The 70,856-nt window shown below is 37.1% G+C and overlaps 10 protein-coding genes across 11 annotated transcripts; 3 read left to right on the top strand and 7 right to left on the bottom strand.

Annotated features, from left to right (window-relative positions):
* Positions 1–10,896: 10,896 nt before the first annotated feature.
* On the top strand, positions 10,897–14,324 carry LOC130728007 (probable protein phosphatase 2C 65). Its single transcript, XM_057579325.1, has 5 exons — positions 10,897–11,413; positions 12,236–12,577; positions 12,761–12,875; positions 12,961–13,184; positions 13,556–14,324. The coding sequence occupies exons 1-5, from the start codon at positions 11,189–11,191 to the stop codon at positions 13,955–13,957; spliced, it is 1,308 nt and encodes a 435-aa protein (XP_057435308.1). The 5' UTR covers positions 10,897–11,188; the 3' UTR covers positions 13,958–14,324.
* An 11,673-nt stretch (positions 14,325–25,997) lies between these two features.
* LOC130732259 (aldose reductase) lies at positions 25,998–30,038 on the bottom strand. Of its 2 annotated transcripts, XM_057584348.1 has the most exons (8): positions 29,868–30,038; positions 29,024–29,074; positions 28,862–28,935; positions 28,482–28,569; positions 28,172–28,378; positions 27,600–27,671; positions 27,263–27,505; positions 25,998–26,265 (listed from the first exon to the last, which is right to left on the bottom strand). In XM_057584348.1, exons 1-8 carry the CDS (start codon positions 30,006–30,008, stop codon positions 26,176–26,178), a joined length of 966 nt encoding a protein of 321 aa, XP_057440331.1. In that variant the 5' UTR covers positions 30,009–30,038; the 3' UTR covers positions 25,998–26,175. The 2 variants fall into 2 exon arrangements, with proteins under 2 accessions (XP_057440331.1, XP_057440332.1); XM_057584349.1 differs by lacking the exon at positions 29,024–29,074.
* A 7,731-nt stretch (positions 30,039–37,769) lies between these two features.
* LOC130732258 (uncharacterized) lies at positions 37,770–39,423 on the top strand. Its single transcript, XM_057584347.1, has one exon. The coding sequence runs from the start codon at positions 37,966–37,968 to the stop codon at positions 39,268–39,270; it is 1,305 nt and encodes a 434-aa protein (XP_057440330.1). The 5' UTR covers positions 37,770–37,965; the 3' UTR covers positions 39,271–39,423.
* A 1,864-nt stretch (positions 39,424–41,287) lies between these two features.
* LOC130728006 (patellin-6-like) lies at positions 41,288–43,836 on the bottom strand. Its single transcript, XM_057579324.1, has 4 exons — positions 42,895–43,836; positions 42,603–42,727; positions 42,113–42,254; positions 41,288–41,736 (listed from the first exon to the last, which is right to left on the bottom strand). Exons 1-4 carry the CDS (start codon positions 43,642–43,644, stop codon positions 41,470–41,472), a joined length of 1,284 nt encoding a protein of 427 aa, XP_057435307.1. The 5' UTR covers positions 43,645–43,836; the 3' UTR covers positions 41,288–41,469.
* Positions 43,837–44,630: 794 nt separating this feature from the next.
* LOC130712877 (uncharacterized) lies at positions 44,631–45,774 on the bottom strand. The gene is made up of 2 exons (XM_057562695.1): positions 45,595–45,774; positions 44,631–44,849 (listed from the first exon to the last, which is right to left on the bottom strand). Exons 1-2 carry the CDS (start codon positions 45,772–45,774, stop codon positions 44,631–44,633), a joined length of 399 nt encoding a protein of 132 aa, XP_057418678.1.
* A 3,793-nt stretch (positions 45,775–49,567) lies between these two features.
* Positions 49,568–52,277, bottom strand: LOC130728004 (pentatricopeptide repeat-containing protein At3g18020). The gene is given in 2 exon segments (XM_057579323.1): positions 49,568–50,215; positions 50,218–52,277. Coding segments are annotated over 2 exon segments (1,980 nt in total). The 5' UTR covers positions 52,136–52,277; the 3' UTR covers positions 49,568–50,153.
* A 1,321-nt stretch (positions 52,278–53,598) lies between these two features.
* On the bottom strand, positions 53,599–54,015 carry LOC130728003 (histone H3.3-like). Its single transcript, XM_057579322.1, has one exon. The coding sequence runs from the start codon at positions 54,007–54,009 to the stop codon at positions 53,599–53,601; it is 411 nt and encodes a 136-aa protein (XP_057435305.1). The 5' UTR covers positions 54,010–54,015.
* Positions 54,016–54,943: 928 nt separating this feature from the next.
* LOC130732257 (histone H3.3-like) lies at positions 54,944–55,363 on the top strand. Its single transcript, XM_057584346.1, has one exon. The coding sequence runs from the start codon at positions 54,953–54,955 to the stop codon at positions 55,361–55,363; it is 411 nt and encodes a 136-aa protein (XP_057440329.1). The 5' UTR covers positions 54,944–54,952.
* Positions 55,364–58,542: 3,179 nt separating this feature from the next.
* Positions 58,543–59,411, bottom strand: LOC130728002 (dirigent protein 22-like). The gene has a single exon (XM_057579321.1). It carries the CDS (start codon positions 59,350–59,352, stop codon positions 58,777–58,779), a length of 576 nt encoding a protein of 191 aa, XP_057435304.1. The 5' UTR covers positions 59,353–59,411; the 3' UTR covers positions 58,543–58,776.
* A 472-nt stretch (positions 59,412–59,883) lies between these two features.
* On the bottom strand, positions 59,884–61,460 carry LOC130712863 (protein MAIN-LIKE 1-like). Its single transcript, XM_057562679.1, has 2 exons — positions 60,549–61,460; positions 59,884–60,456 (listed from the first exon to the last, which is right to left on the bottom strand). Exons 1-2 carry the CDS (start codon positions 61,458–61,460, stop codon positions 59,884–59,886), a joined length of 1,485 nt encoding a protein of 494 aa, XP_057418662.1.
* Positions 61,461–70,856: the final 9,396 nt, after the last annotated feature.

The raw sequence follows: 70,856 nt of genomic DNA, 5'->3' as shown, positions 1-70,856 counted from the left end.
ACTTTTACTTATCTAATAATCCCATGTACTCTACCAGGTTATGGTAATCCTAGTGCTTCTTCAGAAATGAATAATGTGCCTTATGTCGAAACCATTACTCAGCAAAAAGGGGATGAATCAAACACTCCCAAATTGGGGCAAACAGTTTATGGTATGTTAGAGGGAGAGTTTCAGGCAGGATACTGGATTAGTGTCCAGAATGGTGATTCTTCCGACCCTCCTTTGACGGGGATTCTCTTCAAGGAAGAAGCTCTCGACATGATAAATGAGTCACCAATATCTCCCAGTATGATGGATATTGCGACTGTTGGTTCACTTGGACTAGGTAAAGTTGTATTTGTTTAGCTTAAACATGTTAGAAACAAATTTACTCATGAATATAAAATAAAAGGTTCCATGGTTAATGATGAAAAGTCATGAGTTACTATGCATTAAGAAGCTTTAGTCTTCTCCAAGGGATATTATGTCTTGCTATGTAAACAAAGAGTATTTATCATTAGCTTGATGCTTATTTAGTATTTTCATGGAGTAGTTATGTAATGATTGAGTTATATGTCTTTCTATAGTCTTTGACTCTTACTTATCTAACAATCCCCTGTACTCTTCTAGATTATGGTAATCCTAGTGCTTCTTCAGAAATTATTATTGTGCCTTATATGGAAACCACTACTCTAGGGATGAATGGTTCTTCCTTGGAAAAAGAGAAAAATATCTCTGAAGAAATTGATTTGAAAAGGCCATCACCTGGAGCATTGATGGCTCTGCCTCATCTTGGAAGCGGGACAAGAATGGCTTTCGACATTGGCAATCTTGTTGATGAAGTTATTAAGAAGATCAAAGTTGGCCCATATTTTGACATGATGGTTGATGAAGTACTTAAGACGATCAAAGCTCGCCCAGATTTCGCAAATGTTGTGGCTTGTTGCGATACATTGGATAAGAATTCTAGCGGTCAAGGGCAGAACGAGAATGTTATTATTGATTTGGAGAAGGTTGAGAGGCACATTATTAAGAAAGATTTTCCGTTTTTTTCTCCAGCACATTCTGAATCACCTTCCAAAAGGACCAAGCTTATGCAGGTAAATCAAAATTTGTCTTGAGCTCACTTATTTGTAATGTATTAATTTTTATGTTTAAGCATTGGCCGCATTAGGGAAAGTTTATTTTAGTTCAACTTATAGTGTTAGCTTAAACAAGTTTTTTGAGTAAATTTATGAAAATAGTTTATGGTATGGATGTTTGAAGGTTATTTCCATTAGTTGTTCATATTAACATATGAATAAACACTAATTACTTGTGATTTATGTTGTGGTTATTTCAATAATTTTTTCAAGTTAACTTATGAATAAGCTATATGATAAACGCTTAATTAGTCTGATTACTCAACCAACTCATTGTCTACTTAATTTGTATACAATCTAAGTGCACTTACTTGGGGTGCAAGTTGTACTGTAATTCCTTAAATATAATTTACTTTTCCTTATGAAAAAAATTGTAGTTATTAATAAAGTAAGAGCGAGGTTGTTGGGGTCCTAATACATGCGTTCTTGAATGACATGTCTTGTGCCTAAATTGTGGTATATGTGATGATATATATGTCATAATGCGTTGAGGTTTTGCAGGATGAAACCAATGAAGAACTGGGAAAGCAAAACAAAGGACATGAGAACAAAGCTTGATGATAGAGGAAAGCATTGAATATGCCATTGCGTGATTTTGAAACTTGATTATTTGTTATTGTTGTACTAGTATAGGTTGGCCATGATGTTGGTACATGAAATTTTGCCTTCCTTATTATGTTTGAGAGAAATACTAGCTAGTTCTGACATTTAATTTTAGATGAAAGAGATAGCAACTTCAAATCGAGTATTTAAATTATTACTTTCTTGAAAAAGTAATTTATATCCAAAACATAATTTGATTTTCATTGTTATTTATGGTGGAAGTATCAATGTGGAATTGTGTGCTTTCTTGTTGTTCTAATACCAACAAAGTCTAGTACAATCGGTAAATAGTTGAGCTCTTTAAGCATTTAGTCGATGGTTTTATCCTTATGTGGTGTGCATGAAAAATAATTTGTTAGGAGATGTCTACCCAATTATGTAATATTAGAGCCTCGAGAGAATTAGTGTCATGATTTTCGGCGGCGAGATATGAAAATATATATTTCAGTTAGTGTGACAGAAAATTGAGATATTATATAGATACAAAAGATATTAATACGATGCCAATGACTACTTGAACTTAACCCTCGTAAGAAATATTTGCTACTCTATTAAAAATATTCATCAATTACTTACAAAATTAAGTATTAAATGATTTTTAATGTAGTTTTTCGATTTTATTTTCTTAACTATTTTTTTTGCTGCATCGAAAAAGTATGGCTAGATATAAAGTCGAGTGAGGCCAAATTAATTGCGTATATAAATAAAAAAAAATTAGTTTTAGTTTCGTGCCATTGATTTGTGTGGGGTCAATGTACTTGCCGCTTGGCAAGACAAAGAATCTTAGCCAAAGGCGAACAAAACAAACTAACAATTTGAGAGTCCCTCAAAAGGAGATTTTGCAGCTCTAGATCTAGGCTCTGCACCACACGAACTCCGGTTGGAGGGAAATCGATTCCCATGTGAGCTAGAAGGTCAGCCACTGAATTACACTCACTATCAAAGCCCTAAACCGCCACCATCATCCACTTCAACCACCATCAATCCTCTCCTTGTGTCTTGTTCTTCTTCTTGATGGTAAAACTCACCTAAAAACTTTGATTTGGTAGGCTTGGGATGTGATTTGGGTGTGGCTTTGGCCAATGATCCATTGTTTGCTTTGATTTTCATGGTAGAACTAAGTTCACTTCATCTTTTCCTTTGAATGAGAAAGTTTCACATCTTTATTACCCCAAAGACTGAAAAAGAAAATTAGTGTTGGGTTATTCATCAATTAGTTATGGAAATTTCATTTTCCATTATTATTTTTATTTTGCTTGCCACCCCCACTTCAATAAAGAAGGTTTCAAGTGTGAAATAAACGAGTTGGACTTTGGGCATTATGCCTACCCCATTGCCGTGTTGGACCACAAATGGTCATACTACACATTATTCAAATTCCTTTCATATTATGTTAGTTATTCTTGGTAATCATAGTTCAGCGACTAAAACAAAGTTATTCTTGGTAATTAATTTATCCATAGGTTTAAATAGTCATCAACCTCATGATAACAGTTAAAAACAATTTATATTCATTCTAATCACTTCAAAATCTAGCTAGAGGAGTCATCATGATGAATTTTCTATCACATCAATTGTACATAATATTATATTATACTACAGAAATTCTAAAATTCTAATATAAAATTTATGAAGATAGGAAATTTATTTATACACTCTGTGACTCTGTGCTACTGCACCAAACCATTTGTCAAATTCTGACTTTCTTTAGCTTCATTGACTACGTAGTTCAAACTATCCAATCATGCAAAGTGCATGTGCATGGATGGTAAAATTGGTCTAAAAATGATAGGTGTTGAAATAAGATATATATAACATGATTTTTTATTATGTATAATGTTGTTCAAGTTAGTCTAACTGCCTAATAAAACATCAATCAAATTAGACTAGTCAAATGAGACTCTTCGACATTTTACATAATTAAGGACAGTAAATGTGTTTTCTTCTTTTTTACTTTTAAAAAATAAATGCATTTTCTTCTTTATGAAGGAAATAGCCCGCACCCAACACATTCATTCAAATTAAAAGTATAATTTGATTTTTTTTATATAAGAATCAATTTAAATTCAGTGTTATACTATTTTTTTTTAATATAAATGACCTTATTTAATTATGAGTTTAATGGAGTTGCACTGATAGTGTAAAACCTCTTTACACATGCAACCAATAGTATTACTTGATTTTGTATGTCACATTAAGTTTTAAACATAGTTTTATTTAACTAATGATGAGAAACTCAACATTATTCAATAAATATATATATTTTTCCTAAATTACCATCATTTAATCAAGTCAAACATTAAAGGTGTAGATTAATGTCAATCTTAAAAAACATTAAAATTGAAACGATGGAAATAAAATTTAGGGCGAGAAAATGATGAAAACATTTTATGGAAATAAAATTTTGAAATAAATCAAACATTTTTTTTACAGGACAATGATTCATTTGCAGGGTTAATTTCGAGAGAGAAATTATTATATGCATCACATGTGACAAACTTTGTTAAAAACTAACAGAGGTTAGAAATTAACAGAAGGTTAAACTTCCAAATTACGGTTTGTTATGGGGTGGGAAAACTCCCCAAAGGTGGCGATTAAGTTACAAAGTGAAAACACTATGAATTGGCCCCGGGAGTGCTTAGCCTTGTTGGCGATATGTGGGGTAGAAACTACCCGCCAAAGACTCCCTCTGAATAAGGGCAAACATTATACTAAGCACAACCTCGACAAATTCCAAATGGCTATTGGGACCCAAGGACATTAGTCCCAAAGTGGGACGAACACTTTGTGAAGTACAAAGTCTCACGCCAGTGAGGATAAGTCTTGGTCGAATTAAACCAAGTCCGGCCTCAGTGTCTAAACACACGAAATCGTTAAAACGTAACTTGGAAAGAGAAAATAAAATAAAAAAGGAAAAAGTGGCGACCCACGCCAAAATGTGGTGACTCACACCGAAAGGTGTGACTCGCGCTAAAAATGGCGAGCAAGCCAAAATAATGTGTTGCGAAGCATGTCAAATAATGTTCAATTGAAAAGTTAAAATTCTTTAACAAAATTAGTCTTTAACTTAGTTTTATTAACTTTATTTTAAAATGCCTCATGTTCCTAATAAGGACATATCTTCGGCGATTGATTTTTATTTGATGGTTTGAGTGATTGCATATTTATCTCTCGTATGTATGATAATTAGTCAAGAGACATATGTTTAAACTTGGGTGCTTGGATTAAGTTTCTCCATGTGTTTTCTAGTAATATGATGAAATTTGTTGGCGATTGTTCATAGATCTTGAAAGTCTTTGAGGTTTATGTGTCAGCATGCTTTTGTGGATTTAATGGGTGATGTCTAGAAATTTGATTTGATATACCCACCAAAGAGGAAAATGATGAAATTAAAATTGTGATTCTTGAGGTAACTGATGATTATTTTCTGAGAAATGTTTATAACAGGAGACATGTCAAAAAAACAAGTTGACAATGGCGATACGGCGAATGAGGACACTCTTAGCTCTCGTGACTTGGGCATAGAGTCTGGTAGACTTGTAGACTGCGACGAGATTATGCATGCGAATTGGGCGGATCTTCTCCTTGAGATGACTGACGCGCCATGGAGATGATGCGACGATGACTTCAACTTGAAGACACACTACACTCCCATGCTTCGAGTTTGGTGTCTTATGGACTTCACTCGCCATAGTAAGGAACTCAACAAGGAAGCAACTTGATCCATAAAGACGCTATGGCGAGCAAAGGCGAATTGAGATTAGTGAGAGATTGACTACTTGGCGAGTGACCATGTCACTAGGAGAGCGAGTTTCTATTCAGCGAGTCACCTCACATGTGGTGGTTTCCTTCATCTTATAAGTGTTTGTACACCATCGTCCTAGTTGTCGCGCCAGTTGGCAGTTCATGTATTTATGTATTTCCTGTGCTAGTTGGTGGTTCATGTTTCATTTACACAATAATGGCAATCTATGCGCTTTGTATAGGCCTTGTTGATCCCGCCAAATGGCGTGGTTATGTGACATTTTGGGTGGAGAAACTATTGCAACTAGAAGCTTGGGAATAGTTCATGCGCGTTGGTCGAAACCGCCAACTGAGGAATGTTGTACCAAGAGTGGCAACGGGTGACCTGCTAAATGGATCACAAAGGAACAGAAATCGACAGTCACATTTTAAAGACACATTGCGCTCTCATGCTTCAAGCTCGGTGTCTTGTGGATTGGGCGATACCCCCACCCCATTAGGAGGCTCGCCCAGGGACAGTCAGGGGTACTGAAGCACGCACGCCAGAGGCGAGCACTGTAATGCCCCTATTTCTCGATGGTCACTTTAGTAACATTTTTCCAAAAATGTGTGTAAATTTTAACCGAAATAAAAACCTTTTTGAAACATTGCTTACAAATAAAAAGTAGTAACTTGAGAAGTAGACTGAATAATTCATTTTATTAATAAAAGCTTTGGAAGCGTACAATGATTCTTTCAAATTACAACATAATGATTAAACTAGTGTTCGACCGCCCCGAGCAAACACAACAAGAAGGTCTCTAGGTTAGGTTCGAACCCTATAAACAAACTCACCTCACCCCCAAGTACAGACTCAATTATCACACTCAGTACCCGACTCATAGGCCGCGTGCCCTCCAAGGCCTCCTCCAACGCTTGCATCACATCGTCTCGTGTCCTCTTCTCTCGCCAATCCCATAGCTGAACCATCAGTCGCGCGGTCGATGTCTCGAGCCTTGTCGTCGTCCACATCAAGCAGGTATAGGACCGCATCTCGACTGATCACACGCATGCTTGTTGTCTAGGCGTTAAGCGCCCCAAACAACAAACATCAAACAAGCAAGGGTCAACTTCTAATACACGTATCATAAGTAGGGTATACTACTCTATCAATCACAAGTTCTTCCCTAAGCTAACATTCACATATAAGGGAACTATTTTAAGTTTAGTTTTAGGTTTCACAAGTATAGGGAACTATTTCATAGTTATAAGTTATTGTTAGTCAATGCTCGTGCACATGCATGCAGACGCTTTGGATATCCATAAGCCAATCCCTCTTGGAAAGGCTGGACGAACACGACTCCACGATCGGGGCTGGACCTCTCCAATGCACCGCTGCACAAAAGCTTGATGATCGGGGTTGGACCTCTCCAACGCACTGTCGTTTCATGTTCTTCCTTATTCAGGGCCTCCCCTGAATGTAACCATCGACTAGCCCAGTTCAGGTCACTAGTCGTGGCCAACCAAGCCCAGTCCAGGTCACTTGGTCCACAATGCATGCCATGCAAGTCAGTCATCATCACTAGGTCCTAAGCCTATCACGTTCATCTCATATGAACAAAATATCCTAACATAGTAACTTGCATGCATATCAATAAATGTAGCTAACACCCTAGGCATATATGCATGTTCATAATAATACTATCTAACATTTATTGCATTATCATCATATAACATATCTAGCACATATATCATCGATAGTCCTAGTATCATGCTTTCTAACAATCACAATCAATCATAGCCGAAGTGCCCTTACCTCAAAGGTACGCTTCCCTAGAAGTCTCGGGTTGCTCCTTGAAGCTAGGTCTACACTTGGAAATTTCCTACCAACGAACAGACAGAGTAACGGTACTAATCGGACAATCGAATCGATCATAAGCCCATCCCCTTATTGATCACGAAATTCCCCCCAAAAACCTTGAAAATCCTAAACCATTTCTTTCATAAGATCAAACGTTATTTTCTAAAACATTTTGCTTGAAGATCATAAGAACACTTGAAGAACTTTCGAAGAAAAGCATAATTTTCGCATAGGTTCAATCCTCCCAAGATCAAAGACTCTTTCTGACAACTTTTCTATGAATATGGGAGAACATCATAAGAACACTTTGAAGAAAAACAACATTTTCACAAACTTTTCCTTGACTACTTAATCAAATGATCATTCTTTTCTGGATGTGGCATATCAGTTTATACTGCAACCACAAAGCATACTCAGAATGACCAACATCACCTTGATCAAGGAATAAAATAAAGCAAGGAAAATAAAATGAAAATAAAGAGAGGGAGAGAGAGCTCACACAAATGCAGAGGAGAGGAGAGCTCTTGGTGTGAAGAAATGAGAAGGGGAAATACTCTATTTATAGTGAGGGGTGAGAGCCAAGCATTAAATGTTTTTCTTTTTCCCCAAGAAGAAGCTCAAACCCACGAAATTTCCAGCCCATTTTAGTGTTTCTAGACTCTTCAAACCTTCCTTGATTCGGTCCTCAAATTTCGGTTTATTTCCTAATTAAACCCCCTTAAAAATTTCATTTAAATCCTTAATCATTTAAAATATATAAATCTGAATCCAAAGAGTTTTATATCAGATATGAAAAGATCCTTGGAGGTTTTAAAAGTTCAAAAATTAATCCCCTCATTAATTGAAAGTCAAGGAATAAAAATCCCTAAAATTTCTCCTTCATAAAACCTAGCCAGAAAAGGAAATTACTTGCAAAAGTCTCATTTTCCTTCTTTCTCAAGCCTTGGCCGTCCACCACCTTCACCATGCTCAGATTTTCCAAAAAAATATTTAAAATAATAATTTAAATAAAAATCCAAAATAATTAATGCATTAAATACACAATTTCCCTCCTAAATGCATCAAAACTTCAAATTTAAATTCAAAAACTTTACCAATGGTTTTGGCTCCACAATTTCGTTCACCACTGTCATAATAACTCAAAAATATTTTTCAGAATTAATTATTTTATAAACTATAGGTTTAAACATAATTAAATACATTTTATTTTAATAAAAACCCATTTTATTTAAATAAAACCTCCAAAAATAAAACAAAGCAATATTCCCTCATGGAATATTCTTAAAACCATGCCCAGAACCTCCCCATAAGGTGTGGCCCACGAGATTGTCCTCGTCGACTCAATTCGCCAACTCATCGCCGTTGTCGGACCGATTTTGACCTAAAAGTTGTCGTCGCAGAACCCTAGTAATATTACAGTCAAAATGCTCGTATTGTCGTGCACGTCAACGTCTAGATATTTATAAGACTTAATATTGCCTCTAATAATTAATCACCTTTTAAAAAGGCATAATATCACACATAGCACAAGTAATTCACAAAATATTATTTAATATTATTATTAAAATAATATGCCCTAAAACCGGGTCTTACAAGCACAATGTGTTTTAGGCCAATCGCCACAGGGCGGTCAGTTGTGTGTAAGGGACTTGAGCCGAGCGTAGAAAAGCCTGACAAGCCTAGTTAGCTTAGGAATTAGCCCGACAAGCCTATAAAAGGGATCTTTGGTATCATGTAAAGAGACTTTGACATCTATCTAAAAAGGATTAGGCTATTATCTCACCATTTCTCTGCTAGGGTTTGGGGCATATACCCTTCTTGAATGTTCAATCCAAAACATAACGAGATTCGTGATTTGAGTTCTTCACTTCTCGTCGATTTAGGTTCACGAATTATTTGACCACCACCACCACTTCTAGGTTTCTTTGCCACCTCCTCCTCTTCCATGGTTTATTCTATTGAGTGAGATGTTATGGATCATAAGTGGGGTGGTTATGGTGGAGATTGGGGTTTTGATTTCTGGGTTGTGATTCATGTGTTTGTATGGTGGGGACTGGGGTTGTGATTTTGGTGTAATATTTTTGGGTTGTGATTTTTTATTTTTTTTTTATTTTGGGGTGGTGGCTATGATGAAATGATGAAGATGGAAGACTTTATGGGAAAAAAAACAAGATTTAACTCAGTAAACAAAAAATCCAATTGAAAACAAAAATTAACATACAGCTAACCTACATGTTAACATGCTAAATTAGCGACTAAATTGGTTTAATGATGAAAATCAATGATGCTAACAAGTTAAGGGCTGAAAAGCTATAAAGTTTTAGTACAGGGGTGGAAACCAAAATTTCACTTTACTTCAGGAAAGAAAAACATATTTAACCATAATAATAATTTATTAAAAACACTTTTTTTTTAAATATGACATACCAATACTTGTTGGCTTAGCTGGTACCAATTATTCTCAAAATGTTGTGTGTTAATTAATTAATTTCGACTACCAATATGAGTATTGTTGATGAGTGATCTGTTTTATTGAATAGGTATTGGTGAGTGATTAGTAAATACCTTTATAGTCCCCGTATAATAGGTCAAGTGGTAAGAGCTGAGGGATATATGAGTTGAGTAGGGGGAGGTCCAAGGATCAATTCTTAACGGATGTAATTTATCTTTCTAATGTAAAAAAAAACATTTATAGACGCAATAATCCTAAAGTTTAAGTTTATAGGACATATCCAGTGGCGGACCTACCACAGGGCTTGGTAGGTCCAATGCCCTGGCTCAAAGTAAAAAAAATACAAATTTCTTTGGACTAGGTAGTTTTTTTGGCCCAAAAAAAATTAGAGAAAAGACAAATTTATAAGGAAATGCAAAGTTTAGAGACTTAATCATAAAATTTGCCTAGGCTTCCTAAAATTTCTAGTTCCGCCACTGGACATATCACTCTTTCTATCCTTACAAAGCCATATGTTTTCTTTGCACATGGCATGTACCGTAATCTTTCTTTTTAAATTAAAATCCAATTCATAATTTATATGCACTGACGGTGTAAAGTTTTTTTACACCGTTAACCAATCAGATTTCAAGGATGTAAAAAAATTTATCTTTTTATTTAATTTCATTAATTAACGTGACACATCCTTGAAATCTGATTGGTTGACGGTGTAAAAAAACTTTACACTGTCGGTGCATCATTCTTTTTCTCTACATATTAATTATCGTTTAACATGGTAATTAAATTGAAGAATTTTTCTTAATTCCTTCAATTAATTTATTTCTCATTCACAAAAAAATCTCCTTCAATTAATACCTAAAAGTTTCAATCAATTAACATTAACTAAATGGCATATTTATAAATCATCATTAAATTTTGTATCAACTATAATTTTTTTCATAAATTAACATTTAAAATGTTCACTTTATTCACGGATTTAATGTTCATCCATTCCATTTTTTAATTTAAAAAGATTATTATGTTGTTTTTTTGCTGTTTTTCTTTTCAGTTTAGACTTTGACTTTTGCCAACCGGGAAAAAAACAGAAACCAAACGAAACCACCGAAGATACAGACAAATATAATATTATGCAAACTTACAACTTGTTGTCTCAACAACATGGCAACCTCTCCTCCATTTTCTTCCATCCTCCATGTTCGTTCCAATTCCTTGCATGTCTTTTTTGTCATTCCCCCTTTACTTTCTTCCTTTTCCTCTGCATCACCCTGATTTCTGAATCTCACCCTTCATTGATTCCTGTAGAAATATTCTATCATTCATCTCTTTCTCGCTTGTTTTCCCCTGAATATCTTCTGGGTATCCGTTGGAATTTTGTGGGGTGTTCTTGTTTTCTTCATTGGAAATTGTTGTTCTTGTCGGAGCATTATTATGGGTGGCTGTTGCAGTTGCAGCCACGATGTTTCAGTTCGGGGCAAGGTGGAAAGCGAGGTGGATGATGGGGAATATGAGTATGAATCTCATGAGAATGTTGATGATGTTACGTATCAACGTGATGGAGCAACGATCAGGCTTAGGGGATCCTCTAAGTTTGCATCAATGTACTGCCAACAGGGTAAGAAAGGTGTGAACCAAGATGCAATGACTGTTTGGGAGGTAAGATTCTTCACCTATTTTGATTTTGATTGATTTTTTCCAATTAATTTTGATGCTTTCTTGTTCTTTTGATATATAAAAAAATTGTTATTTGTTTTTTTAAGTTTTCAGGCAATTCATGTGGTATGTGATAAAGCTGTTTTCTTTGGTCACGGATTTTCTTTCATTTCATTAATCCCCAACTTTTAGTGAATTTAAAGGCTAATAACATTATTAGAACTCTCTTTCTTGTGTAAATAGTTACCTGTTCATGCAATCATGAGTTGATTTGTTCCCCCATTTTGTCTTCCTGGTTGTTCTCCTCTGTTTTTCATTTTATTTCCATGATAATCTTAGCACCTTATCAGCCATGTTTTTTCTTCTCCCTTTTTATATTGATTAAACAAAAAGAAAAAATGACACTTCCTTTAGCTAGTTATGAATTTGAAGCCTCTGTGAATTGTATCCTTGTCTGCACTTTCAATGGCAGTAAAGTGAAGAGATTCACATGATTTGGAAATAATTCAATTTCAACCATTCATAATAAAATTTTCTGTCTTTAAACCAAGTATTAAGATGATATATGAAGAAGATAAAAGATTAAACAACAACCTAATATAATGCACCTTTGAAGTTGGGTTATCCTTAAATTGGGTCTCGAGAATTGGTACCAAGATTCTTCTTTAACAGCATTTCTGGGCTTGATATAGTCTTTTTTAGCTATATGGTTGTAGTAATGATACAAATCGGGCGATGCTATCCTATGGTCTTTATTATATCATGATGATTCTTAATTGATGAAACATGTGACTTGGATTAATGTTAGCTGTGCTATATTTTCAGGACTATACCGGAGAACAAGATATGATCTTTTGTGGCGTGTTCGACGGTCATGGTCCTCTCGGGCACAAGGTTTCGCAATTCATCCGTGACAATCTACCCTCAAAACTGTCTGAAGCAATCAAAATGTCACAACAGAAGACCTGCAAATACTATGATGCTCATGATACAGACACTGCCAGTTTCGATGACGTCTACGACGATGATAATAACATCAACATGTCCCTTGCTTCATGGGAGGGATGCTTTCTGAAATCCTTTGATGAGATGGATGATCACCTTGCTCAGGAAATCAACACTGACAGCTATTGCAGTGGTTGCACAGCTGTAACTGTAATTAAACAGGTGCAACCTTATATCTAGATATTCACAATAACGTTACCTCCTTGACAATAATTTCCCATAGAATTGGTTTTTGATCGAGCTCAGTGGGCTAGTCTGATCCATATAGCAGAACTCACTTAGTGGTATAAAACTTTTGTTGTTGTTGAATAATTACTCACATCACTTGTATCCGTTAAATTTCAGGGTGATCAGCTGATAGTTAGCAATTTGGGTGATTCTCGCGCAGTTCTTTGCACAAGGGAAAGAGACCAACTTGTTCCTGTTCAACTTACTGTTGACTTGAAACCAGATCTTCCAGGTTAGTCTTGGCCTCAATTCCCAAGTCTTATTACAAGCCTATCAAGTCTTAGTCTAACTTAATTTTCTTCTTCGATGTTTCTCAGGTGAAGCCTCAAGAATCATGAGCTGTGAAGGCAGAGTTTTCGCAGCAGATGAAGAACCGGATGTTTACAGAATTTGGATGCCGGATGATGACTGCCCTGGACTAGCTATGTCAAGAGCCTTTGGAGATTTCTGCCTTAAAGATTATGGCCTCATTGCAGTTCCTGAAATATTCTATAGAAAAATCACCAAGCAAGATGAGTTTGTGGTTTTGGCAACTGATGGGGTTAGTAGTATTCAAATCTCAACTCTGTATGCTGGATCATGAATCCTAAATTAGAAAACAAACACGAACTTTAGCATGTTTGAATCAACTTATTTTTCCTCAGAACCAATTCTGACACCTATAAGCGACTAACACAAGCCTCTCCACTGAATTGATTTTTCTTTTAGAATCAACTGTAAAATGATTGCCAAACATGCACTTACTGGTTGTTGTACTTGTAGGATTCCAAACATAGTTGCTTATGGGTTGTGTAACTCGATTCATATTTTCTCCTAATTGTTTAATCAAATCATTAAAGCAATTAAATAAGATTTTCATTAATTAACTTGTGCAAGCATCTATTTGAAGAACCTTACTTTTCTTTTTCACAGGTATGGGATGTGCTTACTAATAGTGAAGTAATAAACATAGTTGCTTCAGCACCAAGGAGGTCCATCGCGGCCAAATTGTTAGTAAAACGCGCTGTTAGAGCCTGGAGGTACAAGTATCCTGGCTCCAAGGTTGATGACTGTGCAGCCGTATGCTTGTTTCTTGATGATCAGCCTTTGTTATCCCATTCCCAGTCCAGTATGTGTCGAAAAAGTCGGCATCGTAGCAAGCACCTGCATAGAAATGAAGATACTGAAACTGTGGATGGCAAGGTTGGAGTGGAACTGGATGAAGAATGGAAAGCTCTTGGAGGGCTAGTCAGAGCCAACTCCATGTCGAAACTTCCGCGCCTCGCTAGGGATGTGAGTAGAAGGCAATCATCTAAGCACCTAAAGGGAAGTTGAAGTTCAGAAACTCAAGGAACTGAGAAGTTAATAAAGTGGTCAAGATTGGACCTCAACTTGTATATTTAGGTGGAAAAAGAAGGGTGGAAGATTTTAGTTTCATATTGGTGTTCCCTTACAAATGAGACTGAAAAATTTAATGATGAGCTTTATAGTATAAAAACACTCATCTAATTTTTTCACTCAAATTTTAAGGAGATTCCAAACTGCATGTACTTAAAAAATTGTGATGGTTGTGCCTTCTCTAAAGACTCCCATGGGAGGATTTGGATATGGTGCAGTCACCATTAACTAATTATGATTATGACTGTAATCAATAGCAACGTTTATGTCTTATCCGTTTTATAGATTGATGATTTACTCAGAAGGATTACTTCTAACATAATTTCAATTGACAGTTTTTCTTTTTGTTCATAATTTTACCGGTCATAGCATGTTTAGGTAGGAAGAAGCTTACCTATAATAAATTGGGCATTCTGGGTCCAAGTATGAGTAATTTAATCATTAAAATTATTTATGGTGAGGCTATTGGTGATCATGGTATCTCTCTTCCTCATGTCTCCTCACTACTTCAACTTGCAGATATCTTCACTAATGCAGTTCCTCATCCTCATCCTCATCATCAGTTTCTACATAGAAAATTAATGTTTCTTAACCAACCGCAATTTGACGAGGGATGTTAATGAGGAAATTCGTCATTATCCTGGTTTCATATGTTAAGAAAATTAGGAAATATTCCTATTGCTTGTACATAATTAGATAATAACAACTTCTGAAGCAGCTATGGGTGTAGACGTGTAGTAGAAGAAAAGGAAGAGTCACGAACAACACAACCTCCAAGTTGTTCTCCATTTCTGAATGGCTCATACCACTATTCACGAATTACTCTGATTCTCTCTAGCACCATCTTTGTATTCATGATAAGCACAAGAAGTAATTAACTCCATTATTTTCCCCACACATTTTCCTCTCATCCACATTGTATATTGTAGCAGCATCAGCCTCACATCCAATTATACACTTTAACCTCCCACTCTCGGTATGCTTCAGGCACCACCGACTCTAGCAGTTTAATTGTCTTCCCTTGATTATTGAAGTCTGCGCTCCGAATCCATTCCATTCACCGGATAATTATAGAAATCCATTTGATAATTCTCATTAATTATAGAAAACACTGATAAGTGAGTGTTAGTTAAATGATACTCCCTCCGTTCCTTATTATAAGGCTACTTTTGAGTGTTTTTCTTGTTCTTAAATATAAGTCCATTTACAATATCAATGGAGTATTAATTATTTTTTTCCAAAACTATCCTCATATTTAATATGAAAAAGACAATAGGATTTTGAAATAATAACTTGGAGAGAGATATTTATAAGTAATTAAATTAGGGTAATCTAGGAAAGTAAATAAATTTTTTTACAAATTTATTGTTTGTGACTACTTTTCTTAATCTAAGAGAATTAGGTAAAATGGTCTTATAATAAGGAACGGAGGGAGTACTTGACACTATAAATGATACTATTCACCCAAATTTAAATGAGTTTGTTAATTGCTGTATTATTTTGGCCAATTTTAAATGAGTTGCTATGTTTGCTTTTCTTTTTAAGCGTAATTGCACTTTTGGTCCCCTAACTATTGCCTTCTTGCGAAAATCGTCCCCAAACTTTAAAATTAGCAAAAAAAGTCCTCCAAGTTTACATGTTGTTGCACTTTTGGTCTGTCGTTTGCCTTCCGTGAGAAAACTAACGTGAGAAGCTGATGTGCCTCCCTCACGCGTGTCTCACGTGACTTTCTCCAGAGAGCTTGATGAATGGACAAGTCACGTGCTTCTCACGTGACTCTTTTTTTTGTTGTCAAAGTTGCAATATCATTAATCAAAGGCCAAAGCCCAGACACAGGGCCCAACGAAAAACATCTTGGTACAAGGCTTTAAGATAGGCAGATACACACTAGCCTGCAAGATGAAACTAAAAGTGGAGCAACACGGCAACCACAAACTAGACCAACCTAGTTACCCAAATTCATGAGCCCCCATATTAACGGTAGCAACTAAGCAAAAAACAAGAGATACTTGGCTGCTAGCTATAAACAAAAAGGGAGAAAAGCTCAAAATCCTATACAAACTGTATTCAAGAGACCTTGTCTCTTTGTAATTGTCTCACAAGTTCTGGCGGAGGATGCCAAACCCAGTCCCTCTGCAAGTTTTTATGTTGTGCAAGCTGTGCAATTTAATGTGCAGCCTTATTACCACACCGATTCACCCAAGCTTCTCACGTGACTCTAAAACCCCTTTTTTACCCAATTCTAAAATGTTTTAAAAGAAACCACACAACCCACTTTATCTTTAAAAAAAAACACAACCCACTTAAAAAAACTGAAGAGGGCCCCAAACAATAGCCCAAATACCAAATCCTAATTATTCACACTTTCTTTTACCCTCTTTTAGTACTTTTTATTATCATGAACAACCACTAGAATTTGTCCACACAAAAAAAGCCGCTGGAATCAGTACAAGACTAATAGGTCAACCATAACAGGTGTGGTGCTCTTACGTCCTAGTGATTCCGGGTGTTAGATTTGCCACCCAGGCAATAAATTTAACACCCCACTTAAAAGTGGGGAAATACCAAAATGTCCTTCCGTGTTTATTTTCGGAACATAAACTTCCGTAGGTAAGTCGGAATCATATTTCTATGATATTTTGGAACATCATATTTTCAATATATTTCGGAATTTTATCTTCCGAAGGATACTTCTGCCATGTTTTTTAAAAAGTCTGGGTGTTAGATCTATTGTCTGGGGTGGCAAATCTAACACCCAGTGATTCCAAGACGATTGAGAAGTTTGTGAATGCAAAGAGATCAGATCTACCGCATTCAACTCCTAGATCTGTGCCTTTTCTCCTTCTCCCACTTAGTCTCTCTCCAAAATCTTGGTTGGGGCCACGACCCTTGCTTGCTGCTCTGGCTCTGCCCCTGCTCTCGAAGAAGTTGGCACAAAAGATGTTGAGGTGAATAATTTTTTTTAAATTCTTACATAATGAATTTTCAATTTTATAGAAATTTGTTATATCTTCATACTTAATTTACTTTAACTTTTATGGTAAAGTTATTTTTTCAAATTAATAATGGGAAAATATCTATGCAAACTAAAATAATAATTTTTAAAATTTTCTTACATAATAAATTTTAATTATACAGAGTTACTTTTGATCGTTGGATGTAATGGGGTGGCGCTGCCTAACCATCAACTAATTTCATAAATTTGTTCTAGTCTCTTTCTCGTCTTGTTAGAATATCTGTCGGTTTGTTACCCTCCCTTAGGATAGACCTCACCAGTCACCACCACCTCCCAATCTGTCATTTGTAATAAATTCCTTACGGTTCTCTACATCTTATAGTGCTCATGAACGGGTGCAATAGTTTAATCACAATCGGTATGAATCTCAACCTTCCGACACTCCATCCTCCTAGCTAGACACAAAGCCTTGTAAATAGCTACAAGCTCCAAATTATCGATCTACTCATAATTTCCTTCGAAGCTTATGAAGGCCAATATCATTTCGCCATTTTCATTTCTCAGATGCTCCCACACCTAATCTTTTGGTTTCAGGATTCAGACTCCCATCTACATTCCAGACAATAAATGATTTAATGGGCTTCCTCCAGCGGACCCAAGTCCCCCATATTCATCCTTGCCTGCAATGAACAGAGAGTTAAGTGGATTTAATTTATGTGTGTTGATAGAAACACAAATATACATATAAAAACATGTATTATAAACAGGATAATGTTTCATCCACACCTCTCTTTTGAGGTGGAGAGGTGGAATGGTGAGAGAAATAGGAAGAAAAGTAAAAGTAAGAGAGAGAAAATATGAGATGTGATAGATGAGAGAGATAGAAATAAAAAGAGGTGGAAATGGAGTGTTTAAAAAATGAGGTGTGTATATATCATTACTCATTATAAACATGCATTATATGTTTGTTAGACAAAAAAAAACTTATGCACTCTATAATAATCTAGAAGTTATTAGAGATATTTTCAATTACTATTGGTAAACATGATAAATATATGTTAGAAAAAATTAATATATTCTTAGCTAATAATGACAAATATAAAATGAGTTTAGTGGAGTGCACTGACAGTGTAAACCTACTTTACACAGACATCTAATAACATTCCTTCTTTTTACCACATTATTTTAATATTTTAAAATAATTTTGTTTAATTACAAATAAAATACCAGGGCAAAAACAGAGCACTTTCACCTTGTTCCATGAATTGTCAGATTGAACCCCATTTGGTATCGTCATGGTTGATCTCGTTCGTGTTTTTGAATCTAAGACATTTTATCTACCTTAACCCCCACTATTATAGGTTATCAAAAAAAAAAAACCCCACTATTATAGGACCACTGTCAGTTAAGTTTCCGACCCCTAAGCTTGAGTCACCAGCACTCAAATCGCGGCCAGAGCTATCGCGCACCGCCACTGGAATTCTCAACCAGATCGTTGTGACAAAAACAGGTGCACCGCGCCATCATCAGTGTCATCGTGCCACCACCGCGGAATGGTAGTGAGGAAACCACAGCTTGTAGAAAGGACGAATTGGAGAATTGGATCTGTGGCAGGACGGAGAACATGGGGTGGAGCGTTGGAGGTTTCACACAGACGTGAAACATTTGCAGTGATGCACAACCCTAGCATATGGTTGAGGGGAGTTTTAACTAATTAATTAGACAAAATTATATTAAAATATTAAAATAACATGGAAAAAAGAAGAAATGCCATCAGATGTTTATGTAAAGTGGGTTTGCACTGTCAGTGTACCCTCATTAAACTCATATACAATTGACTTGGACCTTACATTAATGATAATATAAATTAATTATTGATGACTATTTATATTACTAATTATATTAAATATTAATTATGAATCTCCTAAACATAGAATTAAGGAATAATAGTCAAATTAGTCTCTGTCTTTGTAGCGAGTTTTGAATTTAGTCATTCCCCAAAAAATATTAAGCAATATATCCCTAACATTACATGCGTTTTGATATTAGTCCTCGCCGGAGGGCGAAGCTCTGGCTAGCATGCCTAGTGGCAGGAAAATCTAGACCATACCCAGAATCCAGAACCCAACCCTCACATTTTCATACTTCCTCCCACGCTCCTCAACCCAGACATATCAACAGCAACCTCTAACCCAAAGTGGCAAAGCCAATCATAGATCAAGGATCTGGTGCGAATAATTGGTTGTTGTCTGACATCCCACACCGTTTCAGCCACCGAACCCATGACTTCCCTCATTCTCGATCTCATCTCTCTCTCGCACAACTAGTTTCGCACAATTTTAGGGATTTTGTCGGTTTTGAAAGTTTAGGATTTTGTGGGTTATGTGTTCTGGGTTGTTTTGGTGGTTGTGGGATTTGCTCTGACATCAGGTTTTTAGAGGTGGAGGATGAAGGTGATGAAGGTGACATGAAGATGAAAAGAATCAAGATTGTTTTCTGGGTTTTAATGGTGATTTTAGTTTTTTTTAATTATTTTGTGATTTGTAATTTTTCAATTTTAATTATTAACTATTATCCACGTCTTTAATTAAAAATAGTGTGGGTAGTGCCACGTCAGCTCTAGCCTGCCATTGGGCATGCTAGCCGGAGCTCCACCATCCGGCGAGGACTAATACCAAAACGCATACAATGTTAGGGAGATATTGCTTATTATTTTATGGGGAAGGACTAAATTCAAAACTCAAAACAAAGACAGTGACTAATTTGACCATTAACCCTAGAATTAAATATTAAAATTAGCTAAATGTTAACCATAAATAAGAAAAAAATTATATTAATAACAATACCAATTTATTATAAATATCCCTTTATGTTACTAATTATAATAAATATTAATTATAAAACCTTCCATGTATATACTTAAAATATTAAAAATTAAAATTATATTAAATTTTAATTATCAATTAGAAAAAGCTAAAAAATATTAAAATGAAATAATTTTTTTTTAAAGGATTGAACTTCTGAATTAGGAAGAGACAAGGAATCTTTGCCCCTTGGTAGAGGAGAGCTGCTGCCACACTCTCAGGCTCGCGGTTTTATGTTTTGTTTATGCACTCTGAACCTTTTTTTTCCTCAACCGGGACTCTGGGAGGGTTGTTCCCAGTATTCTTTTTTGATTTTCATAAATAAATCATTCTATTGTCAAAATAAAGAAAAGAAAATGAAATAGTTAATAATATAATGCTATTTTTTTTGTGCTTCGGAAAATATATAATGCTATTTTCTAACTATATGAAAATAATTAAAAATAACTTAATGCAATTGCACTTGATTTAATGGGTCCCTCTACTCTTAATTTTCCTTAAAGTAGGATTATTTTCATGTCTTCTTGAACTCCGATGAATGCTTATTTTTAGCTTGTCACAACTCTTAGTTTATTGGTTATAATTTTCCTTCCTCCCTTTTAGCTTGATATCTAAAGTGGGTGGTGGATGAATTCTTCAGCTCTTGCTAATATTATGGATAGCCTAGTCCTTGTTCAACACCATTCAACTAATCCTAATATGTCGGTCAATAGCGCCTTGAATCTCGTTGAGCCTCTAAGTTGATCATTGAGTATATATGGAGTTTTTACCCTTCAATCTCGTTGAGGCTATGTATATTTAAAGCGAATAATATTGACCCATAAAAAACAAGTTTTAATAATTGAGACTTTAGTATTGTCAAAGAAAGTTCATAAAAATGCCTCTCTACAACACTCATGCTTAGCTTAGGAATCAACAAAGAAATTTAATTCTCCACTTCAATGGCTACCATGAACTGTACGTATTTAGTTTGAGCTTGATTGTAATTTCTTTTAATTTTTTTTTTCTATGTTATTGTATCTTCATTTCATTCTCATACGTCTTCTTTTCATTTTTTTTCATTTCCATATTTCTGCATTTAATTTGCAGACACTTGTTTGTTAATTTGTTTCTACGTCTTTGTCGGAAAGGGAAACAAACTCTTTATACCAAGTAAAATAAATCTTGTATAATTGATTGAATGTTTCAAGGATTTAGATCCATTATATGTGCAAAAAAGTTTAGAGATTGATAAGGATTATGATTGAAGAAGAAGATGGCATCACATTTCTTATATAAGGAAGCAAATTAATCTTTGAATGCCATACATTTCGATTTGCACTTCATTAAATGAATGTCACATACTAATTCTGTTAAATTTTGGACTGAAATGTAAGGGAATTAAGGATCCAATTTTCATAAATCAAAACCAAATCACCTAATCATGAATCATGATGGATGTTGGATTAAAAATGCAATAAGTCTAAAAGTTTATTTTGTACCATACAAATAATATGTTCAAGATCCACCACTGATTAGAGGTTGATTTTGATTTGAATTACAAATTGCAAGTGTTAAATGTTAATTATCGCTTGTTCGGTTTTACCATATCTGATCAGATTTCAAATCATGTTTACTCATAAGCTGAGGCTAGTTACTTTTTGAATAGAATTTATTCTAGAGCACTAAATGTTTGTGTAATGTTGTAGATGACACGAAGGAGACGGATGACCCTTCCAGAGAGAACATCGAGGTCACAGTTTCAACCATAGATGTCCCGTCTCAGCCTATCCTAACATTCAGGGTATGGGTTCTATGGTTGTTATTAGGTGTGATCATTCCACTTGCCAACAGGCATTTTGTATACAAAGAAAACCATATATATGTTCCTCTAATATTAGCTCAGAGTATTTCTCTCGCGGTTGAGAAGTTGATGGCAACACTTCCCACTAAAATATTCAAAATCCCTCTCACCAAATGGACTTTCACCATGAATCCTTGTGCTTTCAACTGTAAAGAGCATGTTCTAACCACCATCTTCGCAAATGCTGGATCCGGTGCAGTTTACCATGAATCTTTGTGCTTTCAACAGTAAAGAGCATGTTCTAACCACCATCTTAGTAAATGCTGGATCCGGTGGAGTTTACCACGAATCCTTGTGCTTTCAAATGTAAAGAGCATGTTCTAATAACCATCTTCATAAATGTTGGATCCGGTGGGGTTTATGCTGTTAACCTCATAGCAGTTGCCAAGGCTTTCTTCGAAATCAACACCTATCCTCTTGCTGCTTTCTTGTTTGCTATATCAAGTCAGGTAAACAATTTGGTAAAGTAAGAAAATCTTGAATGCATCTTTGAACATTGTTTTACAAAGTTGAAATGCAGGTAACTTAAAAAATAAAATCTAATATAGAAAGCATCTCTTAAGTGTTTTGGATCTTAGTTTTTAAAATTGAAAATAAGAAGTATTTTTAATAACAACTTTTTAAATGATATGTTTTTCTCTTTTTAAAAACTTATAATTGTTTTACAAAATAGCAATCAAATAGGCCATAAGTTTTTTTTATGTCCCTTCATTTGTAGTTCTATATTGTATTTCATTTTGTTTTCATAATAAGTCATCTAATTATTTTGTTAACTATCTACTTGACAGAACGATTCTTCAAATGTTGACGAATAAAGAAACTGCTCTGAAAGAAGACCTTCGTAGAACACTCATGAAAAGATATGAACCAGTCTCACAACGGTGAGTTGTCTTCATTGTTATCCCAACAATTATCACAACTTTCATATGTTGTGAAAGCTTTGACAAGTAGCTCCAACTTCCATGGACTGGAGTCTCGATTTCTCCAGTGCTTGCATTTGTTGTCACTTTTTCAATTAGGGTCATTCAAGCAACAACAGACATCATAAAACTCCTTGTCCAAGTAGAAAAATATGTTATTGTATGTGTATGTTTGGAAACTCTTCTGCAAATAATTGTAAATTTAGAATCAATTATAGGAAGAAGATCATGTGATTGGCTTCTGGGTTTCAAAATTGATTTTGATGAAATAGAAGCTGATGCACACATGTTGATAATATTTATAATTGTTTCAAATGTTGTTTTTATTAGCATAAAGTAATTTTTTATGCATAAAATTGGACTCAATGTGATTACCTAGTTGATAAGTGGGTACCTTTACCCTAGAAAACTCATTGCTAATATGGCCCTTAAATATGTGTTTTCATCCCCTATGCTTGATATCCAGTCTGTAAATAAATTGGCTCAACAACTTTAGCATCTAATCTTTTAGTTTGAAGTCTCATTTTTTTTAATGAATGTACCTGAAAATTATCCAAAGATAAGAATCACTGTTAGTGTTGTTGATGATTAATTAGACTAAGATATTTATATAAAATTTCATGTTAGAATATTTATTTGCTCAAAGTTTTGAAGAACAAAATATTTCAATAAATTTTATTATTGTTAGAAATATATGCTTTCCAATGAGTTAAACTTTATTCAGTGTGATAATATCCTACCTTCTAACTTTAGGCATAACTGGTTAAATTAGCCTAAAGCCTCCGCCTAACACAACAACTTTTCCTCCGAAAGGTTTGTTGTTGTAGCTGTTGTTATTAGAAAACCTCATAATATCTCTAAGAATTCGGTCTATAGTTTCAAAACAATACTTGTGAGTTATGGGTGCTTCATCCAATATAATATTGTCGGTAGAAATTGAGCATTAAAGTTGATCCAAGAGTTAAAAATTATTGTTCTCACTCTTACATAAGAAACCCTTCTCTCACTAGATACTTTCCCATATATAATATTTTTCTCTCTAAAAAAAGTAATTATTGACATTTTTTTATTTTCCAACTGTGACCGGTGTTGTAAATTTTTAATAATTGAACTATATTGAACTATTTTATTATTATATTTATGTATTCTAGATTATTTTGTATATATATATATATTGTTACATCGGAAAGATAAATTGCACCCGCTAGATCGAGCCCTGGTCCTCCCCTTATCCAACTCATATGTCTTCAGCTCCTACCACTTGAACTATCCTACGGGGTGTTCGTGTGCAGACATTTTGGTACCTAAGGCGAAAATGTCAAAGAGACTTCTTTTACAAGAATCTCAAAGAGACTTAGTATATTATATAAAATATAATTTTTTTATATTAATCTTCTAGTTTTTTGAGTATATGCAAAATAAATATTTAAAAAAAAATCTAAAATTTTAATATAACTCAATATTTCTATCGGTGTGCTAATATGCATAAAAGATATTCAATATTTCACTACTATATATATATATATATATTTTTTGTCGAACATTCACTACTAATACGTATCATGTGTTCAATTCCTTGTATTTGTTTTGTAGCTGTTTGATTCTTAATTCCACTTTTCCGTATGCTTCTTGGGCCATTTTTGTACTCTGTGTTAGCACCACTGGTGCTTGTTTACTATATTCGTGAAAAAAAAAACTATGTAATCATGTAATAACAATTTTTTTTTGGGCCTAAATATTGTTTGGGACCTTAGGCAGCAGCCTTTTTTTGGCTAAGGGGCTGCACGGCCCTACAAGGATATTACTTTTGATGGGTTTCCAAATATATTCATTTTTTTAATCCTTTCTAGACGTGAACTTTTTACATGGAGAATTACCTATTGTCATGCTTTCTGAAAAATACTCGACAAGGGAAGTGGCTTTAATGGCCATTAATCTCTTCAACGACATATTAATTGGAGGCTCGATCCTGTCGGTGGTGCCTATGAAATTTCTAAGAGCGGGGTGCTCTGAACAAAAGATAAAAGCGACACCAAGGCTTTGATGATCTCAGTTATCTCTCGATGTTCTCCTTCCAAGGCTTGCCCAGCGATTGTGATGTTACCGCAGATCGCTTCGTCTTGGCGGGGTGATGGGTAGGCTGTGTCTGGTGGTGTGAGGAGAACTCCCAGTGAGGCTCGACTTCTTGAATTGGGGTCGGGCCTTCTTGGGGTTGTAGTTGATGATTTCTCTGAGGAATTCCTTGCCCTTCTTCCTCTCGAGATTGCAATCGTACTAATGGGGCTTGGTGGCATCTGAGGTGGCGAGGGTAATGGAACGACGACGAAGAGGACGACCTAAAAAGGTTCCATGTCCAAGGAGGTAGATACAAACAGAAGTTTTCGATTGAAGAGGTCGTTGGTCCAAAGCTTTTCTCTGATTCTCCCTGAAGCCCGAGGCTATGACGGTGCTTTGAAGAGAGCTCACAGGACTACTTTCTTGTCGAATAACTTAGAGTCATCAATGTAGGTTCCGATGAGGAAGTCATTCTTAGTCTTGTTGCTAACCATCTGAGGCTTTGCGGAGGTTCTTAGTGAGGTTTTGTTTAGGGTCCTTCCTCTCTCGAGATTGCAATCGTACTAATGGGGCTTGGTGGCATCTGAGGTGGCGAGGGTAATGGAACGACGACGAAGAGGACGACCTAAAAAGGTTCCATGTCCAAGGAGGTAGATACAAACAGAAGTTTTCGATTGAAGAGGTCGTTGGTCCAAAGCTCTTCTCTGATTCTCCCTGAAGCCCGAGGCTATGACGGTGCTTTGAAGAGAGCTCACAGGACTACTTTCTTGTCGAATAACTTAGAGTCATCAATGTAGGTTCCGATGAGGAAGTCATTCTTAGTCTTGTTGCTAACCATCTGAGGCTTTGCGGAGGTTCTTAGTGAGGTTTTGTTTAGGGTCCTTCCTCTTGATGTTGGTTGTTTGGTGCTATTGGCCTTGTCGGTTGTTTCATGGTTTCTCTGGTTGTGTTGGGTTTTCTTTGGTTGAGTCTTGGCTGACTTCTCTTCTTTTGGGGTTTTTGTGTAGTTTTGTAGCTTCTAGCGGCTTGAGAGAGCTTCTCTCTTCCTTTTTCTATATTAATATATGTCTTTTATCTTTCAAAAAAAGTTTCTCTCTTTCCTTTTTCTATATTAATATACGTCTTTTATCTTTCAAAATATATATATTGTATATAAATCGCTATAAAGTCTAGGAAATCTCATTCAAAGAACAAGATGGGAAGCAAACCCAATCTATTCCCACCCCTACTAAGAATTAACAACACAATATTATTACTGTTAAGTAAATTTCATGTAAATCTTATCATATTTTTAATGAGATGCATGTAAAGTTCATGCAATAAAGAAGAATGTAATAAAAACAGTGACTGAGCATGTAGGTAATATTTATTTCTCTTTACCAAAAGATGATCACACAGAACAGGCATAACAATTAATTGTGACACAATCTGATCCCTTTTCAAGAACAACTAGTACATTAATTCAATGCTAAGGGGTGCCAAAAGAGATACACAAAGTTGTTAGATGATAGTGTTGGCTAGTCTTCATGGTCCCAGATCTCTGCAACACTCCTGAATGGACCTGTGCTCTTGTTCACAAATAGTTCTTCACCATCCAGAACTCTCCTCTGCATGTATCAATAACCAAGAAACATTCATCCAGTTATGCAGGTCAAGGACCCAAAAGAACATAACAAGTATGTAGGAGTTTAATCATTGCCTCATGATACGGTTTAACATAGATAAAGACAATTTTCCTTACAATTCAAATTCTAGCATGTTTAGACCAATTTCACTTTCCTCAGAATCAATATCAATTCTGACATCTAGAAATTACTCTCATAACTTTCTACACATAACTAGTTTTGACTTTAGAATTAATTACAAGATGATTTTCAACCATGCACAATTCCCACCTCTCTTTTAACATTTTCTTAGGAAAAAAAAACAATGGAATCAACTATGTGTATTACAACTTACAAGCTTTAGTCATGTCACATAACCAAAAAATTAGAGTTGAGAGAACAATTATGATCTGTAGGCACACAAATAATACGGACAACTAACATATATCCCATCTTGAACACTTATTTAGAAAAATGCCAATGGAATCAGCTATATATGTGCATTACAACTTCCAAGCTCTGGAAATGTCACATAACCAGAAAATTAAAGTTGATAGAACAGTTATGATTTGTAGACTCACTACAAACACCTAACATACACACCATCTTGAACATTTGTTCAGAAAAAGAAAAAAAAACAATGGTATCAGCTATGTGCATTAGCACTTACAAGCTTTAGTAATGTCACAACCAGAAAATTGAAGTTGATTGAATTGATCAATATGAAATGTAGGCACTCAAACACTTGAGACACCTCACATACACCCAATTTTTCTATCTTTCTGTTTTATCATATCATGTGACTTTGGGTGTCTACAACATTTTCCTTAATAGAGTTTTACCAGAAATTCCCAAGAGTTAAGGATATGAGGACCACTCATATCTAATAGTCAATAACAAGACCAAGTATAATTAACATTGGCTGTTTATTATTTTTCTACAAGACTAATATTTTCCTAATTACTCTGAATACACAATTAATTAATGTTATTGTGCCTACCTGATCTGGTATGTTGCTAAGGGCTTTGAAGTCTCTCTCTGGAATATCCCAATTGAAAACACAAGCATTCTCTCTGATCCTTTTTGGGTTGGTTGATTTGGGGATGACACTTGTCCCTCTCTGGATGGCCCACTTCACCAACACCTGCCCTGGGTTCTTGTTCAGCTTCTTGGCTAGCCTATCAACCGTTTGATCATGGATCAGATCTCTCCCACCATCTGATGATCCCAGTGGTGAGTAAGCCTGCAAAGAAATTTTTGGCATTACAATCATGACCCTTTATCACAAGATGATAAAGACAATGAAGAAAATCGATAAAAAGATGTGTGTTAATTACAGTGACATGGATGTTATTCTTCTTGCAAGCCTGTAGCATCTTATCATTTCTCCACCCAGGATGCATCTCCATCTATTACAAAATATGAAATACAAAAACAAGTTGGATATCATTACCAAATAATCAAACCATTGGGATTGTTCATTCCAGGATAACAGATAGTAAAGTAACTTGTATTGAGTGCATGTTTGGGAATCATTTTACAATTGATTTCAAAGTTAATCATTTCTCGGGATATGCATCCTAAAGGAAAATAAGACTGTTTGGATCAGTGTTGTCTATATTTGATTTTAGTAAAATTGATTAGGGTGAACGTGAGTTGAGAGTAATGTGACTTATTTTGGTTACCTTTAAGAGAAAAGTGATTTATTGTAAAATTCAGTTATAAAATCTCGAAATTGATAATGTTAAATGTAAAAGCTAAAAATTGATTTTGAGACTGAAATCAATTCTCTAGAATGACTCTCAAACATCTATATTGTCATCTAACATTGATTTTAATCTATCATAACTTATTATGAGGTTCCAAACATGCTACGAGACATTAAACCTTTGTAGATGTATGATTTCACCTGGCAGACAGAAGGCATTATTTGAGCAATGTTAAGTAGCTTGTCAAGTTTAGCAAGAGTGAAATTGCAGATTCCAATGTCTCTGACAAGGTTTTCCTTGACAAGCTTCTCCATTTCTCTCCACACCCCTTCCATGTCAAATTCTAGTACTTCTCCTTCTTTGGGAGGTCTGCTGGCCCCATCTTTTAACCGAAATGGCCAGTGAATCTGCATTTTATATATTAGAGCCTCTTAAAATCACATGCATCATGAATGAAAAAGGTCGTATAAAAAGATGGATTTCAATTTCAAGCATGTAGAAGTTTATTACCAAGTAAAGATCAAGGTAGTCAAGTTGGAGTTCTTGGAGGGTATTGTTGAGGGCAGGTCTAACCCTTTCAGGAGTTAACTCAGTGCACCTAGAAGGCATAAAAGTCCACAGCCACCCACATAGACACAAGATCATCAGAATTGCAATAAACTGTTGAAAAACAGAATTCAATTGAATCTAACATAATGGGCTAAGTTCATTTTTGGAAACCTTTCCAAAATTGATTCTGAAGCCAAAATGAATTCATTCAGAATCAATTCTAGGAAGAAGTTTTTGTGAGAGCTTCTGGTGCTCAGAATTAATTCCGGGAAATTAAAAGTTGGTCTAAACATGCAATAAAGAGCTAGCATCTATATGTCCTATAGGTTATATTACATTACCATATCTTGGAGGTGATAAAGAGATCCTTCCTTTCCACTCCTGCTTGCATTGCAGCCTGAAGGGCATGTCCAACCTATAGGTGCATAGATAGTTAGGACAAGTAAAGAATGGTAGAAATGGTGGCTTGAATCAACAAAAACTTTTGGGAAACACAAGCATACTTCTTCTTGAACTCCATACTGCCAAGCAGTATCAATGTGTCTGTAACCAGACTGCAACAAAAGGTCAGAACATGTGAGACAAGATTGACAAAATCTCTATTGATTTAGGTACATTTTAGTAAAATAACAAAGATTTTAAAAAGAATAATTGGGACGAATATGAAAAATGCGATAATTCATAATTCTTATTTATTTGTAAAGATATTTCTTCAATTTCTTGTTTAATCTTCTTTAGTAGGTTCTTTTAGCTATGCCTTTACTTCTTCTCTTTGCATCATCATCCACAAAATTTCAGAGCACAATAACACCTTAGTGAATAAATATGCTTTGTCAATTTAAATAACTCCAATTAAGCATTGTAATGCAACATACCAAATAAAACAATAAAGGAATAAACATATACAAATTAAGACAAAAAAGAAAAGAAATTTAATGTAACCTCATACAAATAACACTTAAAGAATACTTAGATGGGATAAATAACCTTTGTCAATTTAATTAACACCAATAGATTTCCAGAAAGAGTTTTGATTCATCTAATCCCTCTTTCTATTTCATCTCTTTCTATTTCATCTTATTGCATCGCGTATCATATTACTCATTTATCTATCTTTACATTCCTCATTTCTATCTCAGGGTGTAGATGTGTTTTTGGTGTGAACATAAACATACCCTTTCCAAAGTCTCCAAAAAGCTTCATTAAGCAATTACTAATGAATGATCTCACTCTTCATGGTCAAAAGTGAATCCAATTTTTTTTTAAAATCACAAACAAGCTCAAATTGAAATTCAAAAGTGAAGCAATTGGATCGATCAGGGAGATGCAACCATTATAACTTCCTACCTCAACAATGGCACTGAATACTGAATTGGTAGCTTGTGAACCAGATTTCCAAGTGCCCAATCCTACAGCAGGTATGGTGTGACCACTCAACAGCTTATACGACTGTGTTTTGGGTTCATGTGGCAAAACTGCTTGTGCCATATTGTCTCTCTCTCAATGCTTTTTTTTTTGTTTTGTTTCCTAATTAAGATCAATGGTGTTTGTTTCTTGTGGCATGTTATAATACCAATTACTCTTTCTGGATACGCGGACATGTAGGAGCTCGGTACCTATTTGCATGCGGGACACGTTCATCACCATTCAAGGCTACGTGTGTGTGCCTAGCTCCTTTCTCTCTTCATTGTAATCGTTTTGTGAATTTTGTTTGCACACTTCAATTTTATTATGAAAGGAAATAATTCATTTCTCTTCAGATACCATGCGGTGACGCCATGACGGTGGAAAAATTTGGGTTGAAATTGTGTTGTAAGACCATGGACGGATCCATGTTAGCCACACCAGTTTTTTTTAATTATATATTATTAGTGGTAACTCTTAATACATAGTAATAGTCATGAAGTTAGAGATAAAGATGACAAGAATAAAAGTAAATATGAATTATTGTTATTTGTGGATACCTTGTATATAATTTTGGACTGTGTTAATATATTACATAGTTCATAATTTATTATTAAATTTGTTTGATTTGTATGATTAGATTGATTATAGTGAATCTAAGGACGTAACATTTTGTTTGCCATGTTTTTTGTTTAAAAATGTCTCTCAATACAGGGGAGATTACTTTGTGGCAGAGGGTGGTTGTTATCTAATCACCCTTGGACTATAAACTATTTCTATTTCCATGATAAACTTTTTCTCATGGTTTTATCTATAATATTTCTCTTTTTTGAAAAAAAAATTTCAATATATTTTAGTCTATAATTTTTTTTATGTTTAGCCACAGTGATATATACGGTCTGGATCCGCCCCTGTGTAAGACTAGGAGTGAGTTAAACATATTTTTGTCCCTTTCAAATAAATCATTTCGGATTTGACCTATAATAAAAGGGGTGGATTTGTTTCTCTGTTTATTGAAATAGCGTGATTTTTTTTCCATAGTTGTAAAAAACAGGACCGGACCGGTTGGTTAAACCTGGACTGTCCTGGTGATCAGTTCAGTTGATGGGAGAACCGGAGAAAGCCAAGAACTGGTTAAACCGAGAAAAACATATTTTATCAAGAAAAAAAAATCAATTTTTATGTCATGAAAGCACGGTAGCAAGTAGCAACAACACATAAGAGTAGGTGTTTCTAGCCCATCATTTCTGTTTAGACTTTAGATGGTTTCCTATTTTCCTTCACAACATACGGGGTTGGGGAAGGGGAGTTTTTTATGTGGGGATACACAATACACAATCAGTTTCCTTTCCCATATTTTACTCCAATAAAATTATGTGATTATACTCTATATGGATAGTTATGATCTGGTTTCAAGCCCAAAATCATCCCAAATTAAAAGTGCTCTTTTTTTTCTATCAAATGAGTCATGCACTAAGGATTCAACTGCTTTAAACTGAGCTCACTCACTTTTTGTCGTTAAACAAGACACCACACTATTGATTGAATTATTGTTGACTTTTCAAATTAGGTAATCATTATTAATAATGTGCTAACTTACTTTATCGTTTAACTCATTTTAGAAGAGTCAAATCCATTAAACAATACTCTTTTTTTGTGGTATTTCACAGATTTTCATATCCGTTCGAGAAATTGTAACTGTCTCTTTCAATAAATGATTTTCTTGCGATTTAAACTTGTGTTTTTATCCTTACGACAGTTTAGCTTGTTTACCATTAGACTACACATTGTTGGTAAATAATACTCTTTTTAAATATGTTTTCTACTTATGTTAAGTAATCAAATTTACATTTTAGCCTAAGAGTTAGGGGGTGTTCATCGGTTTGAATTGACTCGACAAAATCAATGACAAACCGATGATGATTGGTTCGGTTCAGGATTTGAAGATTTGACAACTGTTGAACTGAACCGAACATGTGTAATCATCAATATAAAAAATAGGCATACACGTGAGTGACTCGTGAGCCTCATACATAATTTCTCTAGGGGGGCCTAGCCGCCCCAGTAGCTAAATACATTGTTTTTCACTTTCTCACACGTTTGCTATGTGCTCACAGCCTCACTCACAAACCCTAGCAATCATTCCTCATCTCATCTATGTTCATCACCGTTTCGTTCATCATCATCGTCGTTTCGTTCCTCACCGTTCATCATCATCGCATATTCGCAGAGACACCACCCTCCTCTGCAAGTATCTCGTCGTTGTTGTTGTTTGCTGCCCCTAGTAAGTCAGTCACATCCCCTTTATTTTCATGATTCACCTTACTCAGTTACTAGTTGTTTCCATCCCTTTTAGTTCTGGGTAATCTCTAGCTTTTCGAATTATGATATATATACACACCTCTATACTTCTTTTCCACCTTTATTTCTATCTATTTCTCTTTTCTCTATTAATTAAATCACATATCACATCTTTATTTTCTCTCATTTCTTCCTATCTTTCTCTTCCTCCACCTCCCCACACCTCATTTTTTAGGTGAGAAAATATATATAATTATTCATAGCTTTTCTCATCGTCAGATCACTGTCATTGAAATTTCAAAATTTTCTCAAGTTCCTTGCCGCATTTTTCCTACCATGCAAATGTTTGGAACGGATGAACTAAATCGAACTAACCAGATTAATTGGTTCGGTTAATTTTTTTTTACCTAAAACCGAACCATGTGAGCACCCCCACTAAGAGTAGAAACTAGTAACCATTATCTGATGGTGTAGATTGGGGAGTTGATTAATTTTCCATCTAGGCCTGATTTATTAGACTCTAGGTTTCCTTTCAAAGTTATTTCATGTTTTCTAGGGTCAATACGTCAAGAACAATGCATACTCAAGTGGGCACGCTGGCCCCCCTAAATGATACAGATCTGAATTATGGAACTATAGATACTGCTTCCTGATTTGGAAACTATTCAGGCTCAGCATTGAAATCTATTTAAGCTGTGGCAGTGATTTGCACCATTTTTCTTCTATGAGACAGAAAATTCAACATCATAACCCTTGAAACACGGAGCTTTTTGCGGCTGGCTGCTCAGGAAAAATATCCGGTGAACATTCAATTGCATTCATTGTTCTGCTGATGATTTCCCACTTGGTAAAGTCGCACAGGGCTCAGACACCTATTCTTTAGAAATCTAACACCACATTTTCACTTTGCCAGGACTTCGAGACTTGGTTTGGATCGATGCAAAGAAAGAGGAAATTAAAAAAAAATAGAAGAGGACACCTTTGTTTCTAGAGAAGAAGAGAAGAGAGAGTAAAGAAAAGAGAAGATGAGTAGAGAAAAATAAATAAAAAATATAGTAGACTTATATGTTATTCGGGATGATAAAAAAAGAAGAGTTAAAGAAAACAAAGAATGCATGAGATAGATAATATAAAAAAAAAATATTTTTTATAAAAAGACATTTCTGTCCAAAAAGTTCCAATGTTCCAACAATTTGTACACTTGGGATAAGGACAAAAAAAGGGAACAAAATTGTTGAACACTACCCATGCTATATATCTTATGTAATTTGGAGTGAGGAGAAAAATGTAGTGGGGCTCGCATCAATCTCTCTCCATATCTCTTTCTTTGCAAATCACCATCTACCAAACTGATTGTTAATGTTGCTTTGGAATGTTAAGACTCACGTTCCCAGAGACGAAACATGAAATGAAGGTCGTTTACCTTCAATTGAACCTGACACCAATCCAAACAGTGTCAAAGAAGTTATCTTGTTTAATTTACTGCGTAAGAAAGTTTGAAAATGCTTGTTTTCGTACCTTTTATCAGTAAACCAAATATACTCAAGGCAATTTTGATTAGTAATTAGAAATTTCAAACATTGGCCGACTCAGCATCTCTTTGAAGTAGAATTGAGAAAATTTATTTTATAAAATTAAGTCTAATAAAATTAAATTTAGAAAAATGAATTTGTGTTGGGAGTGGAGTATAATAAAGAGAATTTTTGTAGAGATAAAATTATTAAAATGTATAGAAGATGAAAACTATATGGTTAATATTGAAAAATAACATCTATAACTCAATTTTCTCAACTGAAAAGTATGTATCAACATATAGATTATATGGATCATCGCATGTGTCTATCTCACATGATCATGTCATGTGACAGGATTTGAACCCTTGATAAGTTTTAATGAGATCTAATGATCTACATATTTCCAACATTATTATCTTTGCCCACATTACCTTACTATGTCCCTCTCATCTTATCTTACGGTTAAACATGTTTAACAAAACATCTCCCTTGTCGAGACGATACATTTTTCTTCCTCCCTTATCGTGTTTCCCTCGTCGTTTCCTTGTCATCTCTCTCAATTCATCGACCTTGTACATTTTATCTTCCTTCCTCATCAAGATCACCTGTACGAAACCACCATAAAGCCACCATATCTTTCCTCCAAACCAACGTAACCCCATGTTCGGAATCAAGTGATTCCATCAAAAACCCTCATTGCGACTCGTTCTCTGACAAAGGGCTTAGCAGCATCATCGCACCACCATCGCGCCAGAAGTTGCCGCATTCGGAACTACACCGGTGCGAGCGGTATTAAAGCATCTGCACCTTCTTACGCCTTTTGCCACGCCAATGACAACACAATCACTACGCTTCTCTCTGCACCTTTCATACGCTTTTAGAAGACAAAGATGGAAAATGGGGGAAGAAGGATTCAGGTTAACTTATTAATTATATTTGTGAAAGTTAAAATTTAATTAAAAATTACCCTAAAATGGCACGTTCCAACAATGACTAATCCCAACATTTTCTTAAATTAATCAAAGTTTTTTTTGATGAGGGACAAATATTGAACAGCTTGCAAATACAAGTTCCAATTTGATAGCTAAATCAAATTTATATTTATCTCTTTTTAAGAAGAATTACAAATTAAATGTCAAAGAAAAAGGAAAAGCAAAGTTTTGGCGTAACATGATCCTAAAGAATTAGAAATTTAAGAGCAACTCCAACGCTGGTTTCTTAACCCAGCTGGAGTTGCTAAGATACGGTTTCTTATATTTTTCAGCATTGGAGCTTGCTCAGTTGACAGGTTCAGTTTCTTAGCTACAGTGCATGGTTGCTTCTGCAAGCAACTATGCTTTTTGGTTTCTTAGCATTAAAAATTATTATTTTCTCTCACTTCCCCAACAGATTTCAGAGGCAAACATAACAGAAAGGATGAAATTGAACAATGTAAATTAAACAGAGACATAATCAGAGGACGAAAATTGCAATTTTATTGAATGAATTGAAACTTTACAGGAAGAAATTGAAACTTAAAACACATAAATTGATATTTACAAACCCTAAAAAAAAAAAATCTTCTCTGGTGAGTTCTGGAAGCTCTGATCTGAGTAATGGCCCTTGCATGTGTGAAAAGGAAGGATTTTTGCAAGCTTCAAGGCTTTGAAGCTTGCAAACAGGGGTTGTGGGGGTCGGATTGAGGCTGTATGGTGGCGGTGGTGGTTGTTTGGTGGCCGATGGTGACTCCATGTGGTTGTTTGGTGGCGGCGGTTGATGTTTGGTGATCGGTTGGGGCTTTGGAGGAGTGGACCAGAGAGATCGAGGGAGAAGAAGTGAGGGAGAGAGGGAGGAGAAGAGGAGGCGTCGAGAGGAAGGAGAAAAGGAGAAGTGAGGCAGAGAGGAAGGATCTGCAGGGTTTAGGGTGAGAGGAAGGGGAAAAGGAGACGCTGCAGGTCAGGGAAAGAGGAAGGGGGAAAAAGGAAGGGGAAAAGAGGAAGGTGAGTGAGAGCTTTGAGGAAGAAGGTGAGTGAGAGAGGTTGAAGAAGAAGCTGCGTGAGAGAAGAGAGGAAGAAGAAGCTGCGTGAGAGAAGAGAGGAGCGGCTAGGGTTAGAATGGAGAGTGAGTGAGGAAAAATAGATTATATAGTGGGTGACCGGCTGAGCCGGTCATCCCACCGGCTGGAGCCGGTTTTCTGCCCGTTTGGGCTTTTTTTTTTGAATTTTTTTAAATTGACCGGTTTGACTGGTTTTTTGACCGTTTTTTCAATTCTCAGCTTCTTTACCGACCGTTTTTTCAATTCTCAGCTTCTTTACCTTATATATAGTGCAGTAGACCATTTGAAACACCAACATTTACTCCCACAATTTCTCTCTTGTCCAAAAATTCTCAAATTTCTCAAAATGTCTAATCCTTATGAGCAATATTATCCACTGCTCGACAATGAAACACCTCCTACAAGTGAAGGTTTGCAACCTTCGCCTATGTTTCCGGCACAAAACCAACCTCCGCAGATGATTCACCCGCAAAGCCAACCTATGATGGTGTTCCAACAACAAAACCAACATTCGCAGATGATTCACCCGCAAAGCCAACCTATGCCGATGTTCCAACAACAAAACCCACATCCGCAAATGTATCAACCACAAAGCCAACATCCGCAGATGTGTCACCCTCAAAACCAACCTCCTCACACCGGTGGTAATGTTCAAAATCCTTCGTATCAAATGTTTCCACAATCGTTCTACCATCAAAACCAACCTCAGGGTCAAATGGGACCATATCCACCACAAATGTCTTATCCAAACAATCCACAATATTGCATGTATCCACCACAATACCAAGCACCTCCTACTGGTAGCAGCAGTAGTTCAAAAGTCTCAAGTACACAATGTGAGGCTATGCCCGAGGAGCCTGAATTTTCTACTCAACGGGGTCTAGATGATATTGATCTTGAAGAATCCGGAAAGAAACGCACCAAATGGAGTGGTAAAGATAATATACTTCTTCTTCAGTCATGGCTCAACGTTTCTACCGATCGGGTCGTGGGAAATGAGCAAAAGTCAGATTTGTTCTGGAATAAGATTCGAGCCCAATATGAGGAGTACCGCGACGATGCCTCTCCTTCGAGGACATGGTTATCCCTGAAATCTCATTTTAATAAATTGAATGCTGATCTTCAAAAATTTGTCGGTTGCCACACTAAAGCCGTCAATCATTGGAAAAGTGGACACTCAGATAAGGACATCATGGCTACGGCGCATCAATTATATCATGTAGATACGGGTAAAGATTTCAAACATGAGAATGAATGGCGGTTGGTGAAGGATGAACCAAAGTGGAAGGGAACATTTATGACAACCAGTTCAACGAGGCAGAAGAAGTCAGGAGATGGGGTGTATGCAACATCGTCTGACCGGAGTGCATCAATTGAGGGCGACGAATATGAGGCCACACAACCAGCAACCCGCCCGTTGGGAAAAAAGAACCAGAAAAGGAAGGCCAAAGTAGGAGACACAGCTTCAAGTGATCTCGATTATGTTCCTAACTCTGAGATGATAGCCATCGGGAAAGCTAAACTGGGATTCCTTGCGAGTTTTGAGAAGCTCAAGACTGAAGAACTGGAGGTGAAAAAGGAAAAAAACAAACTTCAAAAGGCGCGGTTTTTGAAGGAATACAAAGATATCCTTTTGGAGGACACATCTGAAATGAACGAGGTGCAGTTAGCAACGCATCAGCGCATAGTTGAATTCGCCATGAAAGAACTAGGAATGTCTTAATTCTTGTTGTTGTCTTTCTTAGCGTGTGCCAATGTTGTGATTTTAGCATTTCTACTTATTGATTCTGCATTAGTGTTGTAATTTTAGCATTTCTACTTATGTATTCTGCATTAATGTTGTAATTTCAGTATTCGAATTTTTCTTAATGTGTACTGCGTTTCTACTTATGTGTTCTATATAGTCGTTGGGGAATATAGTCGTTCGATAATATAGCCGTTGGGAAATATAGCCGTTGGGGGAATATAGCCGTTGGAGAATATAGCCATTGGGGAATATAGCCGTTGGGGAATATAGCCGTTGTAGAATATAGCCGTTGGGGAATATAGCCGTTGGAGAATATAGCCGTTGTTGTTTCTCTTATTTATACATGTCATATTTCATTCATCTCAACATTCAAGAGTTGTTTTGTCCTCTCATATTGTCTTCCTCCTATCCAATTACACTGATAGTTTCTCATTGTGTCATAGAATGGATCCAAACAATATGGCCGACTTGGACATTTACGACGTTGTCATTGACGAACTTATCAATGACACGACTATAGAAGATATGATGCAGGAGGAGATGGAGTTTTATCAACGACGTGCCAACACCGTTAGGCCCAAGCGAACAAGAAAGGTGATAGAGAGAGATCGTGAAGCTGGGAACGAGCGGTTGTGGAATGACTACTTCTCCGAAAATCCTGTGTACACGGAAGAGCTTTTCCGACGAAGGTTTCGAATGCGAAAGCATGTGTTCCTCAGAATTGTAGGGGCCCTTGGGTCTCATGACCCGTACTTTTTAATGTCTGTCGATGCAGTTGGAAGACAAGGCCTGTCACCATTACAAAAGTGCACCGCCGCTATTCGTATGTTGGCGTACGGATCACCTGCTGACAGTGTTGACGAGTACGTTCGAATTGGTGAAAGTACTGCAATTGAGTGCTTAAAGAATTTTGTGGAAGGTGTGTGTGCAGTATTTGGTGAAACATACTTGAGGCGCCCGAACCAGGAAGACATTACCCGCTTACTTCAATGGGGCGAGTCTCGTGGATTTCCAGTTATGTTGGGTTCTATTGATTGTATGCATTGGGAATGGAAGAATTGTCCAGTTGCGTGGAAAGGTCAATTCACCCGAGGTGATCATGGAAAGCCCACAATCATGCTTGAAGCAGTGACATCACAAGACTTGTGGATTTGGCATGCATTTTTTGGCATTGTAAGTTCTAACAATGACATTAATGTGCTAAATCAATCTCCGGTTTTCAATGAGGTTTTGAGTGGAAATGCGCCCATGGTGAACTTTAGCGTGAATGGAACAATGTATAGCATGGGATACTATCTAGCAGACGGTATATATCCCCCGTGGGCTACATTTGTGAAGACCATCCCAATGCCGCAAGGAGAAAAAAGGCAAAAATTTGCGAAAAGACAAGAAGGAGCAAGAAAGGACGTTGAACGTGCATTCGGCGTTCTCCAATCTCGGTTTGCAATAGTTCGTGGTCCATCACGCTTTTGGCATCCGAATGAGATGAAGTCAATAATGTATGCTTGCATCATATTGCACAACATGATTGTTGAAGATGAGCGCAACACGTACCGAGGTAATTTTGTTTATGATCAGGTCAATAATGACATATTGGATGCTGAAGTAGTAAGTGGTATTATTCCCGCTTTTAGAAATATCTTGGAAAGAAGAGCACATCAAATTGATAGGTCAATTCATCACCAGCTTCAAGCAGACTTGGTGGAGCATATTTGGCAGCTTCCCGAAAACGAGAATAATGAAAATTAACCTTCAAGTGTTATTATGTATTTCATTTCAAATGTATTGTTGCTTATTTTTCATTGTCATGTATTTTCTTTCGTCTTTATTTCTATCATTCAATAAAATTGTTTTTGCTAGAAATAACACAATGTACTTTTTTATTTTTGTTTCAAGTTAACATGCCGATATTTAAATTTAATTGTTTTAAATATTAAGTAAAATTAAATTTAAATTAAATTCGTATTAATTTTAATTAAATTATTTTTAAGTTGAAGTATTGATTTAGTATTAAATTTTAAATCTAAATTGAGTGAAAATAAATATTATTAATTTATGTTGTATGGTGGGACACGGGTGGGACCCTTCAAATAGTAATTTAAGAAACCATGGGTTGGAGCAAAATCTGCTTCAGTTTCTTAGGAGTTTTTTAAGTCTGATGTGGCAGACAGGGCCTACAGAAATAGTGCTGAATAGTGTATTAAGAAACCAGATAAGAAATTGTGGGTTGAAGTTGCTCTAATAAAAGCTGAAAATATATTAATTATCTGTCATTGGACTATCATGGCCATTGGGACTATGACCTCTGCATGGTCCATACATGATACATCATATCAATCAAATCCATCCAGAGCAGGTAACTAATTACTAAACCCCTATGCCAACCTCTATCCTCACTCAATTCACGTCCCTTCTGTGAACAAAACTCAAGTACTTTCCTACACATGCTAAAACACAACACCCTCTGACAAAAGTCATCACAGACACGACCAAACAGTAAATATGATACAAGCAAAGCTAATTGCTTTTCTCTTCTTTGCAATGTGAACAAGTACCAAGTACTAAGAGCAACTCCAACGCTGGTTTCTTAACCCAGCTGGAGTTGCTAAGAAATTGTCCTTATTTTCTGGCAGCGTTGGAGCATGCCTAGTTGGCAATTTTGAGTTCTTAGCAACAGTGCAGAGTTCCTTGCACAAGGAACTCTGCTTTTTGGTTTCTTAAGTTAAAAAATGATATTTTCTCTCACCGAAACCCAACTGATTTCAGTGGGAAAACAACATAATGAAGATAAAGGGTAGAAGATGAAATTGAATCCAACACAAAAATGCAGAACATAGTAGGAAGACATGAAATTGAAAAAAAAATTATCATTAATTTTTTGAATATTACAGAGAACACAAAAGTCAATTTTTACAGAGAAAAAAAAACCATGGAAGCTCCAATCCAATCTTGCAGTGCATGTGTGAAAATGGACTTCCTTTCCTCCGATCAAGTGGAAAAGGAACCACCTTTGCCCCGATCTGCTTAAGTTGATGAAGGGAAGTGACAGGGATGGCGGATTTGATGGAAAAGGAAGCTCCTTTGTGGCAGATTTGATGGAAACAAGGGTTGTGGGGGCGGATTGTGGCTATTTGGTGGCGGTGGTGGCTGGTTTGGGGCGGATTGGGGCTGTTAAGTGGCGGTGGCAGCGGGTTGTGGCTGTTTGGTGGTGGTGGTGGCCGGTTGGGGGTGGGTTTGTGGCAGAAGAAGAGGAGTGGATACAGAGAAGAAGTGAACCCAGAAGTCAGGAGAAGGTGAGGGAGAGAGGAAGGGAAGAAAGATGGCAGAAGAACAGAGGAAGAAGAAGAGAACGGCTAGGGTTTGGGGATGAATGGAGAGTGAGAGAGGAAAAGATAGAATATATAGTGGGTGACCGGCTAAGCCGGTCATCACACCGTTATTGACCGGTTCAGACCGGCTAGAACCGATTTTCTGCCCGTTTGGGCATGAATTGACCGGTTTTTCTTTTTTTTTTATAAGTTTTTTATTGTTATTTTATTTTTAAGTTAATATGCTGATATTTAAATTTAATTGTTTTAAATAATAAGTAAAATTAATTTTAAATTAAATTCCTATAAATATTAATTAATATTTATGGTGGGACACGGGTGAGACCCTTCAAATAGTAATTTAAGAAACCATGGGTTGGAGCAAAATTTGCTTCAGTTCCTTAGTGGTTTCTTAAGTCTGATGTGTCAATGCGGGCCCACAAAAATAGTGCAAAATAGTGCCGAATAGTGTGTTAAGAAACCAAATAAGAAATTGTGGGTTGGAGTTGCTCTAAGTACCACTCTCTCTCCCTCTATTCCAAACCCAAATGGCATGTTTGGATAACGAGACAAATTCTACTTTTTACGTTTAAGCTCAATGTGACAGTGAAAAGTTAGAAACAACATTGCAAGCAAAACATTATACAGACTGTGTGCTATATTTGCGGACAATGTAGCGATAAGCAGCAACTTTCTTCTTCCTGGAAGCAGAGTTATCTACTGAGAGCACCATTTTTCCTGCTTCTTTTAATGTGAATGAGTTATGGATTGCTTCTTCTGAGGCCTCAATCTTCCTTGCCTTCTCAACTGCTATGGTGTAGCTACCTTCTGCATTTGGGACAAACTCAGCACTGTATTCCAAGTCCCAGCCTCCAACCACAATGTCCCATGTGATAGTTGCACCATACTAATCATCCAAAAGCAAGTAAATACCAAAAACAAATACATGAATCAATTCTGGTAGGGTAAAATCAATTCTTGATAAAAATATTGAAGTTCACTTTAGAGAATTTATTTCAGACCTAAAATCAGATAGGAGGGTAAAATCAATTATGGATAAAAAAAATTGATGTTTATTTTAGAAAATATATTTCAGACATAAAATCAGGTAGAAGCCTGCAATGAATACATAATCAATTGTGAATTTTGCAACACAATTTTACCTAACAAAATCACTTTTTTACAAATGTATCCAAACATAAATCACTTCTCATTAATTTCACTTCTATATGCTCAATTTTACCAAGATCAAAGGATAATCCAAACAAGCACTAAGTTGTTACCTCAATTCCTTCAATTTGTATGTTCACTTTCTCTCCTCCTTTAACTGTGAACTCAGAAGCTGGTTTTGGGGGACCATTCTGCAAATCGCTGGGTCTACACAGTCCTCCATACCTTACAGGAATTTCCTCAGGCCTTACAAATCTGAACCAAAGACAACAACCCCACCTCAATAATACAGACAGAAAAGAAAAGTTTTGGGGTTAAAAAGACATTTTGGTTGATAAAGGTGCAATGTAGCAACAATGTGATAATGAAGGAAAGATAACTTCAATTTCAAATAAAGCAAGAATAAAATTTTAGACAAATCTTTGTATAGATAAAAAAATTGAAATTTTACACAAATCTTTGTATAGATAGCAATTTCAGGGCAATTTTGAAATCTTTGTATAGATAAAATTAGCAGGAAGAACACAAATCAAACTTTTCTACAATAATTTATTTGTGCACAAGTAAACATCAAAACTAATGTAATGGTTCATTTGACTTTACTTGTAGAGTGTCTCAGCAGCATTTCCTTCCTTAGATATCACAAACTTGCTCTTGGTTCTTTGGGTCAGAAATGGGCTGAACATTGAATACAACATGCTGAAGTACCATGGCACATTGATGAAAATCTGAAAGCAAGAAAATGAGATAACAGAACAGTGAAAGTCCTATTATACCAAAGATGTAGATGATATGGCATTGATAACAAACAAACAAGCCCAAAATAACAAAGAACCATGTCTTCCTTTTCCAAATAAAAACAGCAAAAACAGAGAAAATGGTGTTTCTATAGTACCTTCCTTGCAACCATTTCTGGATAGTTGTCTTGGAACAGAGAGAGAATCTGATTAGAAGCAACCCTGAGCTCTCTCTTGGGCATATCCTTAAGATCAGTAACCTGAATCAAAGAATTGACCCCGCCAGGCTTGAAATGGAGAAGCTTGATTCCTCTTTCAAGAACTTGAACCCTCCACCTCAAAAATTTCTTCAGCTTCTCTTCATCCCCAAAAAACTTCTCATACATTTCCTTGTCTTTGAACACCCCATAATCATTGTAGCACACAGGGTGCCCCTCTCTATCATACCCTTGAGTACAAGCTACAACCCCTTCAAGCTCTTTGAACCCCAATTCCTCATCTACAATGTTGTCAGCACCAAACTCTTTCCTCCAAGCCAAGCACTTGAGGAGCATGTTGAGAGCATCACAAACCCTGAAGTCCCTGGCTCTAAGGAACTTCAAGAGCAACACATCAGCTCTATCATCACCATTAAGCAGAGTAACACCCCACATTGAAGCATTGTTGACCTCCCCAGAAGCCAAAAGCTTGTCTTTGAACTCTTGCAGTGCCTTTTTCTCTGAATTTCTGAGGTGGGACACCAAGTAGGTGTCTTCTTTGAAGGAAGTGGTGGTGGCTTCCATTAATGTGGTGAATATGCTTTTCTTGTGTGGCCTTGGGGAAGCATCTGGAAGGTTTTGGAAGGGTGTGGTGATGTTGAGAATGGACTTGGAAGAAGGTGAGGGTGAGGGAGATGTTGAGGTGTCCATTGATGATGATGATAAGTGGGGGATTTGAGGGAGACCCAGATGGAATCTCTGCTTGAAAATGGAAAATGCAGGTTGATTTGAAGATGGGGTTGTTGTTTCTCTGTGAAACCACAGAGCTTTATTTTGGACTAGCTCTGAGTGTAGCGTGTGTAAGAGTGGGGAAAGGAACAGACAAAAGAAGTAGAAGAAGGGGAAAAGACAAGGACACAAGAAACTAACTTACAGGTCTTCTTAAAATATGTTTTCAAATAGTAAAAAATGGTTTGTTAATTCTAATAATTATAAAAAATCATTTGTAAATTTATACAAATTTGAATTCACAGTATTATTTATTATTTTTAATGTAAAAAATGACCGATCAAAACACAAATTGATTTTTGCATATTTGGACACATTCACGTACGAGTCTATATTTTTTCCTTCTCTTTTCCTTAAAAAGGTAAGCTAAGCCAAACATAATTTATAATTTTTTTTTGTTACAGGAGGAAAAGTAACAGAAAAACAAGAACTAACTAGCTGAATCTAGGAACAAAGAAGCATAAGCAAATGAGGGTGGTAGCTTCCAGACTTGAACTGAGAATCCAAGGAGACAGGCTTCCCAAGCTAAACAGTCAGCCGTGAAGAATAAGTAATTGTCGGTAATTTTGTTTAAAATAAGTAAATTATTTTTATAGAAGAATAATATAATAAAGAGCCTTTTAGAAAAAAAGAATCAAGAGGAGCTTTCATTAGATAAAGTAATTTATTTTCTTGTGGAGACCACAATGTCGTACTCTTACTTATGCGATCTCTTTTTCATCACCTCCATCATCGCCACTACCTTCACTACTGGCGTCGCCACCACCACCACTTCCACCTCCACCGCAACCACCACCAACCTCCACTGTCGGCACCACCACCATCCACCATTGTCATTGTCGCCAAAACAACCTTTACCTCCAACACCTCCATTGCCACTGTCATCGTCATTATCATCACCTCTACCATCACCACGACCTCCTCCTACGACCACCAACATCATAGTTGCCACCCCTGTCACCACTACCGTCGTCACTACCATCAACTTTCACAACTGCCATTAACTCACTTCCTCTTCCACCACCATCACCACCTTCGACCACCACAAAAACCCTCCACTGCCACCCTCCACTACCACAGCTAGCACCACCCTCTATTGTCATTATCAATGTCACTACTGCCTCCACCTTCCACCAACACCATCACCACCTCTTAGTACAAGAAAACTGACAATTACCGACAGTTTTTTATCCACAGCCAAGTAATTGTACGTAGGAAGTGGTTTTTTTTATACTGGAAAAAATAAAAACAATTACCGACAACTTGACAACAAAAGTTGCCGGTAATTTTGTGGGAAAGCTTGGTTGCGAAGAATGGGTGGCGGGAAAATATGGCTGATTGCTAATTCCGACGGTAATTTCTTCGACCATTTACGAAGGAAGGATATTTCAGTTGGTAAATCAGGCAACAAAAGCATTCATTGTACTGCCTATACACCAACAACTAAAATTGGTAAATATTTAGCCTAAGTTACCGACAGTATTACCGATAATGTACATCGTTGATAACCTATATATGGAGAGTTGATGTCCCTTTCAACAAACCACATTTACTTTCTTTATTCTTTCTTTTCTTCCCTTCTTTAATTTTTTTCTTTTAAAGTTTTTTTATTTATTTTATTTTTGTTCTCTTTTCTGTAGTACTTATTTTGAGAAAACATATTTAGAAAGTTCTCATGTCTTTGAGGTTAGTTAAATTTGTTCCATGTGATGTAATTTAATTTTAGTCATCGGTAATTTCACATTGCTGATAGTTCTCTGTGGTTACCAATTACTTTTGACTGTTTGTAATCGACATTTTTCTGCCTACAATCACTATCACCACTCCCCTCCACTTCCACCATGGACATTGTCACACCACAACCACCATCACCATAGGATAGCACCCACCTCCACTACCACCACCAGCTCCATCACCACCCTCGCCAATACGTCCACAACCGCCACTATCGTTGTCGTCACTGGTGTTGTCACCACCATGACAACCATTGTCATCGCCACCATCGCTACCGCCCTCCACCACTACCACCACCACTGCTATCCTCTCCACCATATAACCACTGCCACTAGTAGGTAATACTGACCACCACGACCTCTATTACCTGACTCCTCTACCATCGTGTCAGTGTCAAAGTTTTATTTTATTTTATTAAAATAAGATGTTTGGCCCTGCAAGCCAACCTACTCCATCTAGCTTTCAACCCGTCGTTTGGCGGATCAAAACAGAACGAATTGATGGGCTACATACCCTCAACCCAATTCGTAAAAAATAACTTGTTACATGTCCTAGCTCACCTTCCCTAACCATTTTTATCAGCCCTACTACTTTTAGCACATTATCGTGTGACGTGACCCTATAGAAGAGTGCTAGCAACATTTTTTTAAAATTTATGTTGCCCCACCAAATTAAGAATGATGTTTATATAATTTAGTGGATCTACTTGAGTTTTAATCAATAAACAAAGAATTTTAGGAAAAAAATATCAAATAGAGTGTTGTTAGTATTTCTTAGTATCATGTGCTTGTCGCGCTTGCTGTACTACGGTGGGGTTAGGGGTTATTGGGAATATCTTGCTGACTATTTTCAAATATTTTTCAGCGTGATACGGCTGTGAACAATATTGCCGCGGCATCACATGATGAGTCAAGAATTTGCAACCGCAATATATATTTCCAACACACATAATGATGACTGATGAGGATGAGGGAATCCATGGATTTTAGTATTTTACCCTCTTGGATTGGGAACTGATCACTGTTCTTTCTCTCTCCCATTTTTCATGTGAACAAATTTGTACTAAAATCAACAAAATTATATCTAGTAAAGTACATGACAATGCCATAGGATCATATATCCCAAAATGACAACATATGTGTTGGTAGAGCCGGGATCCTCTCAAGTGTAAAAAAATTTGAGAGTGTCAAGTTTTACCATCTCACCATTAACTTTTGTGTAGATAATAAATGAAAAATAAAATAAAATAAAATTAATGGTGAGATGATGAAACTTGACACTCTCAAATCTTTTTACACATGAGAGGATCCAAACCCGTGTTGGTATTAGTAAGAACCGAATATTTCCGCTTAAAAAATTGCGTGTTCGATTCATGCCATATCCGATCCCAAGTTTATAAAAACTTTGCCTGTCCACCCAAAACCTATGGTTGTCGTATGTTTGCGGGAACAATTTTGTCCCCATGGCTACATCAATGGATACAGCAAGAAGAAGTTGATAGAGGATACATCACTTTCAAATGAATTTCTCTATCAAGGATTGATGCTTTCACTCTGAACATTGAAATTTGATAGTGATTGGGCCATGGCTTTGTAGCGTGAATTGTCAAGTTTCAAATTAGTGCATGTGAAACTGTTACACCTCTAAGAGTGGTCACACATTAAGCAACAACCATATGCAATGTTTCTTTTGTCAAGCTGTGCTGATCAATTATCATGCATTAACTGTCTTTTTTTATAGGCTTACCAAATTTAGTTCATGAGCCACACTCTTTAGTGCTAAAGTGGGAAACTGAGCTAGTCTTGGCCTTGCCAAATGTGAATGGAAAATTGCAGGCTTGAAAGCAAGAAACAAAGTAATTATTGCAGAGCCAGCGAATCTCTCAACAGTTTCCTGTGAAGGGAGTTGAGAAGATAGAGTGGTCCAACGCCTGTGACTGTGCCTTTGGTACATGCTAGAGGAAATTAAATAAAGTTGAAAAACTCGGGATCCAAATCAAAGAAAAATACAAGTTTTCCTACACATTTTTTGTGAAGATTTATTGAAGTGTAAAAAATAATTGCGTATTTTTACCTCAAAAGTAGAGTGAACCATATTAAAATCTAATAGGCGTAACTTAACTCAAAAATAAGAATTTTGATGATATTTCCTTTTTCTAGGGATGACCTTAACAAACTATATATCCTTTAATGATAAACTTGAGGGTCTACTCTCTAAATTCTAAACTCTAAAGTAACTATCTTATTTCCATATGAGAAAATAAAGAAATTATTAAATCTTAGTTAAAACTTAAAAACTAAAATACTTACTGGTGGTTCAAGTTATAAATGGTTAGAGTGTTTTTGGTTAAGTTTTGAAAGTGAGTTCAAAGTGGTTAGCACACTTTTCCATGCACATTTTTCTAAAGCACCAAATTTGTCCTATTATGAAAAAGAACTTTCACATTTTCTCAATACCTACACAAATATACTTTTATTCTTCTTAAGTAATGTCTCGTGTCCAAGCTTGTCGAAAAAACCTTTGTTCCAAGAGGATGTGAATATTTCTTTCTTGAACATTAATTACTTTTCTTGGAGAATGCTTGTATTAGGAAAGAAAAAAAAACTTAAAATACTTTATTCATCATAGTTAATTAGTTACAACTTACAAGTTTCCTGTTTGAGCTTGACATTCATTGTATGCTTATTTTTTATTTTTGAACTACCTTTTATGCCCATTATTGGGTGAATGAACATTTCTGCTTTCACCCCTTTAACCATTTTTTTCTGCACATGTTTCCCTTTGCTAAGTTTTTTTTTTTTTTTTTAAGTAGCTTTGCTAAGTTACACTAAGGAAAAAGTTATAGTTTTACTTCATAGACTAAATTTTAAACTTTATTTATTAGTTATCAATAGAAGATAAAGGAGGGACCCCTGTTTTCCTTTTCTTTTGTACCTCGTAGCAAATAAAGCAAGAAACTGATAAAAGAACAAATAATTGAAACAGTTACCTAAAGGAAAAGGCATATGATAGCAGTGAAGGTTAAAACTTTGGCAATGTTTTCATTTTTTGTAGACAACAGTACCCTAACCAGATGAGAGTTCAGAAAGAACCTGTTTGAGACTCTTGCAAGTTCCAATACTAGCATTTTTTGTCCACACTATAACACTAAACATAGATACATATAAGGTGTACAGTTTCTGCACAGTCACAAATATGTGCATCTACATTATACACAAAACAGATATGGAGTTACTGTTCTGAACCATTAACCGGTAAGAATTGAGAAACATCTATAACTTTAGAGATCCTAAACTTGGTAAGAAGCAAAACGATCCTAAACTTGGTAAGAAGCAAAACGGGAAGCGCAAAAGCAGTGCTGTGTTAAATGCAGATAACCAAATTTGGTTTAGAAGTTTTCAGCCAAACTGATGAAACTGTGAGCAGTTTTGCAAGGGCAAAGGTTGGAGTACAAAATGTTTACAGTCATGAAGCAGAGCAAAAAAGTTGGAGTGCAAATGTTCACAATGAAAAACTTTTCAAACATCAAGGCCCACATGGATTAATTGGAAAGGAATTGATCTAACAAAACCACTGGTTTCGGATTCAGAGTGGTGTGAATATGCAATTGCATTAAATGCTCAAAGGGATGATTTTATCAGTTCTAGTAACTATATCTAACTTATTCTCTCATTCTAAAAAGAAAACATGTGAAGTTTGTTTCTTCTCAAACCAATACACATAAAATGACTGTAGAAGCAGGACCAAGTTAGTAATTAAAATGAACAGAGTCCTTAGACAAGGTTTCACGGGAGTGACATGGAAGGAACAGAACCTAGGTGTTCAGATTGCTTTGTTTTTTTTGTGATTAATGGAAATTGGCGCAATCATTTTTAATTAATCAACGAAATGATCCAGTGAATATATCAAATAAATACTTATGCACTCTTATTCCTTATTGAGTATCTCCAGGAGTAGACATTTGTCTAAATGTCTACACCTAAAAGGCCAATATGCATATTGCATAGCACTATCAGCAAATCTTACCAAACAGTTCAATTAGATATGCGTAGTTGAGCTATTTAACCCTGCAAAATCAAAAGATCTCTTGTCAGCTCTGATACTTGGGATATTTTTGTAATGTGACCTTTTATTTGTAGATGAGCACAATCTTTATACAACCAACCAAGAGCTTAAGAAAATATGAAAATAATTCAATAGGCCTTTAAATTGGCTGTCTATAATACATTAGTGCTCATACAAGAATGGCTTCCTTGGCTAATTATTGTAAGTGATTGGTGAACTGAACTTAGCATAGAAGATTTCATTTGCTTCAAATGTGAAGCTTGTCTATGTGCCTTTGTAAGGAAACTAGTTTATATGAAACTGCTGATTTCACCGCTGATTCATAATCAAAAAAGGACAACCATCGAGGGTTCCGGGAAGGGACTGACCACATGGTCTATTGTATGCAGCCTTACCGTGACTTTTACACAAGAAACTGTTTCCAGCGTTGATTCGTAATCATTGTACAAATCACACTCGGTTTCAGCTATGTTCTGGATGTCACATATTACCATAATATGTACATCAGCAAGTCTGCAGCATCGTGGTTATGAGGTAACATCCATAGGTTTAGCCCTGGACATCCTAGTTCAATGCTCCTCTTTGATATTATTCAAAGGTCAATGCCTTATCCATGCTGTAGATCCTCTGAACTAAAACCCAATTTTGTTTTTGTTCGAAAGTACAAACTTCCATTTGCTTCTATCCTGACTTATTTATTGTCCATGTCCTGACCTTCATAATTTATTGACAAGCTTTGATATTCAGAAAGAGTTTGCTTCCTCACTTTTCCTTGTATCTTGTGAAGAATCCTCCATGTCACACAATCAGGGTTCAGTCCATTCTTTTTCATCTCTCTAACAATTTGGTAAGCTTCACTTTTGAGATCTAGATGGCATGCACAGTTGATAAGAATATTATAACTAAATATATTTGGAGAGACCCCAGAATCTACCAATTCATACAAGAAATGACAAGCCTCATTAAAATTTCCAGAGCGGCAGAGCCCTTTCAGAATTGCTGCATAAACAAAATTATCATGAATCCCTGAAGGCCATATAACATCATGCCAAAAACTCTTTGCTTCTTCTATTTGATCACAATCACATAGACCTTCTACTATAATTGTATAAGTGGTACTATCTGCACCAATGCCATCACTTACCATACTACTATAAACTCCGAATGCATCATTCGGTCTCTTCAGTTTGTATAGGCCTCGGATAAGAGCATTATAAGTCACAACACAAGGTCTTAAACCATTTTCAGGCATCACTCTATGAAAAAGATCAAAAGCTTCATCGACTCTTGTAGCATCCAATAGACCAGATATTACTGTAGTGAATGAAACAACATCAGGTGCACAAAACTTGCCCATTAACATGTCCTGCAATACTTTCAAAGCCTCGTCAACGCTTCCTGTTTTGCAAAACCCATTGATAACCGTATTGAGGGTAATCACATCAGCCCGACATTGGCTCTCAAGCATAGACACAAGAACATTCAAAAGCTCTGTTGTGTTGTTCACAAGACAAAGAGCTCTCAAGTAGATGTTGTAAATCCTAGTCTTATCAACGCCTTCCTTACGCAGCATGAGTTTCAGAACTTCCCTTGCCTTGTCCACATCAAACACATGGCAAAGAGCTTCCACCAATACCTTATAAGTATGGTCACACAGCAAGAATCCAAATTCAACTCCTTCCTCTAACAATTGATAACCCCTCATACAATCACCATCCTTGGTAAGCCCATGTATGATATAATTATACAACACATCACTTGGAACAAATCCTCTCTTCTTCATCTCATAAACAATCCTAGCTGCCCCATGATACCTTCCAACTTTGCAGAGTGAATCAATCATCTGGCCATAAACAACCTCCTCAGCCAAACTACCCTGACATGGCAACTCTTCTGCAATTCTAAACACTTCATTGAAAAACCCTTCCCTACACAAAGAATCAACCAAATTTGCAAAAGCCGCAACCTTCACTCCCGATTCAACTTCCACACTCATCCTCTCCCATAACTTGCACATCAGCTCCCTCCCACCTTCCAAATCCCTCTCCTGAAGAACCCCACGAATTAAAACACTGTAAGTCAACGAATTCGGTTCCACACCACTCTCAAGCATTTCATCAAACACCTTACGTGCATCTCCAATCCCACCAACAGAGCAATACCCATTAATCAAAGTAGTGTAAGAAACAACATTGGGGCAATGCCCACGATTCTTCATGTCAAAAAAGATCCTGTGAGCATCACATGGTCGACGAAACACGCAAAACTGGTCCATCAAACGATGGTAATTGACCAAAGAAGGAACAAAACCGGGTTTGGCTACGATCAAGGATCGGACGAGTGCCCAGGTTTGAAGTGGGGTTCGGGAACGTAGCAAGCGAGCGAGGAGGACGTTGCAGGTTCGGTGGTCGGGGACGGAACCGGAGGCGAGGGAAATGGAGAAGCATTGGTGCGCTTCGGAGAAACGGTTGGAGTCGCAGAGAGCGTGGAGTGTGGTGGCGATGCTGTGTTGAAGTGATGGAGATGAAGGGGTGGCGATGGTGGTTGAGAATCGAAGGGAGAATGGAATGAAAGGTTTGGGTTTGAGGGAAATGAGGAAGGTGAGTCCTTGCATGACCTACAGCTTGCTAAGGTTCTGTGCATGGTTACCCAAGAAAGACAACTTTGGTGCACTTACACTCTTATTTCACGGACATACTTCAATAATGCCAAAATAACATGCAAAGGTTTATAGAATTCACACTCATCACTTAATTATTATTGTTACTAGTCTTAGAAAGAAAGGATATTAGGAAGAACGTCTTAAATAAACAATTGTCATCCTCTCATCATGGTGGGGAAATCATGGAAAGATAGGGTAATTAATAGGTTCGTAGTTTGGAGATTCTTCATTGAACCTCCATGCGAGACATTGTCCCTTCACCAAATCTGTTCAGATTGTTGTTTTGGGACGGTCCAGCCAATCATCCCCTGAGCTGATTGGCGCGTCTCTTCACCCGATCAAACACAACTTCCAACTTTGAGTTCAAACACTAATAATTACCTCAAGCTCCATAATTCTTGTGAACCAGAGTTCGGGGATTATTGTTCCAGCCGATAACCCCCGGATTGATCTCATTGTCTCCTCACCCGATCAATTATAGGTATGATCAACCCTGTCCCACCAGCCAAAATAACTATGGACTAGCGAACAAGACAACCGCACAAAGCTCGAGAAAGTAGTAAGCACTCATAAAAAAATCTATTAATTTTTTTTATGTATTTCAACAGTTTGATTGTAGAACTAATCATAATAAATACATACTCTAAGATTAAAATCACATATATATATATATAGAGGAAATTGAGAAAACTTTTTTATATCAGAAAATAAGAATAACTTTTATCCCATTAGATTGAAATAAATTGCTGAAATTAATGAAGTCAGGTGCTTTCTTTCATCGAATAGTTATACAATAGTTTACTGCCATGTTCTTCAATTAAACCCGATTACAACTAATTAATCTGGTATTGCTATTAGAAATCCCATAATCCAATAAAAGTCAAAGTAATGTAACAATATTTTTTTGCAGATACAAAAATCGACCCATACACTCTTCTAGTTACAGGCCAGTGGACTTCGATGTGGAAGAACTGTTAAAAGATTTTGCAGTGGGAGAATGACTGAGGGAAGAATTTGAGTCTAGCTCGCAAGTAATTGGCAGTGGTGGAAAGCAAATTTCGTGGAAAGGAAGAGTGGCAAGAAGCCTGTGATTTCATTAATAAGATGCATTAATTTCAGCCCTTTATTTCAATTTAAAGATTTAAAAATCATTCTATGCAAGAGTAAGATAAATAAAAGAAGAACATATTACTTGTCATATTACTTGTCCAATAAAACCCTAATTATTCAGAAGCTTCTGAGTTCTGATTACGAATTACTAAAAGGGAATTGAAGCTATAGTTCAGAACTAGTACTACTACACAAAATTCATAGGAAACTTGAACGCCACGACATCCCTAAAAACATGAACCGTATTCTGAAAATAACGAAAAAGCTAGAAACTAAAATTATAATCCATTGATAGGCCTAATTAACTAAGCACGTTCACCACGGATACGGCGAGCGAGTTGAACATCCTTCGGCATAATGGTGACCCTCTTGGCATGAATGGCACACAGGTTGGTATCCTCGAACAAACCTACCAGATACGCCTCCGCAGCTTCCTGAAGAGCAAGAACAGCATGGCTCTGGAATTGCAGATCGGTCTTGAAATCCTGTGCAATCTCACGAACAAGACGCTGGAATGGAAGCTTGCGGATGAGAAGCTCTGTGCTCTTCTGGTATTTCCTGATCTCACGCAGAGCAACAGTTCCAGGGCGATAGCGATGAGGCTTCTTCACTCCGCCGGTTGTCGGAGCAGATTTCCGTGCTGCCTTGGTTGTGAGCGTCTTCCTCGGTGCCTTTCCGCCGGTGGATTTGCGAGCGGTTTGCTTCGTACGAGCCATCGAATCAGAGAGCAAGAAAGCGCGCGCACAAGAAGATAGGGTTTTAGGGTTTCAGAACGTCCAAGTAGGCTTAGAAAAATAGGCACATAAGTGAGTTAAGTGAGTGTTTTTACCTGATACATTTATTTAAATCTAATGGGTGAAAATCATTTTCACCATTCTCATATACGAGGGGCTTTCTCATATGAAACACCATGGACTTACATAATGGCTCAAAGATATAAGCCTATTTAGAAATAATGTGTCACCTATTTAAATACTTTAATATGACAAAATATAACAAAGGAATTTAATTTTAACTAGTTGAATAAATTTTAAAGTTATAACTTATTATAATTTTAAAAGTTAAAATTAACTCATTGTTAATAAATTGTATAAAAAAAATTATGTTGGGGTTGTATCTTCTAAGAATGATCATTTTATGTGAAAACATAGGAATAAATCGTGACCGTAAATCTAATAATGAATGATTAAGATTAAAATAATTAAATAGTCATGTGATAATTATAAGCAAAGTTGAATAAATTAATACTTTCTAAATAAATTATTTTTTTGACGTTAAATATCTTACAATATTGTTTTTTTTAGCACTACAATATTGTTGATAACAGTATAATAATGAATGTTACTGTAAAAAAAAGTAAATAAATTATTAAATATCAATTACTTATTAATGGAAAAAACAAAACTTCCAATCCACGCTGGCAATCCGCAACTCCCAAATAGGCAATAGCTAAACGCCTAAACCAATAAAAAACAAGCACAGGGATTAAGACTTAAATTGGGATTAATCCAAATCCCAATTAAACCGACCTTAACCCTCATCTATAAAAGCCCTATCCCGTTCTCTTTCTCACACACAATTCCCAACCGTAACCGTTTCAAAAACCGTCCCCTCTCTCAATCTTCTTGTGCGCGCGCGCTTGTTCTTGTTCTCTCTCTCATGGCTCGTACAAAGCAAACCGCTCGCAAGTCCACCGGCGGAAAGGCACCGAGGAAGACGCTCGCCACCAAGGCAGCACGGAAATCCACTCCGACAACCGGCGGAGTCAAGAAGCCTCATCGCTATCGCCCTGGAACCGTTGCTCTTCGTGAGATCAGGAAATACCAAAAGAGCACTGATCTTCTCATCCGCAAGCTTCCATTCCAGCGTCTTGTTCGTGAGATTGCGCAGGATTTCAAGACTGATCTGAGGTTCCAGAGCCATGCTGTTCTTGCTCTTCAGGAAGCCGCTGAGGCGTATCTGGTGGGTTTGTTCGAGGATACCAACCTGTGTGCCATTCATGCCAAGAGGGTCACCATCATGCCCAAGGATGTTCAACTTGCCCGCCGTATCCGTGGTGAACGTGCTTAGTTAATTAGGCCAAACAATGGATTAGAATTTTAGGATTTCGTGGCGTTCAAGTTTCCTATGAATTTTGTGTAGAACTAGTTCTGAACTATAACTTCTCTTTTAGTAATCGTAATCAGAACTTAGAAGCTTCTGAATAATTAGGGTTTCATTGGATTGCATCTGATTTAGTCAAGTAATATATCATTCTCATCATCTCATGTTTAATTTTAGGGATTTTGTAGCGTTCAAGTTAATTTAGAGTATTAGTTTCTTTTATATGCTTCTGTGATTTTAATTTTAGAATTTGTGTTCATTTGGGATTAGTTCTACAATCAAACAATTGAACGTATACACAAGAAAAATGAAAAAAGTTCAAGGATTGAGTAGGCTTTAAGCGGTGAGTTGTGTTTGATAGTAGGTTGAAAGAAGTAGATCACAATGTGGGTGGTTGAGGGTTTTGTGGCGGTTGTGGAGTGTGGAGGGAGGTTTCAGTCATGGAGTAGTGCTGTTTCTGTGGAGAGAGTCAGGTAGTCAAGTAACCATAAAATAAATTTCAAATTACGGTGAGAGTAATCAAAATTACTTGTTTTTATTAACAAGACAATTACTTGTTTTTTTGGTTTCAGCAAGACAATTACTTGTTACTAACACATAATTTGGCATTAGAAACAACAAAATGAAAAAAAAAAGACTGAAAATACACAACAATTTAAAATATGGTTTACAAAACCTAGCTACAAGCATGTGTAGTGGTAATCTTTGTGTGTTTTTGGTATTTACAAACCTACAAACAATGAAAAGATGCATCCAAACGTCTATTTAGTCCAATCTGAAAAAAAAAAATTGAAGCAAAATACAATAATAAAAAAAGAATCCTATATTCTATATCTATCTAATTTAATATTAGATAGATATAGAAGTCAGGAACACCTTTGAGAGCTATAAATTATTACTGCAGATTTAGCTATGAAGTATGAACTTTTCCGACGGAGTCTAGGCATACATTATTCTCGGAGGTATTTCCAGTTAACAAGAATTTGCAGGAAAATTGTAGAAAACCCTGCAAGAAGTAACAAAAATAACAAGGAAAACGATTCAGCAGCTGCGTTTCTTCTCACAGTATACTCTGACTTCCTTCTAACCAAAAATCAAAAGCTCAGCTGCCATGATGGGATTGTGAGCCATGAAGAAATTATCAGTTTGCCAAGTCACCAGTTGATAATATTTTGGGCTTAAACCCACTTCAAATGAGCTACTTAGTGGGCTTTGGGCCTAGGTACCCCAAAAGGGTGCATTATAGAAGGGCATCCATTGTGCCATATATATATATAGAGAGAGAGAGAGAGAGAGAGAGAGAGAGAGAGAGAGAGAATAAAGGGTTCATTGGGTGCAGTCAAGGCTATGATAATTGATTGACCGAAAAAAAAAAGGCTATGATAATTGGTACAGAATGCAGGAACCAAATCCTAATGTTCTAGTTGGGGCTTTGGTTGGAGGGCCAGATCATGAAGACAATTTTGAGGATCAAGGAAATAATTATGATACAACAGAAGTAGAGTGTAGGGAAAAATTTATTATGGACCACTTTTTTGTGGTGTAAAATTGTACCACCCCCTTTTGACCGACAATGGTAGGTTTTTAAAAAAAAATCAAAAAACATATTTTTCATAATCTTTAATTAATTAACTAAACCTGGTTTATTAAAAATAAGCTAATCCCTAAATTAAACTCTTCACTCATCTTCATCAGACTTCTTTCCATCTCTCCATCTCTCCATTTCAACCCAAAACCACTTCACAACACAGAAATTAGTGAGAGATTTCTGGGGAAGAAGACCTTCTCTCTACCTCTCCCTTCTCTACATCTCCCTTTGTCCCTTCAATGTTGTGATTTAGATCTGAGTTTTTATTGCAGATTCTTCCCATCTTTTTGATAAATAAAAAATTAAAACTATCTACTATATAATCTTCCCACAATCTTTTTTCTCACAACATGATTGAGCAGAGATCAGAAGCATGCTTGTTGCAACTGAAGCATGTTTTGAACTTTTCATATATTTCAAAATCAAAATCAGCAAAAGAGAAAGAACTCGATGACCACAAATAGCATTTAATTTGATCTTTAATCTTTACCAAAACCCACCTACGTCAATAGATGATGGGTTTGAAACAAGAAAGACAATGATGAAGATGGGTGAATTCCAAACCCACCCTGCAAACCCAAATCCAACATCAACAGAAGCTACACAACAACACCCTCAAAACCCAGAAATCACACACAACATCCACCACCACACTCCTCAAAACCCAGAAATCACACTCAGCAACACAACATTCTTCACCACAACACAGACCCAGTTGCAGAGATGGTTCAGTTTCCCTTGCAAGCCTCAGCTGTGGATTCCCGGTGGTTCTGGGGTGTGGCTGGGTGAATCAATCACCAAGCTTCTACCTTTTCTCTGATTTGGCTTCAGATCTGAACAAGGATGGAGGTTCTGTGAAGTAGATCGAAGCCATGCAAGGTTGTGTTTCCATCGATTGAACCAGAACAGAGTTGCTTCCTTCGAAGCACCCAGTCTTCCACCGCATCTCGGTCGCGCATCACATCAGCGGCGAGGTCGCGGAGGTCGACGAGCCACGCGGAGGGAGTAGTGGTCGCGAAGCTAGTCAACATCGCCTCCGATGCTGGCGCCGACGAAGGTGTGGTTAGGGTTTGCGAGGAAGGAGGTGAGGGAGCGGTGGGGGTGGTCGAGGATCTAAAGGCCGGAGAAATCGTTGGCACTGGCGGCGGCGAGGGAGGGGGAGAAGTGGGTGAGGATGGTGAAGCTTCAGCAATTCTGGAGAAGAAGGATTTAACCTAATTTTATATTTTATCATTTTTAATTTTTGTGATTAATAAATATGTATTTTTTATTTTATTTTTTAAAACCGGAAAACCTACAATAGCAAGTCAAAAGGGAGGTGGTGCAACTATAGACAAAAAAAAACTGGTCCATAGTAAACGGCTCCAGACAGTAGTTGCCGTTTTTGCGCAATTCTTGCAAACAGTGAACAAAATGTTGGGTCATGATTTTGGTTCCCTTTCAGTTGTTTCCTTGTAAATACTACAGTGCAATCGAAACAGTATTATGTTCGTCAGAAGCCAATTCAAATTTTTTTTGGTACAAGTGTTATTGTCTCTTTCATTCAACATTGGAGAGATTAATAAATTATTTTTTATTCTATTTCTCATATCAACCACAAATACACCATGTTTATATAAAGATAAATTAAGAGGGAGGAGAGCTGAGGATGACAAACTCAACTCCATCACTCCCTCCAAGAGTAAAATACAAAATGTAAGATCACATTCACGTGTGAGTGAATGCATATTATGGCCTCAAATGAGGAAACATAATACCAAAGTAAATAAAAGCCTGGTGTATGTACCATAAATTAATAATGCAACACATAGATATTGTACTCAACAATAGCATTGTTTGTCTTGGGAGAGAACCAATGAGTTCTAAGCTCAGCATATCCCCTTGCAAAACGAAAGAGTCCACTCCCACCAATCACAGGCATTTCCCTCACCTTGTTGAAAACAGGATTCCTCCCCAAAACAGTGATGGTGCTCCCATTGTACTTCCCTTCAGTGATTGCAAAGTTCATGGCCATGATCAGATCAACCTCACTCTGTGATGTGGAGGCATAGAACCCTTGTGCTTTCCCCACCAATTTGGAGCTCAATTGGGGTCCCAGTGTCAAAGGGTTCTCAATCATGTTCACCAAACCAAAGGCTGTGTTTGAGTTCTTCAATGGTGGGGGAACAATTACCACAGAAGAAGGGTTGGTTCCACTCACTATGTCATGCCAGAAGAACCTGAAATGGCTCAGCTTCTCTTGCTTTTCCAAACCCAACAGTTTGGGATCCAATGAACGCCCGAAATCTTCATCAGTTTTTTCTTGATCTGTGTTGAGAGATGCAGAGAGAGTGCAGAGGAGGAAGAAGATGAGGAATTGTGGGAACATGGTTATGGAGGAAGCTCCTATGTTGTTCAGTCACAACTAGAATGAGGTGAGGATAGAAATTTAAGGTGTAAATAAGCATATTTTTTTTCAAACTAACGCATCCAATAGTGAAACTTATTTCTGATTTCACAGTCACTGCATTAAGAGATACATAACTGACCAATGATTTTTTTTTTTCATGATAAGAGTTGATATTCAAATTGAGTAATTTTCAACCACTTAATTCAAAAATGAAGTGTTAAGCCATTTTGTCAGCTCACTTGATTGTAAATGGACATTTAAACCCACTTACCGTGATTTATTGTGATAGCAAATGAAATATCAATGGTAGTGGGTTGGCATGATAATTCATTGGTGGCAACTTTCTACTTTCTACAAACATTGATGTGTGCACTTACTTTTTCAAGAAACAGTCCTCTCATTTCTAGTTCTCTTTCAAGGGGTAAATAAAGGACAAAAACATTCCTCATTTCTAGTTCTCTTTGAAGGGGTAAATAAAGGACAAAAACATTCCTCCTTTGAAATATAAGGTCAATATACACATAGACATACACATAATCGTAATGTAAGCCACATAGCAAAAACAAGTGTCAGTACCTCTAGAAATGCGAAGCGGTCGCCTTTGTACTCATCTGGGACCATGTAAGGGTGTGAGACCTTGATATACCAAGGAGTGTATTCGCCAGTGGTCTGAAAAGGGAAAGCAGCTTCTTCCGACAGATGGCAAATGTGATCATTCCAGTGCGCAAATCGACGATCACACTCCCGGCACGTAACTGACGATGGTAGGGGATCTGGCACATACTGGATCCGGCCAAACTGTCTGATGACTCGATCTGGGAGGTATGGGAATATCATCCCGGCATGCCTGATAAATCCCCTATACAAGGCAACCTGAGGGAAGGGCCAGTGAGCATAATGCTCTACATAAGGTCTCCAAATCACAGAACTGGCCGGAAACGTATCCAGGTTCATCCTCTTCTGCGCAACCTCAGTAGTCCCTCGAAGCGCCTCCCAATTTAGTGCAACGGGCCTGTCTGGCGTGTAGGCAGGGTTGTCCCTGCGCTCAAACAAGGATCCGGGGAAGTGGGCAAACACCCATGACTGCAAAAGAGAAAATGCCAAAGTATGATGCTAATTATTTAAAAACAATGACAACAAACGTTTTAACAATAATTACAAAGAAATAACAATACCTGCAGAAGAGATAAATAACCAGCAACAGACTTAGCACCGTTCCTGCTGGCCTCCCCGAGCTGACCATACAAGTAAGCCAAAGTGGCAGCTCCCCAGTTCCACCTTGATGCATTCTCAACATCTTCAAACAGAGACAAATACACAGCACCAATATATGTGTTGCTCTTGTCACAGAAAAGGGTCATGCCAATCAACCGCAGCATGTAAGCTCGGCATGCAGGAACTTCATTGTTGGCCGCTACGTGTTTCTCCACAATAGCTTGGAGAAAGCTAAAGCGAAGAGATGGACCCCTACAAGCATCAAACTCCTCCATCACAAGCTCAATGTCCACATCAAGTAACTGAGCAACCGCAGGAGCCGCATCTTCCCTAGTCGGGTTACCAAAGGAGAAGAACTCACCCTCTACAGGCAAGTGGAGTAATGCTGAGACATCTTCAAGTGTGATCGTCGTTTCCCCCCAGGGTAAGTGGAAAGATGACGTCTCAGGATGCCATCGCTCAACAAAAGCAGAAATAATGCTCTGGTCAACACTCGGGCTTGTGCATTTCATCACCCACCGCAAACCTGCATCATGCACCGCACCCCTTATGTACCGAGCATGATGAACTACAGGATGACACATCCTCCCATGATTATAGGTCTTGAGCACGCCTCTAGTCTCATAATTTGGCCGCTTGTATGGCCTCCATATGTCACGAGCTATATGTTCGCCATACTTAGTCAACAAGCAAAGGTCAAACGGACCTCCCTCATACCACAACCTGTTCTCATCGTCCTCATCACCAGACTCCTCCTCAAACTCCGCCTCAAGGTCAGCACCGACATCCTCCTCAGCCTCCTCTTCACCACTAGTCTCCTCCTCACCACTAGTCTCCTCCGCCTCAGTGTCACCATCCTGCTGATCAACCATAATCTCATCATCCTGCTGATCCTGTACAGCAGGCTCTTGTTCAGCATTCCTACCCCTTCCTCTACCCCTTCCTCTATTAGCCTCTTCTGACAGTTTGCGGTTAGAAGCATGAGTGGAGCTACGATCCCGTGGAGCAGTAGGTTCAGTAGAAGGACCAACAACACGGGCAGTTTTCCTAGGAGGCCTGAAAATTAAAAATACAAAAATTTATACTCATACACAACAATTTATTAACATAAACAACAGTTTATTAACATAAACAACAGTTTGCTAACATAAAAAATAATTTATAAACATTCAGAGAAAATTCAGAGAGAATTAAAAAAAAAATTGACAGGCTAACCGCACTTAAACATGCGGTAGGCATAAAAAATTTGACAGGCGAACCGCACTTAAACATGCGGTAGGCATAAAACCTGTCCGCGGTTTAGAGTGCGGGAAAGTCACGACACATCCTCCCATGGCAGAATCAAATCGAGGGACTGAATTTTGACACAAAATACAACCTAAGCCTCAAAAACTTGTAAGAAATAACTTACATTGTTGTTCTTCTTGTGGGTTATGGGTTGTTGTTGTATTTTGTGGGTTTCTCCTTCTTGACTTGGTCTCCTTCTTCCTCTTCTACTTCAACTTCTTCTTCTTACTGGTTGTCCTCCTTTCTCTTCCTCTTCTTGACTTGGTTGTGGGTTAATGTGGGTTTGTGAGGATTGAAACTTTTGAAATTGGGTGGGAGAGGAAGATGGTATACGGTTGAAAGAGGGGGGAGGGTTTGTAGAGATAAGGTAGTTTTTTTTTTTAAATTTAAATTACTGAAGGGTATTTTAGTCTTTTTATAAATTTGGAGATGACTGACTTAGCAAAAAAGGGGGCGCGAATAGTCTCTGTCAAAAGTTAAAACACATTGCATTAACCATTAAGTGTAAAACGCTAACTTGATTGACATATCTATAAGACTAAAATCACACGAAATGATGTAGTGGCAGTAATAAAACGCCAATCTAGTTGACACATTATTCTTGACATAACAAAACACCAACTGGGTTGGCACATTCCAAAAAGCACAAAATTCCAATTGCCAGCTTGGGCTCACATAGGAGATTCTCTAAAATTGTTAAATAATTGCTTTAGCAATTTGTGATTTGAGGAGTCAGAGTTTCCTATTATCAGACAGTTCCATTCTCCTTAACGCTTTGTTGGTCTTTCCATCTTAGCATATGCTAAGTTTGGTAATTAATTAGCTTTTTTAATATTTCTTAAAGGAGACTTGAGGTTTTGCATGTATTAAATGCATTAAACCATAAAGCTCTAATACATTTATATTAAATACATTAAAATATTAAATATATTAAAAACTGAAAAAATTATTTAATAAAAAAACTATTCAACTACTTATATTAAATAACAATATTTATAAACTTAAAATTGACTTGAGCTTTGCATTTGACAAATATTAAAAATTAAAATTAAAAATAAATAATATTTATTAATAAATCATTTATATAAAATACTTTTAAATCTATATATCTTCTATATATCTATCTTTTATATATATATATATATATATATATATATATATATATATATATATATATGAGTTTACCATTATATTAGTCCCTGTCTTTGTGTCGCCGTTTGAACTAAGTCCCTCGCTGGAAAAATTATTGTAAAAGATCCTCTTGTTTATAAATTGTTTGGGGCGGGTCCTCACCGGAGCACGGAGCTCCGGCGAGTGATGATTTGGATTGCTGACTGAGATAAAAAATGCTTACATGGATTTTAAAAAATAATAAATAAATTACACATAAGAAAATTAGATAAAACTAACAAAAATAAAATTAATTAACAAAACTAACTCTAATTTAATTAACAAAAACTAATTAACCCCAATTCTTTTTTGATCAAGAACAAGGAAATTCAGTTTAAAAAAAAAACGAACAAGAAAATTCATTGTGACTATAAATCAAGCTTGTCGATGTACATTATAGATTCATACAATCTAACCCCAGCAATGTCTTTGAATGGGTCTCCCACTGTGTCTCCTGTAATTCATCTTCATTAATATTGAATCTTCCCCTGGTCTTCACTTTCAGGAAAAAAAAAAATCCCCTGGTCTTCAACATCATTACCAGAACCTAGAAGCACAAACCCAGATCCACACCCACCACCTTTAGTCACTTCTATTCATCGAATTGCAGCCAAAGGTAGAGCCTTTCTTTCCCCTTCATTCAAATCCCCTTCCAATCGCAGATCCAAAACACGAAAAAGAAACACAATCGCAGATGCCCTCACTCACCTTGTTCTCCTTCTCCTTCTCTCATAAACTCATATTGGGGGGTTTGAGGTTTAGGGTGGCGGCGGGGTTGAGGTTTAGGGTGGCGGTGGGGAGTGGGTGGTTTGGGTTTCGATTGGGGTGAGGTTGGGGTTAAGGGTGGCGGTGGGGAGTGGGTGGGTATGGTGTTCGTGAGGTTGAGGTGGCTTTCTGGAGTATGCCTTCTGGGCTCCATTGGGGAGGTGCTGTGTTGCTCTGTTACATTTGAATATGAAAGAAGCACAGGAAGGTGTTGACACACAATAAGAAGGTGCAAGAATGGTTGAAGAAGAAGGTGGTGGCTGAATTCATGGTGTGTGTGAGAGAGAATGGAGATGAGTGTGGTTATGGCTATGAGTGGTTTGATTGGGTGGAGAGAGGAAGAGTTGTGTTGATGTCAGGGGATTGGAATTAGAAGATGAGGAGAAGAAGAACCCTAATTTAATTTGGGAATTTGGGGGAATTGGGATTAATTAGTTTATGTTAATTAAATTAGGGTTAGTTTTGTTAATTGATTTTCTTTTTGTTAATTTAATTTAATTTTCTGATGTGTAATTTATTTATTAATTTTTATTAATTTTTAAAATCCACATAAGCATTTTTATCCCAATCAGCAATCCAAATCATCACTCACCGGAGCCCGGAGCTCCGGTGAGGACCCGCCCCAAACAATTTACAAACAAGAGGATTGTAATTCAGGTTCCCTCTGATACGATTGTCCTACACGATGCTGGGACAAGAGGTTCGACAATCGCTTAACAATAAACAAAACTTAACAACAAAACAATAACACTTAGAAGTTGTTAACCCAGTTCAGTGAAAACTTTCACCTACGTCTGGAGGGTTTGCACCCAAAGAAAGGAAATCCACTATCTCAAGATTCAGGAATTACAGACACTCATGAACACCTCAGTTCATAGTTCACTTCCTAATCTACCCAGTGTATTTCTACTTAGAATCTCAACCTAAGTATGAGAGCCCCTCTCACTTTCTCTCAATCACTGCCACAGTGATTGGTAAACACAATGAACAATCAGAGTTTGAATGTAATCAAACAACACAGAACCCTTCTTTGCTTTATAGAATCAGTGAGCAAAGAGGATTCACAAATAACAAAGAACGAAGCACACTAACAAATCCTAAAACACACGATCTCTCTTTCAGCTTCGGTCATCTTCACGTTTTAGGTCTTCATCCTTTTATAGACTTCAGCAGCGGTAGCATGGGCTTTAGGGTTAGCACGGGCTGAAGAAACAGATTCCAATAACAGCAATTTGAAAACGCAATCTTGATAGATTCGGTTTCTTATTGCACAAGTAAAGATAGAAATCAATCTTTTAACAAAGATTGTTTCAACAAATAACAACCCAACAACTAAAGCCCTTTTGGAATAGTTACTTGCTCCTCAAGTAACTCAAAAACATATCTTCAGCAAATCTTCAGAAGGCCCATAACAGAAACACAAGCTGAGGACTGATGTCCTAGCTTCACGAGGTCAGATGCCACGGCATCTGCTTCGACAATCAGTTGTTTTGACAAAATGCAAGGCAACATGTTCCAACAATCTCCCCCTTTGTCAAATTTTGTCTAAAACAACTCACAATCAGAGAGGATAAAAACTGGAGAAAAAACTCTCCCCCTTAGTCAGAACTCCCCCTCAAACAAACGCATCTACACAACCCACTATCATACTTCAGAAGGCATAGTCGGAACAAAACACTTTAGCAGCACAAACACACAACCAGAGGTACAATCAGCCTTAGCACATGATAACATCAAAATGGATCAGTTTGAACATCATCGTATCAGAAATACTACCATCAGAAGTACTGCTCATCAGAGGCAACATTTCAGAAACAAACATAGCCATCGTCTTGAACTTGTCTTCAGACCAGAGCTAACACTATCAGAACACACATAGCACAGTAGAAACAGAAGCAACTTCTCACAACTTCTGAGAACATGAACATCTGAACCAAAACAAACTTCTGATCTGCGAACATCTGAACAAAAACAACTTCTGATCTGCGAACATCTGAACAAAAACAACTTCTGATCTGCGAACATCTGAACAAAACAAACTTCTGAACAAAAACAAACTTCTGATATAAAACATCTTCTGAACTAAAACATCTTCTGAACTAAAACATCTTCTGATCTAAAACATCTTCTGAACTAAAACATCTTCTGAACTGAAACATCTGAACAGAACCAACTTCTGAACCTCAAACTTCTGAACATAAACAACTTCTGAACCACAAAACTGCTCAAAAACAAATTTCTTCTGATCTGAAACTTTAAAACTACTCCCCCTTTTTAGCACAAATTTGCAAAGGGTGCATCCAAAACAAAAGACAAGATCAAAATCAAAGCAAACTATGCTTCAGAACCGGACTTTTCCTTGGAACCTTCGGCACTTCTCTCTGTACTTGCTTCAGATCCTTCCTCCTCGTCGCTTTGTTCAACATCTTGACGTTCTTCTTCTTGTAACTTGAGTAGCAACGCATCAACTTTGAGCTTCCTGGCAGTACTCACCCGGATTGTTTCTTGTAAAGCCTTGGAGACTTCCAGTAATTCAGCAATTATGGCCTTAGTGTCAGATGCAGTCACAGTAGGCGCAGATGTTTTGCTAGTTGGTAAGGCAATGTCGAGAACATGTGGGTCCATAAACAAACGTTGATCCAAAGTGATTGGAACACCACAAGACATAGCCACATCATCAGCTCTGAGAATCTGAGGATGTTGCTTCAGAATGATCTCAGTAAGAAGTGATGGAAACGAAACAGGCAGCTTCACAGCACAAGTATCAGCATGCTTCAATGTCTGCTCAAACACAAAAGTTCCAAAATCAAAATCAATAGACTTGCCTATCCGATAGATTAATTTGGCAAGCGTTGCAGAAACTCCAGAAGTATGCTGAGTAGGAACCCAATTCACAGCACCAATCCTGTTAAGAATAGCATACTTCACACTCAAATTTCCAGTAGAGAGCAGTTTCTTGCTAGGCCACTTCTTCACATAACCAGCGCTAAGTTCCTTGGCCACAACATCCATGGACACTTCTTCATCAACAAAGGCAATAGCACTTCTGCCAAGTGCTTGATTGATCACAGCAGGTGAGAACACAACACATTCAGCTCTCACATAGACTTTCCTGAATTCTGCACTATCAGGACGTCCCACATCAACAGAGAGATTTACCAAGAACTCTCTCACAAGCCTCTCATAGCACCTACCAACATTCTGAATAGTCTTCATCAGACCTGCTTTCTCAATAAGTGCAATAACATCTCTACATTCAAGAACATCAGAGCCAACTTCCCTTTCCTTGGCCATTCTCCTCTTGCAAACAAACTTCCACTTCTGAACATTCTCTTCTAAGTGAAAAGACACTCTATCAATAGGAACGGCAGGAACATTCTGAGGAATACGCTTACCAGAAAACTTCTTTTTCTCAGAAGATCGAATGTTCTGAACACCGACTTCAACATCTGATTCAGAGTCTTCAACGTCAACTGGAGTCTTCCTCTTCTTCTTCTCAGTGGGAGTCTTGTCTTCCTTTTGCTTTCCCTTACTCTTCACACTAGCCTGTCGGGACTTGTAGGTTATAGGTGAAGACTTGGATTTCTTTGATGGAGTAGGAGTGACTTCAGGAGAAGAAACCCTTCTTTTCTTCTTCATCCTCGCAGCAACACTATCAGCAAAGGACTCAGTCAGAGGAACATCATCAGAAGCATCATCAGAGATGTTCTGAACAGAGGCTGGAGCCTGGTTTGGCTCTTCAGAATTGGTACCCTCAGAGTTACCATTCTTTGGATCAGCATCCTTTGAAGAGGATGACACAGAGATGTCTGGCTGGGCAGCATTGCCTGAATCTTCATGAGAAGTGGAATCCTTTCCAGAATTTTCTTGAGCAGAACTTTCCTTAGACCTGGATGTCTCAACATTAGGTACAACATCAGGCACAGTAGAATCTTCATCATTGATCTCCTCTTCGTTAGGAACAATTGGGGCTTTGCTGTTCTTGACCTGTGATTCGTAGACCTTACACGTTGGGTTTTTTGATCGCATCTTCTTGAAGACTTTCTTGGACACAGAAGATGGTTGAGAAGTATCACTCTTCAAACCCATACACTTGACTCCTTTTGCAGTTCTCTCAATCTTAGCCTTGACAGATTCCTTCCTTCCTGAGCTTTGAGACATGATGAATCGAGAGTAAATACAAACAGAGTACAGAACAATGAGCACAACTTTCAGATGAACGATGATAAGTCTTGAAAAAGATAGATGCACAAGCGGTTGAGAGAACACAATTTGACCGTTGAAGGTAGTTATAGGATAAGCGAACCATGAAGTAACCTTCTCTCTGCTGATGTCACAACGGCAGTTAATGATGAACAAAAGTAAACTAGCCGTTGACACATATGGACACGCTAATCGCTATGCATCAAAAAGGAAAATCCCTAGATTTCCTCTTAATTTTTCAAATGTAAGTGCATCAAGGGGTTTTGTGAAAATATCAGCCAATTGCTTGTCAATTGTAACATGTTCCAAGTTGACAATTTTATCCTCCACCAAGTCTCTAATGAAATGATGTCTAATGTCAATATGCTTGGTCCTGCTATGCTGTATGGGATTCTTGGAAATATTGATTGCACTGAGATTGTCGCAGTACAATGTCATGACATCCTGCTCAACATCATACTCTTTCAACATTTGCTTCATCCACATGAGTTGAGTACAACTACTTCCGGCTGCAATATATTCTGCTTCAGCTGTAGACAATGAGACACAATTCTGCTTCTTGCTAAACCATGAAATCAGATTATTCCCTAGAAAGAAACATCCACCAGATGTGCTTTTTCTATCATCTGCACTGCCTGCCCAATCGGCATCACAGAAACCAACTAACGAAGAATTTGTATCATGAGTATAGAGAATACCATATTCACTCGTGCCATTGATGTACTTGATAATTCTCTTGACTTGTAGCAGATGACTAGCCTTAGGAGCTGCTTGATATCTTGCACATACACCTACTGCAAAGGTGATATCTGGTCTGCTGGCAGTGAGATACAACAAGCTTCCAATCATGCTTCTATAGAGACTTTGATCAACATCTTCTCCTTGCTCATCTTTGGACATCTTGATGTGTGTAGCAGCAGGGGTTCTCTTGTGACCAGCCTTTTCAAGACCAAATTTCTTGACTAGGCCTTTAGCATACTTACTCTGAGATATGAACATGGAATCCTCCATTTGCTTGACTTGTAGTCCTAGAAAATAATTCAGTTCACCAACTAAGCTCATCTCAAATTCAGATTTCATTTGTTGAACGAAATGTGCCACCATTGAGTTAGACATTCCTCCAAAAACAAAGTCATCCACATAAATCTGTGCTATCATGAGCTTTCCTTTGTCATTCTTTACAAACAGAGTTTTATCAATTCCTCCCTTGCAGTAACCATTGCTTACGAGAAACTCAGTTAATCTTTCATACCAAGCCCTAGGTGCTTGCTTCAAACCATACAAGGCCTTCCTCAACTTGTACACATGATCTGGATGATGTGGATCTGTAAATCCTTTAGGCTGTTCAACATAAACTTCTTCATTCAAATAGCCATTCAGAAAAGCACTCTTCACATCCATTTGATAAAGTCTGAACTTCAAGAGACAAGCAACACCTAACAAGAGTCTTATAGATTCCAGTCTAGCTACTGGAGCAAAGGTCTCATCAAAATCAACTCCTTCTATCTGAGTATATCCTTGAGCAACAAGCCTTGCTTTATTCCTTGTGACTGTTCCAGCTTCATCTGATTTGTTCTTGAAGATCCACTTGGTGCCAATGATGTTTACTTCTTCAGGTCTGGGCACTAACTCCCACACTTCATTTCTTCTGAACTGCTCTAGCTCTTCTTGCATAGCATTTATCCAGTATTCATCAGTGAGAGCTTCATTAACATTCTTGGGTTCTATTTTAGAGATGAAACAACTGTGAGCAATAATACTTCTGGATCTGGTAGTCACCCCTTCTTGAAGATTACCAATAATGTTTTCTTGAGGATGATTCTTCTGAACCCTGATTGATGGAGCTTTGTTTGATGTGATATCTTTGTCTTCCTTTTCATCAGCACTTGTTTCTGACTCATTGTCTAGGGCGGTTGCTGGAGCATTGGCTGGAACATCAGTACCATCATCATCTTCATTCAGAACTGCTTCTTCCTTCTTGCTTGGTTCATCATCCACAGTCACATTCACAGATTCCATCATGGTCCTCGTGCGAGAGTTAAAAACTCTATAAGCTTTGCTGTTCATAGAATACCCCATGAAAATTCCTTCATCACTTCTAGGATCAAGCTTCCTCTTAGGATCACGATCTGCAAGAATATAACATTTACTTCCAAAGATGTGAAAGTATTTTACAGATGGCTTTCTACCTTTCCATAGCTCATATTGTGTAGAGGATGTCCCTGCCCTGATGGTGACTCTATTATGTATGTAACAAGCAGTACTCATAGCTTCAGCCCAGAACTGGTGTGGAATCTTCTTAGCATGTAACATTACTCTGGCTGATTCCTGGAGAGTTCTATTTTTCCGTTCAACAATTCCATTCTGCTGTGGAGTGATGGGGGCAGAAAATTCATGGCTAATACCTTCTGTTCCACAGAACTCCAAGAATTTTGAATTCTCAAACTCCCTTCCATGATCACTTCTGATTCTTACAATCACACAGTCCTTCTCATTCTGAAGTCTCAAACATAGGCTCTTGAATATTTCAAATGTCTCTGATTTTTCTCTCATAAATTCAACCCATGTATACCTTGAAAAGTCATCTACACAGACAAACACATACCTCTTTCCTCCCAAGCTTTCAACTTGCATGGGACCCATGAGATCCATGTGAAGCAATTCCAGAACCTTCGTTGTGGTCTGATGCTGGATCATCTTGTGAGACACCTTGGTTTGCTTACCAATCTGACATTCTCCACATAGCTTCCCTTCTCCCAAGCTCAGATTGGGCAATCCCCTTATTGCTTCATCAGCTATAACTTTTTGCATGCTCCTGTAGTTGAGATGTCCTAGTCTTTGAT

The sequence above is a fragment of the Lotus japonicus genome, chromosome 1 (assembly GCF_012489685.1).
Source record: "Lotus japonicus ecotype B-129 chromosome 1, LjGifu_v1.2".
NCBI lineage: Eukaryota > Viridiplantae > Streptophyta > Magnoliopsida > Fabales > Fabaceae > Lotus > Lotus japonicus.
The sequence above is the reverse complement of the archived record's forward strand: the minus strand, read 5'-3'. Positions and strand labels throughout refer to the sequence as shown.

Coding starts and splice junctions, on each gene's coding strand:
- LOC130732257 (XM_057584346.1), top strand. CDS start 54,953: ATGGCTCGTACAAAGCAAACCGCTCGCAAGTCCACCGGCGGAAAGGCA.
- LOC130732258 (XM_057584347.1), top strand. CDS start 37,966: ATGGATCCAAACAATATGGCCGACTTGGACATTTACGACGTTGTCATT.
- LOC130712877 (XM_057562695.1), bottom strand. CDS start 45,774: ATGGTGGAGAGGATAGCAGTGGTGGTGGTAGTGGTGGAGGGCGGTAGC. Junction 44,850..45,594: donor GAGGTGGGTGCTATCCTATG/GTGATGGTGGTT, acceptor TGTTGGTGGAAG/GTGGAGGCAGTAGTGACATT.
- LOC130728002 (XM_057579321.1), bottom strand. CDS start 59,352: ATGTTCCCACAATTCCTCATCTTCTTCCTCCTCTGCACTCTCTCTGCA.
- LOC130732259 (XM_057584348.1), bottom strand. CDS start 30,008: ATGGCACAAGCAGTTTTGCCACATGAACCCAAAACACAGTCGTATAAG. Junction 27,672..28,171: donor TAATGCCTTCTGTCTGCCAG/GTGAAATCATAC, acceptor ATTTTGTAATAG/ATGGAGATGCATCCTGGGTG. Junction 27,506..27,599: donor AGAATAACATCCATGTCACT/GTAATTAACACA, acceptor ATTTCTTTGCAG/GCTTACTCACCACTGGGATC.
- LOC130712863 (XM_057562679.1), bottom strand. CDS start 61,460: ATGGTTGATCAGCAGGATGGTGACACTGAGGCGGAGGAGACTAGTGGT. Junction 60,457..60,548: donor GTTATTTATCTCTTCTGCAG/GTATTGTTATTT, acceptor TCTCTTTTGCAG/TCATGGGTGTTTGCCCACTT.
- LOC130728003 (XM_057579322.1), bottom strand. CDS start 54,009: ATGGCTCGTACGAAGCAAACCGCTCGCAAATCCACCGGCGGAAAGGCA.
- LOC130728007 (XM_057579325.1), top strand. CDS start 11,189: ATGGGTGGCTGTTGCAGTTGCAGCCACGATGTTTCAGTTCGGGGCAAG. Junction 12,578..12,760: donor CTGTAACTGTAATTAAACAG/GTGCAACCTTAT, acceptor GTTAAATTTCAG/GGTGATCAGCTGATAGTTAG. Junction 13,185..13,555: donor TGGTTTTGGCAACTGATGGG/GTTAGTAGTATT, acceptor TCTTTTTCACAG/GTATGGGATGTGCTTACTAA.
- LOC130728006 (XM_057579324.1), bottom strand. CDS start 43,644: ATGGACACCTCAACATCTCCCTCACCCTCACCTTCTTCCAAGTCCATT. Junction 42,728..42,894: donor CAGAAATGGTTGCAAGGAAG/GTACTATAGAAA, acceptor TCTTGCTTTCAG/ATTTTCATCAATGTGCCATG. Junction 42,255..42,602: donor GCTGCTGAGACACTCTACAA/GTAAAGTCAAAT, acceptor TCTTTGGTTCAG/ATTTGTAAGGCCTGAGGAAA.